This window comes from Dasypus novemcinctus, chromosome 30 (genome assembly GCF_030445035.2).
Source record: "Dasypus novemcinctus isolate mDasNov1 chromosome 30, mDasNov1.1.hap2, whole genome shotgun sequence".
Lineage (NCBI taxonomy): Eukaryota > Metazoa > Chordata > Mammalia > Cingulata > Dasypodidae > Dasypus > Dasypus novemcinctus.
Window position 1 is genome coordinate 24,441,425 of NC_080702.1, and position 72,089 is coordinate 24,513,513.

General features: G+C 36.0%; 1 pseudogene; it reads left to right on the forward strand.

Moving 5' to 3' along the window:
* The first annotated feature begins 13,410 nt into the window (after positions 1-13,410).
* LOC101445720 (small ribosomal subunit protein eS7-like) lies at positions 13,411-14,022 on the forward strand (annotated as a pseudogene).
* Positions 14,023-72,089: the final 58,067 nt, after the last annotated feature.

Genomic DNA, 72,089 nt, shown 5'->3' on the forward strand with positions numbered 1-72,089 from the left:
GACCAAGGCAGAAATCAATGTAATCAAGAACTAAGAAGTAATAGAGAGCATCAACAAAACCAAAAGTTGGTTCTTTGAGAAGACCAAAAAGATCCACAAGCCTTTAGCTATACTGACAGAGAAAAAAAGAGAAAAGATGAAAAAAGTAAAATCAGAATTGAGAGGGGGGACAGAAAGAAGGGAGGTCATAAGAGGATAATACGAATAAACTGCATGCAAAAAAACTAGAAAATGTAGATGAGATGGACAAATTACTGGAAACACATGAAACATATACTGTGACTTTTTTCATAAATATATTTTTTATTTTTTAAAGATACTTATTACACAAAATTTTACACAAAAAAATAAGGGATTCCCATATGCCCCACTCCCCTCACCTCTCACCCTTCCCCACATTACTATCTTCTTTCATTAGTGTGGTACATTCATTGCAATTGATTAGCACATTTGGAACATCTCACTAAGCATGGATTATAGTTCACATTGTTGTATTCACTGTGTTCCACTAAATTCTGTAGGTTATGGCAAGATATATAATGGCCTGTATCTATCATTGCAATGTTATTCAGGACAATTCCATGTCCCAAAAGTACCCCCATATTACACCTCTTTTTCCTCTACCTGCCTTCAGCACCTCCAGTGTCCAGGGTTTCCTCATCAGTGATATGATTTCTTCCATTGCTAGAATCACAATTAGTCTATAGTAGACTACCATTAAACCACTCTATTCCATATTTTATTCTCCATTCCTGAGCATTCTGGGATGGTGATGCCCATTCTGCCTCTAATTGAGAGGGATTATCATCCCATATGGTTGACAGATGAGACTCTCTTGCTTGCAGATATAGACTCTCTCATTTCCTTGGCATGGTGGTTGCCCCTCCTCACCTCATTGTTAGTTGTCCTGGGTGAATCCAATGTGCTGGGGAGTAGGTGTTTCAACTCTGCTAAGACTCTGGGCCTAGCTGGCACATGGGCAGCCCAATGATTCAAGTCTCTTGGATGTACCCCTACCAAATCATGTACCAAATAGAGGTTCAAATAGAAGGGACAGAAGAGGCACATGGAGAGAAGTCACATCTGAGTCAATCTCCATCACACTCAGGAGCAAAACATGAAGTAGGGCCCATTGGTGAGGCACCAATCTCCAGAACTATCTGCCATGACCATAGGATCTGGGTGTCTCAGGAGCCCTCAGGAGCCCCACTATTTGGGGTAATATCTACTGTGGAAGTCTATGAGATCCTGCTGAGATATGCATAAGCATTACCTTGAGGATGACCTCCTGACTCACTTTGAAGTCTCTTAGCCATGTAAAATCATTTGGCTTTACCTTTCTCGCTTTTTATTCAAGGACTTTTTCCAGTTACATTGCTTGTTGTTTGGTAGTAATCTCTCAGATAGTCTCATTACTGGGAGTCCTGCCTCATGCTGTGGGGAGTAACTCTCAGGCATCCTACAGCACTGGGCAAAGCTGAAATTTCAAGATCAAAGGCTCATAAGCAAAGTTGTCAATATCAATAGTCCACTAATGGACTGTCCTTCTTTGCTGTCATTTGCCTGCACTTGGGGTATTTTTGCTGTTCTATTAGAGACTGACAGAGCTCCCCAGGATGGAAATATTCTTTTGGTTCTTGTGTGAACCTCTGCTCACTGAGACAACAACCCATTAAAATTCGAACATATTTATGTAGCCTATATATGCCCTAGAGAACTTCCTCCCCTGTATTCCCTATTACTAACACCTCACACAAATGATCCTACCCTGCCACAGTTGTAACCCTACTGTGGTGCAAAACTTCTTCAAAAATGAAGCCAGGAATATTGCCAAATACAATTAATAGGTAGATGAAATAATAATGATAGATTTAAACATAATAAATATAATACATAATAATTTAGAAAAACTAAAATTAAATTAAACATTGGGGTATTAAGGAATAATGAAAAATGTTTAGAAAATTTTTTTGGCATTTTGCTTTTCACCACTGTACTATCTGTTGTCCTGTATGTACACTGACATTCTCTATTTTCTTCCATTTCATACCCAGTGTCTTACTTTTTTCATTTTTTTCTTCAAAGACGTTTTAGGTCACAGTAAAGTCAAATGTAGAACACAGGCTGCTCCCATTACTCAATTTCCTCCCCTTTTTCCCTTCTCATATGAATAATCTTTTTATATGTGGATGGAATAGTTGTTACAACTGATGTACAAATATTAAAATATAGTCATGGACCATAGTCAGGGGTTTACATTATGGTCTATATTCTAGACCATACACCTTTATAAATTTTTGATGAAATTCAACATGACCTCTATCCATCATTGTGAGATCATGCAGAACCCTTATATTGGCCGCTACATACCTCCTCTTCCAACTAATCTATTCCTCCCTCCCCCTCCTTTAAGGACTCACAGCAGCCATCAGGTTTCACTCCTTGAAAGACAAGGTCCATAATTGCAACACTGTAGGCTTCACATACTGGTTTGTCCTAAATTATTAGGAGCAACCAACGCTCTCAAGATACACTCACTACTCTGAGAACATATCTGGCCTTTCCAGGATGGGAGTTCAATACCTTCCCACTCCTAATGTGGGTCTCCACCCACTGATACAACGCATTATGACAGAATGACCAATTGCTCATTCTCTAGAGGATTGTCTCAGGTGCACCCTGTCCCAAATGCCCATGAATCCAACAGCCTATACCAGTATCCCTTCCTTGTCATACTGACAAAAGAGCTTCCCCAAAATTGTAGTTTCAATGACACACCTGCCAATCCCCAGTGTTCACCTACTCCCTCCCCCAAATCTACCCAAGTTCTTCCAGGGACCACCCAACAAACTGTCCCCATGCTACCCACTGTCAAACTTGCAACACACAACCCAATAGTATTACTACATCCCTGCCATATCCCTTCACTGCACAACTATTCACTTCTATCTTATAGTGTTTTTTTTTTTCCATATGGGCATTGGTTCACAACCATTTCTCCTCTTCTATTTCCTTTAAACTTGTCTTCCAGACTAGAGCTTTCTGAGTCTGCTTGATTTGCTTAATTCATATCGGTGGGGTTATGTAATATTTGTCCTTCATTCTTGGCTTGCTTCACTTAACATAAAGTCTTCATGATTTATCCACATTGTTCCATGTGTTATTAATGCATTCCTTCTTCTGGCTGAGCAATATTCAATTGTATGTATATACCATATTTTGTTTATTTATTCTCAGGTTGATGTACATTTGGGTTGATTCCAACTTTTGGCAAAAGTGAATAATGCTGCAATGAACACTGGTATGGGTATATCTGTTCATGTGCTTGCATTCAATTTTTCTGGGGATATGCCAAGCAATGAATTTATTGGATCACATGGCAGAACTATAAATAGCTTTTTGAGGAACTGTCAAACTGTTCACCACAATGGCTGGACCATTCTACATCCCTACTAGCAGCAGATGAGTGTTCCCATTCCTCCATGTCCTGTCTTACAATTGTAGTCTTCTGTTGTTGTTGTTTGTAATGGCCACTAGTCTAATGGGTGTAAGATGATCTTTTTGTACTTTTTATTTTTAATATATATTTTTATATTTAATTGCATTTTTTAAAAGATACATTGTTCACAAAAAATGTTGTGTTAAAAATATGAGTTTTCCATATACCCTCCCACAGCCCCCAACTCCTCTCACCTCAATAACTTCTTTCATCATTGTGGCACGTTCATTGCATTTGATAAATACATTTTGGAGCACTGCTACAACACATGGATTATAGTTTACATTGTACTTTACACTCTCCCCAGTCCATTCAGTTGGTTATGGTAGGATAGATAATGTCCTGCATCTGTCCCTGGGTTACCACTCAGGACAACTCCAAGTCTTGTAAATGCCCCCACATTACATTTCTTCTTCCCTCTCCCTGCCCTCAGCAACCCTTATGGCTGCTGTCTTCACATCAATGATACAATTCCTTCCACTGCTAGGTTCACGATAGTTCTATAGTAGAATACCAGTAAATTCATTCTAATCCAAATTTTATTCCTCCATCCTATGGACCCCAGGATGGTGAAGTTCAGTCCACCTCTAAATCAAGAGGGGATAGCTAATGATATTTATCATCTTTTCATGTGTCTTTTAGACCTTGTTTTTTCTTCTTTGGAGAACTGTCCAAATCACTTGCCCATTTTTTAAAAAGGTTGTCTTTTTATTTTCAATATGTAAGATTTCTTTATATATGCCTGATATTAGGCTACTATCATATATATGTTTACCAAATATTTTCTCCCATTGAGTAGGCTTTGTTTTCACTTTCTTGAAAAACTCCTTGGAGGTTCAAAGGTTTTTAATTTTGAGGAAGTCCCATTTATCTATTAATTATTTCACTGTTTAAGTTTTGGGTGTGAAATTCATGAAACCATTTCCTGTTACAAGGTCCTATAGATGCTCCCTTATGTTATCTTCCAAGGCCTTTATGATCTTGTCTATAATATTTAGATCTTTGATTCATCTTGAGTTGATTTTTGTATTAGGTTTGAGATTGTTTTCCTCTCATTTTTTTGGATATGGATAGTCAGTTCTCCAAGCACAATTTGTTGAAGAGGCCATTCTTTCCCTGTTAAGTAGACTTGGTTGTCTTGTCAAATATCAGATGACTCTATATGTGAGGATCTATTTCAGAACTCTCAATTCAGTTCCATTTGTCAATATGTCTGTCCTTGTGCCTGTGCCATATAGTTTTGAACACCTTAGCTTTGTAGTATGTTTTAAACTCTTTGTGCCATTCCTTCAATTCCATTTTTCTTCACTAATATGTCTTTGGTAATTCAATGCCCCTTGCCCCTACAGATAAATTGGTAATCATATTCAGCAACACTTCAAATGAATTATGCACCATGACTAAGTGGGTCTCATACCTGGTATGCAAGGATGGTTCAACATAAAAAAAACCAATGTAATACATGAAATAAACAGATCAAATGAAAGAATCACATGATCATCTCTATAGATGTAGAAAATGCATTTTACAAAATACAATATCCTTTCTTGATAAAAACACTGCAAAGATAGGATGGAAGGAATCATCTTCATCTTGATAAATGGTATATAAGAAAAACCCACAACTAATATCATACAGAATTTTGAAATCATAAAAATTTTCTAAGATTGGGAACAGGGAAAGGATGTCCACTATCACTGTTCCTACATAACATTGTTTTAGAAATATTTGTTCAAGCACTTAAGCAAGAAAAAGATGTAAAAACATCCAAAATGGAAAGGAAGATGTCAAACTTTCATTACTTGCAAATGCTATGATCCTATATGTAGAAAGCCTGAGAAATCTATAACAATTTTTCTAGAGCATATAAAGGAGTTCAGTAAAGTCACAGGTTATAAAATCAATGCATAAAAGTCAGTAGCATTTCTGTACACAAGTAGTGAGCCATGTGAGGAGGAAATCAAGAAAAAAATACCATTTACAATACTAAATAAAAAAAAATCAAATACCTAGGATTGAATTTAACTAAAGATATAAATGACTTACACACATAAAACTACACAAGACTGTTAAAGGAAATCAAAGAAGACTTAAATAAAGGAAATAATATTTCCTGTTCATGGATGATTAAACATCATTAAGATGTCTATCCTACCCAAACTGATCAAGAGATTTAAAGCAATCCCAATAAAAATCAATGCAATATTTTTTTAGCATATTGGAAAAATTATGAAATTTATTTGGAATGACAAGAGGCCCCAATTAGCCATCACTGTCTTTAGAAGAAATAGAATACCTCAAAAAAACAATCACAAATGAAGATATTGAAACATCATCAAAAACCTTCCAAAAGGTGAAGAAGGTCAACCACATACCAGGGAGACAAGAGTGCACATAACTGCAAGCAGGAGAATTGCATCCGTCATCCAAGTGGAATCTAAGCACCCTCTTGATACAGAGCTGGAGTGGACATAACCATCCCAGGGTTCACAGAATGGAGCAACAGTGTAAGGATTAGAGTGAACTAACTGGCATTTTATTCTGGAACTATTGTGATTAGTAATGGAAGTAAATGTAGCATTGATGTGGAGAAAGTGGTCGCGGTAGCTGCTGAGGGTAGGGAGTGGGAAGAAGAGATGTGATGTGGGGGCATTTTCAGGATTTGGAATTGTCCTGGGTGGTACTGCAGGGGCAGTTACTGAACATTGTATGTCCTGTCATGGCCCACTGGGTAGACTGGGAGAGAATGTAAACTATAACGTGGACCATAGACCATGAAGTGCAACAGTGCTCAGAGATGTATTCACCAAGTGCAATGAAGGTCCCATGATGATGAAAGAGGTTGTTTTCATGGGAGAAGTAGGAAGAGGGGGGTGGGGGGTATATGGAGACCTCATATTTTTTGAAAGTAACATTTGATCAGATGGCTTCACAGGTGAATTCTAACAATCATTCATATATGAACTAATACTGATCTTGCCCAAACTCTTCCAAAAATTGAACAGGAAAGAATGCTACCAAATTCATTCTTTGAAGCCCACATCACCTTAATACTAAAACCAGATAGAATACAATAAAATAATATGAGGCAAGTATCTCTAATGAATATACATGCAAAAGTCTTAAACAAAATATTTGCAAACAGAATCCAAAGATACATTAAAAGAATTATACACCACACTCAAGTGGGTTTTATCCCATGTATACAAGGGTGGTTCAATGCAAGAAATCATTTAGCATAATAAACCATGTTAATAATTTGAAGAGGAAATCACATGATCCCCTCAATTGATGAAAAAAAATCATTTGACAAAAACAGAGTACAATTTCTTGATAATAACACTTCAAAAGTTAGGAATAGAGGGAAGTTTTCAAAATATGGTAAAGTACATATATGAAAAAACTACAGTTAAATTTATACACAATGTTGAAAGACTGAAAGTTTTCCTGCTGAGATCAGAAACAAGACAGGGTTGCTGACTGTCATGATTATTATTCAACATTGGACTAGAAGTTCTAGCTAGAAAAATTAGACCAGACAAAGAAATAAAAGACACTCATATAGGAAAGGAAGAAGTAAAACTTTCACTATTTGCTGATGACATGATTGTATATCTAGAATACCCTGAAAAATCCACAACAAAACTATGAGAATTAATAAATAACTATTAATAAATCAGCAACATGGCAGGGTGCAAGGTTAATCTGCAAAAGTCAATAACATTTCTATACACTACTGATGTGCAATCTGAAGAGGAAACCAGAAAAAGAAATCCAGTTATAGTAGTGACAAAAACAATCACATATTTAGTAAAACACTTAACCAAGGACATAAAGGACATATATTCAGAATACTACAAAATGTTTCTAAAGGAATCTGAAGAGGACTTAAATAAATGGAAGGATATTCTCTGTTCATGGATTGAAAGAGTAAATATTGTCAAGATGTCAATTCTACCAAAACTGATTGACAGATTCAATGTAATTCCAATAAAAATCACAAGAGCCTTCTTTGCAAAAACTGAAAAGCCAGTAATCGGATTTATTTGGAAGGGTAAGGGAAACTGAATAGCAAAAAATTCTTAACAAAGGTTTATGAAGTTGGAGGACTCTAACTTCCTGAGTTATTTTTCTATTTTCTCTTTCCTTGCTTATGCATTGGGTGTAAGGTTTAAGAAACAACTGCTTACCATAAGATCTTGAGGATATTTTACTACATTTTCTTCTAGGAGTTTTATATTTGTTGCTTTTATATTTAAGTCCTTGATCCATTTTGAGTTAATTTTTGTATAAGGTGTGAGATAGGGTCCTCTTTTTTTCTTTTGGATATCACTGACCAGTTCTCCCAGGACCATTTATTGAATAGACTCTTCTGGCACAGCTGGTATGGCTTGGCAGTCTTGTCAAAAATTACTCAAAAATTACTTGACAGTATATGCAAAGGTCTATTGATGAGTTTTTTTATTTGGTTCCATTTTTTATCTGTTTTTATGTCAGTATCATGCTGTTTGTTTGTTTCTTTTTACCACTGTAGCTAACTAATATGCTTTAAAGTCCTGAAACTGACAGCCCTCCATCTTTGTTCTACTTTTTTATGATATTTTTGGTTACTTGGGGGTTATTACTCTTCTTTTTTAAGATATTTTGGTTATTCAGGGATTATTACCCTTTTTTTTGTAAGATATTTTTGGTTATTTGGGGGGTTATTAACCCTTTGAAATATGTTTGATAATTGGTTTTTCTATTTCTCCAAAATAGACTGCTGAGATTTTTATTGGGATTGTTTTGAATCTGTAAACCAGATGGGGTAGAAATAACATCTCATTAATATTTATTCTTCCAATCCATGAACCCCGAGTGTCCTTTTATTTATTTAAGTCTTCCTCAGTTCTTTTAGCAATGCTCTGTAGTTATCTGAACATGGGTTCTTTATGTCCTTGGATTATTTAATTCCTAAATATTTTATTTTTTATTTGCTATCAAACTGATTTTTTTTCTGATTTCCTCCTCAGATTGCAGATCAGTAGTGTAGAGAAATGTAATTGATTTTTGCATAGTAATCTTGTATCTCAGGGGTTGGGGGGAGAAATAAATAATTTTTAAAAATAAGTTCATCACTTTGTTGAAATCATCATTAGTTCTTATAGCTTCATTGTAGACTTTTCAGGAGATTCTACATATATAATCATATCATCAGTGAATAGTGAAAGTTTTACTTCTTCCATTCTTATTTGGGTGCCTGTTATTTCTTTATCTACCCTAATTGTTCTAGCTAGAACATCTAGCACAATATTGAATAACAGTGGTGATAGTGGGCATCCTTCCATTGTTCCTGATCTCATTGTTAAGGTTTCTGTCTTTCACCACTGAGTACAATGCAAGCAGTAGGTTTTTCATATACGTGCTTGATCATATTGAGAAAACTTCCTTCTATTACTACCTTGTGAAGTATTTTTATCAAGAAAGAGTGCTGGGTTTTGCAATACAGAGGCGTCACCAGCAGGCTGTTTCGGCTTTGCAGGGTGGGAGGTGTCTGGAAGCTGATTTGGTGAGACAGAGACAGAGGAGATTTTTGTGAGACGTGGAATTTTGGGTTTCTGACATGGAGATTAGAGCTTCTGGCTAGAGCCCCTTCCTCTAGGGCTGGTGGTCAATCTGCAGTGGTCCTTGAATTGTTTGTAATACAGAGGTGCCCCCAGCAGGCTGTTTCGGGGGCTTGCAGGGTGGGAGGTGCCCTGAAGTCGACTTGGTGAGACAGTGACAGAAGAGCCTCTTGTGAGAGGGGGAATTTTGGATTTCTGACACAGAGGTCAGAGTTTGTGGATGTGACTCCCCCCCCCCCCGCCAAGGCTGGCACCCAGCTGCGGGGATCCCTGAAGGCTGTGTTGCAACTGTGGTGCTCCAGGCTCCCTGTTAACTGGATTTGTGGTTCCCAGGTCTGTGACCCCTAAACCCTGGGCCCACACCCCAGAGATTCACACCTCTTGAGTCTGCAATATCACAGACTTCCCATTCCTGAATCCACCACGCCCTGAGGGCCATCTGAGGTCCTTGATTGTCCTAGACCTTGGTGTTTGCAGGTTTTTTGTTTTCTTTCCTTTTTCTCTGTTTTTTTTTTTTTATTGTCTTGGTTGCTAATATTGCATTATCTCCTAGTCTTTTCTCCCCTTGTATCCCCCAAGGTCATTTTTTGTTTATTTAGGGTTATTTTTTCTTTCTTCTTTTCTTTTTCTTGCTTGTTTCCCTCCCTTTTCTTTGCCCACCCTCCTTTTTTCTTCCCTTTTTTTCTTTTCTCTCTTTTTCTTCTCATTTTATTTTATCTTAATTATACAATAGGTGCTGCAGGGAATGCCTCACATTTGCTGGGTTTCCTCATCCTCCATTTCCTCATTTCTGTGTGAATTGATTTTGCCCACCTACACTATTCCCTTTCCCCCACATCTTGCTATCCTCCATCATCTGCTGTCTCTTCTACATTCCACCTCCCTTTCTTTGGTCCACAAAATGCCTAACTTTTAATTTCTAATACCTTTGTTTTGTTTTCTGTCTTTTATCCACTCTTGATACTATAGTCTTTCTTTTCTCTTTCTCTCTCTCATGAAAACACTGGCTTTTTAAATCATACTATAGTCCTTCCCATATTCAGATGATTATAGCATTATAGGTACTCTACTTACTGCTATAACTCTATACAACTTACATGAATCTAATATCCATTCTCCCAGTTTCATATTGTTGCTCTGTTAACATTTATTACCAATACTACTTTGTACATTTTCCTTCTTTACACAATTGCCCATTCCTGGCCCTAATATTTTCCTTCAAAGTGAACTCAACCAGCAACAAGAAATTAGAATAAGAAGAACAAAGTGACAAAGAGAAGATACAACACTTATGCAAGAACAACAGCTAATTAACCCCCCAAGACTAGACAAGAAGCTAAGGAACTGATTAAACCCGTCAAAATACAATGATGACCAGACAGCAACAAAAAACTACAAACCAAACCAGTATTCAGGAAAATGTGACTGAATCCAATGAACAAACTAAAAGCCAGGAAGGGGAGCAAAACTTCAGACAAGTAATTAAAGAACTCAGAATATATATTAAAAACCAACTTAATGAAGTAAAGGAAGAGTTTAACAATATGAAGAAAACACTTGGAGAGGAAATTGCAGACATACACAGAAAGATAACAGATATGATGGGAATGAACACTACAGTTCAAGAAATCAAAAATACACTCACAGCAAATAGCAGCAGATTAGAAGAGGCAGAGGAGAGAATTAGTGATGTGGAAGACAGTACATTGGAAATCAAACAGATAGTAGAATTGATCAAAAAAAAGATGGAAAATATCCAGCTAGGACTTAGGGACCTGAATGACAATGCAAAATGCACAAACATATGTATTATGGGCATCCCAGAAGGAGAAGAGAAGGGAAAGGGGTCAGAAGGGGTGTTGCAGGAAATAATGGCTGAAAAAGTCCCAAACCTACTGAGAGAGACAGATGTACATATCCAGAAAGCACAATGCACCCCAAACATCCTAAACCACAACAGGCCCACCCCAAGACATATACCTGTCAAATTATCCAATGCTCAAGTCAAAGAGAAAATTCTAAAACCAGCAAGAGAAAAGAAAACCATCACATACAAGGGAGGCTCCATAAGATTAAGTGTTGATTTCTCATCTGAAACCATGGAGGCAAGAAGGCAGTGGTATGATATAGTCAAGGTATTAAAAGAAAAAAATTTCCAACCAAGAATACTCTACCCTGCTAAACTAGCATTCAAAAATGATGGAGAGTTCAAAATATTCACAGATAAACAGAAATTAAAAGAGTATGCCAACAAGAACCCTGCCCTTCAAGAAATACTAAAGGGAGTTCTGCAGGAAGAAAGGAAAAAACAGAAGAGGCAGAGTTGGAGGAGAGTGTAAGAACAACAAAAAAGACAAAAAGAGAAGAAAACAAACAAACAAAATATGACAAACAGAATTCCAATCAAAATATGGCTAACATAAATATTTCCTTGAAAGTAATAACACTGAATGTCAATGGATTAAATTCACTTATCAAAAGATTCAGACTGGGAGATTGGATAAGGAAATATGACCCATCTATACGCTGTCTACAAGAGACACATCTTAGACCCAGAGATTCATGGAGGCTGAAAGTAAATGGTTGGAAAACAATCTTACAAGCAAACAATAACAAAAGAAAGGCAAGAGAAGCTATATTAATATCAGACAAAATAGACTTTAAATGCAAAACAATTTTGAGAGACAAAGAAGGATACTACATATTAGTGAAAGGGACAATCTCTCAAGAAGTACAAACAATCATAAATATTTATGGTTCTAACAAGTGAGGCAAACACTGGAAAAACTAAGAAAAGAATGGATGCCTCTATAATTATAGTGGGGGATTTTAATATGCCACTATCAACTTTGGACAGAACATCTCAAAAGAGAATCACTAAAGAAACAAAATATTTGAACAGTATATTAGAGGAGCTGAATCTAATAGACATATCAGATCATTACACCTGAATACAGCAGGTTATACATTTTTCTCAAGTGCACATGGATTATTCTCCAAGATAGACCATATGCTAGGCCACAAAGAAAATCTCAATGAATTCAGAAAGATTGAAATCATACAAAATAATATCTCTGACCACAGTGGAGTGAAGCTGGAAATCTGCAAGGGCCAGAGGCCCAGATTTCACACCAAGATATGGAAATTAAACAGCACACTCTTAGAAAAGCAGTGGGTCAAAGAGGAAATCTCAAAAGAAATCAATAACTACCTTGAAACAAAAGATAATGATAACAAAACATACCACACTTATGGGATGCAGCAAAAGCAGTACTGAGAGGGAAATTTATAGCCATAAATTCATACATCAAAAAAGAAGAAAGAGCAAAAATTGAAGAACTAACTGCACATTTGGATGAATTAGAAAAAAAACAACAAAGTAATCCCACAGGAAGAAGAAAGAAGGAAATAACAAATATTAGAGCAGAACTAAATGAAATAGAAAATAAGAAAGCACTTCAAAAGATAAACAAGAACAAGAGCTGGTTTTTTAAGAAGATCAATAAAATTGACAAACCCGTAGTGAGACTAACAAAGAAAAAAAGAGAGAAGATGCAAATACACAAAATAAGAAATGAAAAAGGAGTTATCACCACTGACCCCACAGAAATAAAGACTATCATAAGAGGATACTTTGAAAAACTATATTCCAACAAAAATGACAATTCAGAGGAAATGGACAAATTCCTGGAAACACATAAGCAGCCTATATTGACGAAGGAAGAAATCGATGATCTCAACAAACCAATACAAGTAAAGATATAGAATCAGTCATTAAAAACCTCCCAACTAAGAAGAGCCCAGGGCCAAACAGCTTCACAGGTGAATTCTACAAAACATTCCGGAAAGAACTAACACCAATCTTGCTAAAACTTTTTCAAAAAACTGAAACAGAAGGAACATTACCCTAGTACCAAAGCCAAACAAAGACACCACAAGAAAGGAAAATTACAGACCAATTTCTCTAATGAACCTAGATGCAAAAATACTTAACAAAATACTTGCTAATCATATTCAACAACACGTTAAACAAATTATACACACGACCAAGTGGGATTCATTCCAGGTATGCAAATATGGTTCAACATAAGAAAATAAATCAATGTAATACACCATATAAACAGATTGAAGGAAAAAAATCACATGATTATATCTTTAGATGCAGAAAAAGCATTTGACAAAATACAGCACTCTTTCTTGAAAAAAACACTCCAAAAGATTAGAATACAAGGACATCTTTTGAACATGATAAAGAGTATATATGAAAATCCCACTCTTCCTAGGCTGGCACTCCACCAGAAAAAGGTCATGTTCAGTTTGAGCACAAAGATCATGAAGCCCATTGGCAAAAGCCAGATCAATTCGAGTCTGGCATTTATCAGGCTCTTCCTGAGCTGGAGATGAACTCAGACCTAAAGGCTCAGTTAAGGGAGCTGAAAATAACAGCAGCCAAGGAAATTGAAGTTGGTGGTGGTCTGAAGGCTATTATAATCTTTGTTCCTGTACCTCAACTGAAGTCTTTCCAGAAAATTCAAGTCTGACTAATACACAAATTGGAGAAAAAGTTCAGTGGAAAGCATGTTGTCTTTATTGCTCAGAGGAGAATTCTACCTAAGCCAACTTGAAAAAGTCATACAAAAAATAAGCAAAATCGTCCCAGGAGCCATACTCCGACAGCTGTGCATGATGTAATCCTTGAAGACTTGGTCTTCCCAAGAGAAATTGTGGGCAAGAGAATCCATGTAAAACTGGATGACAGCTGGCTTATAAAGGTTCATTTGGACAAAGCACAGCAAAGCAATGTAGAACACAAAATTGAAACATTTTCTGGTGTGTATAAGAAGCTCACTGGCAAGGATGTTAACTTTGCATTTCTAGAGTTTCAATTGTAAGCTCAAATGACTAAATAAAGTATCACTCTCAGTGTTTTTTGTCTTCAGAATGTTTTTCAAAATTCCAGAGACATGAATATATTTAGCTGTCTACATTTATTAATAGCTTTCTACAAAGGCTGAAAAACATAAGATTGTCACACAAACAGAAGACATGGAAGAAAGAAACAGAAAATTTTCAGCAGAGAGGTTGCCAGAAGTTTGTGCCTGAAGTTTAATGCATATGAGGCTATATTTGTATCCAGTGATGTTGTAATAGGTTTAATCATGTGCAGTTGCCAAAAATGGTTGAATTTTGGCACTTAAACTTTAGTACCCTGTGGTGTAGGTAAGCAAAAGTTGGCTAGAAAGGAATGGCTTAACTCTTGGGCTGACAAAAGAATGGAGCACAAAAAGTAAAGAGTTCAAGGATAATGCAAACCAAGGGTGGTGCTTACATTCTATTTGTATTGCCCTAAGAGAGAGGACAGGTTTCAGAAGTACCCAGAAACAGCCAAAGAAAACTGGATGATAGGAAGTTTTTCCCAGCAGTAGAACCTGGTGACAAAGTAAGGTTTTACTCATTGAATTTTTATACATAAATTCTTTATATTTTTTATTTTTTAAACAAATCAATTTTATTGATACATGTTAATAAAGCATACAGTTTCTTCAAAGTATACACAAAATCTTATTAGGTCTTAAATGGACTTTTAAAAAGTGAAGTGCAAGACATTTAAATAGATTTCAATATATTCTAAATGTTGTATAAGCTTGGTGGGTTATTTACTTGATTCCTTTCCATGGAATGAAAGCTCTGACATTAGGATTCTGGAGCAACATTTAGGTGGCCTTAGTAGCTCCAGGTTCTGCCTTAGTCATTGGAAAGTGGAGCAGGTGTCTTCTAATGGATTTTGAGTTGCTTTGTACCATGTTACTTTCAGTGGTTCTAAGCCACCTGTTTACAGGGGAAGAAACATTCTTAAGGATGTCAGCCTCACATAACTGGTTTTACATCAAATCAGCACTATAAAATGATTAGCTCATTTTACTGAAGTAGACCTGGGAGGTGAAACTAATATTACCCCATTTTGCAACTGAAGGCTATACCTGGTAAAATTTGGACCTTTGCCTCAAAAGTCCTGATACTATTTTAGAGGCTGTATTACATGGTGTTTAAGGTACATCAGATGTTTTTAAAACTTTGGAAGTGCTCTTGTTACCCCTATATTCACCCCTCACCTGGTTGGCTCTCTTGTCTGCTTGTTCTTTTTTGCTCTGCTCATTTGTCTTTAGGAGGCACACAGGAACTGAACCTGGGACCTACCATGTGGGAGGCAGGTACCCATCAGCCTGAGCCACATCCACTCCCTTCCCTGTACTCGCCCTCCCCTCCAAACTGTTTTAGCTGAGACCTTAGTGGCTTAGTGTGTGAGTGAGGAAGACTTATCCTTTAAGCCATCGGTCACAGAGAGTTTTTTATCACCATAGTATCCCATTTACACTTTTCTCATCCCCTCTATCTACCCTAATCCCTAGCTCAGTGGCTCTCAGTCTCTAGAATGAAGTAGAATGAAGTAGGTCAGGATGATCTGGAAAGCCCTTCCCCCAGCAAAAAGCCATCTTTGTTGTTTCATGACATGTGCCTTTTTTGTGTATGTCTCTGCAGTGGGCTTCCTATTTTACCTGTCATTTTATCTCTTAATACTTAGCATGTATTTGGTGTTCAGGAAATACTGGATGACAATAATGAAAGAAAAGCCAGTGTTTGTTGCCATAAACATGGACAATGGTCTGATGTAGATGCATATTATTTGGGGATGGCCACTCCGTTTTCTTACCAATAAAATGAGATTGTATTACCTACTTCATACCTAAAGTATTATACTGAATTTTCTTTAAGAAGCTAATTAAGGAGTGGATATATCTTAGTGGCCGATAGCTTGCTTCCCAACTACAAGGTCCTGGGTTTGTTCTGCTTTACCTCCTTTAAAAAAAAGTTAACTACTGTCAAATTTTAAATATGTGCTTCATTAATCTGCACTCATTAGCTCAGTAACCTGAGAATTGTCAATGTCTGAAGCAGTGCTTTTCACAGTTGGTAAATGATCATTGAGGAATAGGAAACGGATGGAATATTTTCTAAACTTTAAAAGGTAACATGAGTTGTATAGTTAGAGGAGTTCTTGATTGGAACAAATTGTCTTGTTTATTTCAGCTTATAAAACATTGAAGTTTACAAGCACCCAATTATGATGATTTATGGATTATATTAAATGGTTGAATCTCAAGATTGGGAGTGTTTATGAAACTTGATGGTATCACTCTGATTTATCAAGATATTCTGAAATGTTATGCATTTTTCTTATTGAAAATATCCTGCTTTTTTTTCTGTGATGCCAAGTGACTTTTTGTATGATATCTTGTACACATTAAAATTTAAAAAATCTGTCTCCATGAATAAAAAAAAGAAAAAAATATCCACAGTCAACAACATTTACAATGGTAAAATCCTAAAATCCTTCCCTCTAAGATAAGGAACAAGACAAGGATGCCCACTCTCTCCTCTTCTATTTAACATTGTCTTAGAAGTACTTGCACAAGCACTGAGGCAAGAACCAGATATAAAAGGTATTCTAATTGGAAAAGAAGAAGTCAAAATTTCATTATTTGCAGATGACATGATCCTATACATAGATCCTATACATAGATCCTATACATAGATCCTATACATAGATCTGAGAGATCTACAACAAAGCTTCTAGAACTCATAAATGAGTTTAGTAAAGTAGCAGGTTATAAGATCAATGCGCAAAAATCAGTAGCATTTCTGTACACCAATAATGAGCAAGATCAAGAGGAAATCAAGAAACAAATACCATTCACAATAGTAAATAAAAAAATCAAATACTTAGGAATAAATTTAACTAAAGAGGTAAAAAATTTATACACCAAGAACTGTACAAGACTGTTCAAGGAAATCAAAGAAGACCTAAATAAATGGAAGAATATTCCTTGTTCATGGATAGGAAGACTGAATATTATTAAGATGTCTATCCTACCAAAGTGATCTACACATTCAATGCAATCCCAATAAAAATCAACACAGCCTTCTTTAACACGTGCTTTTGATCCTATCACTTGGAATTGCCCTGGTGAAAAGTTAAGCAAAGGATAAGCTCAGCGTTAGGACTATGGCAGGAATGACTGTGAACATCTATTGAAAGAAGACAGAATAAAGTAACTAAAATAATGATCTGTGGGTCATAAATAAATAAATCTAAAATAAGGGTACTCAGTTATAGTGTTGGTATAAGTTTTAATAATGAAACATAATTCCAATGAGCAACAGTAATAATTATAAATACTTTTGTGTTTTCCTACTTGCCTAAGATTGGAATTCAAATTCTTATAAATTATTCCATGTAAGCATCATAAAAACTCTGTGTAAGACAGATTATTTTCCTCATTTTAAAGATGATTCATTTGAATCAGGAAGAAATTTAGTAACTTGCTCAAAAATACATAAATAGAAAGGCACAAAATTAAAACAATTGTATTAGAAACCAAATATTTCTTTGTCTTGAACAAATATAGTGTACTATATTGCAATGCTCAATACAGAATAACATTTACTGAAATAGAATATGAAGCTATTGAAAATTATATTGATGTTAAGGAAAACATAACACTAGTTATAACATTTTTCCAGTTTAGGAAATGTGTGCAAATCCATGTATATAACATACATATGCTTAAGCAAATATGTAGGTTATGTATGAATATAGGCTTTATGAATGTATACAGACTTCCTTTATAATATTTTTATATGCAAACAATATCTGTACATAATTTTTTTTTCAATTCACAACACCCAATCCTTACATTTATATTCTTTTTTTCTTGTAAATATGGTAGGAAAATTACTAAGTGATATGAATTTTTCCACTTCCACTAATTGAATTTCTCTGCATCTGACTCTGTGGTTCCAACACTTTCTATGTAGATAGAAGGCATACTCTGCTTTCAAAAAGAAACAGTGATGCAATAAAAAACATCTGATCATATAGTAATACATAAAGGTACAATTCTATCTTTGTAGATGCTGCTTTTCCCATTCATTGATTATAAATTCAAATAACTATTTGATCCCTAGTCTGTCAGTTTCTACTCTAGGAGTAAAGGAATGTCCTTCCTCTCCAGGCACTGATGGTCTAGTTTAATTTCTAAATATACAGATGAATATTTTGATGAGAATATGAATAAAGTTAGATAAAATATAGTAGAGGGGCAGGCAAGAATTTCATTGACTAAAACAAAACCATAAATCATGATGTTCAGTGCTGTGTCACCCTCAGTGTGGATCCTCATGGCACAGCCTAGGGAAGGTGATGAAAGCAAGCCGTTACCTGGAAGAAAAGAATCTTCCATAGAAAGTTGATATGTTCCAGAATGAGCAGCATGAATTGAGAATATCAGAAATTTTCCTGGGGACTGAATCCATACTTGTAGATGATTCTAACTAAAGTTTTGCTGACCCCGTATCACTCTCATGCCAGGCAAAATTCTGTTATTATTTTTACAGATTCTGCCCTGTGTTGACTGTCAGTACTCCATCAGTAATAATTTCTCCACTGAGAGATGTTCATTTTTTTCAACCCTGCTTATATTGCCCTTTAAAGAATTGAAGCCCAGACGCCTTGACAGTTAATACCTCATGGCCTGGACAAGATGGATCTGTTTAGAAATAGTTGGAGAGTGGAGGAAGGTACCTCATCTATAAGGTAAGTGCCAATTTGTGGCATAATGAACCTGGAATTTTGGTAAAACATATGGTATATAATAGATATTGCCACATGCTGGAGGAAGAAGGGACAGAGTAGAAGTTTAAGGTAGCAATGATCTGCTTCAGTGATGAGACTTCCAAAAATCCATTTTAAAGAGCATCTTACTATGCAGAGTCCTGTAAACTGGGGGTTGGGAAAGAGTGAGTTTTCTCACAGTATGGTAGAATGACACATGCGTGTAATTTCTTTTTCTTTTATCCTCTCTGAAGAGCTCTAAATATATAAAGGGCTCATGGAGCTATGGAACTATCTGGCTAACTCCCACTGTAATAATTAATTCAGTTGTAGAAAAATTCTCTCAACTAAACCAAAATTTTTATTACTTGAAACGACCTAAGGAATCTGACAGATATCGATAAGTCAATAGGTATCAGGACAATGCAAAATTAGTGGCAGATAGAAATGGGCTTGTATAGCTCATTGTGTTAAATCAGGAGTATTCTGGATTCTAAATATTCTCCCACCAGTATTATCATTAATTTCCTAATTCCTAAAGGCAATAGAATAAAAAAATCCTCATGGAAACAATTCTTTCAGAAACACTAATTAAAAATCATGAATGTAAAATAATTAAGACACACAAATAAACATTTTATCTGAGCAATCAAATGATTCCATGGTTTCTATCACTGAAATGTAAGTGTTCCATCAATTGGGACTCATACATACTGGTCTGACCTGCTGGCACTCTGTGCATTCTACACCCCAAACAATGTATTAATAAGAACAACTGGGAAATTTACCAAAGGTTTACTAGTAGCCAGTTGGGTAATTACTTATCTGCAGTAACTTGGGAAATGCCAACTTTACCATATATTTACTTAATGTAATTTACTTTTCTTCAAGGTGCTTTAGCAATCAACTTATAAATAAATAATCTTGCCAATTATTATGACTTAAAAGATCCAATTATCCATGGAATTGAACAGCAGTTATTTAGCTTATTATCATGAAAAGGAGAAGATACAAAATGGCAGCAAAGTACAGAGAAAATCGCTTACTTAGCAAAAGTCACTAGATGAGAAACCCCACCTTATTGCTTTATTAATGTACCTTTCTGTTCTTTCCTGCTGTGAACTCACTCATTTAAACCTGAAACAAGAAGGCAGCTGCACTTTGCCCAAGCAATCACCATTAGACTGATTATATAGCATGCATATAATAACCATGGATGTATAATTAAATGATTTACAGATAAAGCTATCTTTAGAGTTTGAGGACTGAGAATGAAGTGGCTAGGTCAAATAAAGAAATAAAGAAACAATGATTCACTTGATATTATAATACCCACCTACTAAATTAATATTTTTAAACAGGTATTAGCTGAAGTGTTGGTGGTAGGAAATGCTAAAGGTCAAAAGACATTGGTCCTATGCTCAAAATTTTTCATATTTCCTCTCCTTCAAAGCCCTTTGAAATGATGAGAAGCCAGATATAATCACTTTGTTCAAGTCTCCAAGTGAAATCATACATGTGGCCCCCCTCCATCTGTCTCACTCTCCTCAAGGCTGAATCCAGCTCTCACATTTGGTAATCTTGGAAACTAGAGACAAATACACCATGACTGAATGTCACTTTCACTAGACCACTGAACCTCTAGAAATGCCCCCAAACACCAGAATAGTTAAGAGCTTAGTATGTTCAGATTATTTCCAGACATGATCAGGGGAAATTTAGGCAGAGTTCTGAACCTTGGATCCCACATTTGAGCACTGAATTTCCCCAGAAGTTTTTAATAGACACCTAAATATCAGTCTCATAGAAGTTAGTCCACACAGAAGTGTCATACAAGAGATAAGCACCAAGAAAATAAATGTCCAAATTCAAGGATGAGTAAAATGCTGAGAATCAACTCACCAATTAAAAGTGCCCACCTTCCTGAGTCTGCATGGAACACCATGAAATGGAGGAGGATTCCAGCAACAAGACATGGTAGAACCATCACAGGTGACATCCCTGGGCTCTTCATTACCGTTCATCCACCTGGGGAGAGGAACTTAGTGAAGGACAGTGAAGGAGAGTTACCATCTGCCTTGGTCATCCATGGATAACTAAGGAACTCTACCTTGCAGATTTTTAAGTCTCCTTCCTTTCTCTGACGACTTCCCTTTAAAAATGAAAGTAAAAAGCAGGTGCACTTTGCTCTGCCTATCTCTAAGAAGGTGATCATGTGGAAGTGATTCTGTGTGTGGTTGCATTTAGTCATAGTCCATCCCAACTGATATTTTTACTATCTATATTAATTTTTAAACTCTTTAATTGAAGTGTATCTTTCATACATGAACATCCACAAATAATAAGTATAGTATAAGTTGTGAACTTATAAAACAAACATGCATATCATTATACAGGGCTCCCATATTTACCCCAGAATGAATACATTGCATTTTTGTGAAACAATAGTTACAAAGTTTAAAAGAGCATTGTCATACATTACTAACTATAACCTATACCTTACATTTGGTATATTTTTCCCCCAACCCACCCAGTTTATGACATTTGAATTAATTTTATATACTTGCTATAGTTTATGAGAGAATATTCTTCATTTTTTCTGTTAACCAAAGTCTATTTTCAGCACAGTAGTCACAGTCCCATGCTTTGTACAATTCATTCAAATTAGTCACTCTCATTTTCATCACAGAGTTGTGCTATCATCACATCAGTCAGTTTTAGAATATTTTCATTATCCCAAAATAAAAAATCCCATACCTTCTTTTTTTCCCTTTGTTTTCTCTTGGAATTGATGTCTTCTTAGCCTTTGCTGCAAAAATATTACAATATAACTGTTAAGTAAAATACATAAGCTACATTAGTTGAAATTTTCCCATGTATCACTATGCTTAACAAATAGCTTTCTTATACAATTAACTACAATCTTCCTCCACCACCAAAATCACTATGTGATAAAGTCCTTAAATTATTCTCTAGCTTCCTTTCAACTGAAATATAATTTCAACAGACCACTCCTTTCAGCCACAGTCACATTTATAAATCACTATATAGTCACTATAATGCATTACCATCAAGTCTATTCATTTCCAAAACTTTACAATAAACCTTATTAGAATTCTGCATACCTTTAGCATCAGTTCCCATTCTCAACCCAAAATTCTATTTCCTAGTAACTTATAGTCTCCATGAGTTTACACATCATTTTAGTTCATATTAGTGAGACCATACAATATTTGTTCTTTTATGTCCAGATTATTTCACTCAACATAATGTCCTCAGGTTTTAACCATGTAGCCATATGCATTCCAATTTCATTTCTTACAGTTAAATAATATTCCATCATACATTGCATTAGTCAGTCAAAGGATTCCTGATGCAAAGTACCAAAAATCTTTTGGGTTTTATAAATGATATTTATTTGAAGTGGAATCTTACTGTTACCAGATCAAAAAGCATAAACTGTTGCCCTCACCAAAGTCTATTGCCATGTGTTGGAACAAGTTGACTGTCAACAGCTGCAATGGTTCAGGCTTCCTCTGCCTCTTAAGGCTCCATGGTCCCAGCTTCTTCCAATAACAGCTATAGGCTGTCATAAGTCTTATTTCTTTCCCAGGGCTCATTTCTGTTTGGGCTCAGCTGCTCTGCTCTCTCCAAAAAGTCAGCTATACATTATCAGGTGAACAGCTTATTTCCCTTCCAGGGGCTTTTGCCACACCTAATGCAGCCTACTGTCTTTCCTCATACATCTGCTTCTCTATGTATTTACTTCCCAGTGTTCCAGCATCCAAACCTCCAACTAACTCCCCCTCCTTTTCATTTGTTCTTGCCTTGGTGGGTGGTGACTCAATTTCCTACAGATGTGGCCCAATCAAAGCCTTAATCATAATTTAATCAAGTAAGAGTGAAACCCTGACCTGACCCATGGATCGGTCAAACCAGGACCTGAGGGAGGGAGTAGGAATGAAAGGGGACAAGAGACACAAAGAATGGAGACAAGACAGGATTCTGATCAAGTCTCATTTATCGAGGGTCAATCAGGGGTATTTATAGCCAGAGATGAATGACGTTTCGTGCCACAGATCTGATTGGTCCACTTCACGAAGTCTTTTCTCAGATGTTTCAAAACAACCGTCTGAGAGGCATGAGAATAGAAACTTAATTGCTACAGCGAGTGTGGGGAAAGGGAAACTTAACTGGGTTAGTATCTAAAAATAGCGCTTAGCAACAAGATTGCCAATACAACACCAGTGCCAGAGGCAGCTTCCCACAGGTCCCCCTTTTCTTTAATATTTTTAGCAGAAAAGGAAGACTGACAAGACGGCCCATTCTGGGGGGACTGTGCCTGTCTTAGGTCAGGGCTGGCAAACATACAATTGCATTAGACCTTACCCATCATTGAGAATTGTGGCAGTAAAAGGCCACGTCTCTGTCTTAGGTGGTTGTTATCGTGAGAATGCCTTGCCCAGTTGCCCATCATTGACTAACCAGTCCAGCACCTCAGAAGATACTGCTGAGATATTCATGGTCTGGGATCAGGCCTATCGGCTGGATCCATTTGCAAGTAATGGTCAGACCTCTCGTCACAGTCGGCCATGTCCAGTCTATGATAATGGACCTGGATGGGCTGCATTTTTATGGCATCCAGTTGTTGCTTTAAAAAGGCCATAATCTTGTTAAAGAGAATAGGTCCTAGTGATAGAAGTATTAGTAAGCCAAGCAGAGGTCCCAAGAAAGGGAGTAGATTGGGCAATAGTCCATTCATCCCACACCACAGGGGGTTGTCAGTCAGCTCCTTTCTTCTTTTCTCCAGGTCTTCTTGAAGTTTCTTAAGAAAGAAAGTAAGTAGAAGGGATCTGTCCAGCGTGGTCCAGTCACTCGGAGTGCCGGTGTATAACAGAAGGGCTCCAACGATGGTAACAAAGCTGCATAGAAGGATTCCAGGGGGGCTGCACAGCTGCATTGGTTTTAGCATTTGTTACTTTCCTGCAAGAAAACAGTATTCATCTCAGGGAGAGTCCTCTACCCTGGATAGATTGTTATTATTAATTTGTTTAACCAATCATTCCGGCAGCCACCTGGCTGCATCTAGTTCTTTTGAATAGACGCAAACTGATCCTCTGTCCCATATTAGGATGGGATCGGGTCCATGCCAAGCATTATCCATTGGGTCTTTCCACAGAACTGTGGCATGGTTCGTGCCGGGGTTAGAGTGCCAGAAGCGCTCAGCTGCAGAGTGTCCCTTTTGGTCTAAGCTTAAAAAATTTAAAATGAAAAGAGAGTGGGATAATAGATTTTTGGGGGATCCTCTGACAGGATACCACTCCCCCTTTTTTATTTTTTCGATAGTATTTTTTAGAGACAGATGCGCTCTTTCGACTATACCTTGCCCTTGAGGGTTATATGGAATGCCTGTGATGTGTTTTATGCCTAAATGCTGGCAAAATGTGGCGAATGCATGGCCAGTATATCCGGGGCCATTATCTGTCTTTATCTGTTGTGGGGTTCCTAATACTGACATGGTTGCCAATACATGCGCTATGACATTCTTTCCTGCTTCTCCCGTTTGTGGGATTGCGAAGATAAATCTGCTAAAGGCATCAACTGTAACATTTCAGATTACCAAATTCAGGAATATGAGTTACATCCATTTGCCAGGGGGCATTAGGTATCAGACCGTGGGGGTTTACTCCTAAATGAGGTGTAGGTAAAAGGGTTACACAGGAAGGGCATCCTTTAACAATCTGACGAGTTTGTTCTCGGGTAATTCTGAACATAAGCTTTAAAGTATGTGTATTAATATGATGTAACTGGTGGGCTTTAACAGCTTTGTTAAGGTTATTTGAGTTGTTATGCATGCCCTGGTTAACATAGCACAGTAGCCGAGTGGCCTGATCAGCCAAATGGTTTCCTTGGGTGAGGGGACCTGGAAGATTGGAACGAGCTCTGAGGTGACCAATAAAAAAGGGGTGATTCCTTTTATGAATAAGAGTTGAGTGAATGAAATAGCCGCCTCCAAGATGTTTTTTATTTGAGCGGCCATTTCAAGTAAAGGGACTGACTGAGCTATATAAGTGCTATCCGTGAAGAGGTTAAAAGAGGCACTTCAGAATGCAGAGAACACAGCTATGACAGCTTGTAGTTCTGTAAGCTGTGCAGATTTTGAATGAGTTTGAAACAGGACAGTTTTGCCACTAAAGACGTAAGCAGCCATTCCCAAGGAAGACCCGTCAGTAAATACTAACAGGGCGTTAGCAATGAGTTGCATAGCTGTTCTTGTAGGGAATACGAAATCATGGGTACTTAAAAAATGAAGAAGCTTGTCAGTGGGGTAATGGCTGTCTATTTGCCCTGTATATGATGCACAGGCGATGGGCCAGCAGTCAGGGGTTTGGAAAAGCCAATCGACCTGGTGCTTAGTATATGGCTGGATAATAGTATCAGGTTCTTTGCCAAAGCAGCGTTTACTTTGATCCCTACTTAGCATAATAATGTCTGCAATCGCCTGATAATAGGGGTAGATTATTTCGGCAGGCGATGCATGTAGGTGAACCCACATTATGGGAGTAGCTTGCCAGAACACTGCAGTGGGTGTTAAGGAAGTTTGACATATGACTAGAAGCAGGAGCTGATCATAGTTTATGGCAGTGATGAATTGCAATTGAATAGCCTGTTCCACTATTTTGAGGGCTTGACGTCCATCTGGGGTAATATTTCTTGGGAAGTTAGGGTTGGGATCCCCCTGTAGGATGTTAAATAACGGCTTTAGATCTCCCGTAGTTAATTTTAAATATGAGTGGAGCCAATTTATGTCTCCCAGGAGCCTTTGAAAATCACTAAGGGTTTTAATTTATCTAGTCTAAGCTCTACCTTTTGATTCATAATTCTGTTCCCTGATATTTGGAATCCCAAGTAAGTATAGGGATCTGTCAGCTGTACTTTATCAGGGACAATTTGAAGCCCGTGTGCTTTCAAAGTTACCTCCATATCATGGTAGCACCTCAGGACGACCTGCCCGTCTCTACCAGCCATCAGAATGTCATCCATATAATGTATGATATAAAGATTTTTCCATTTAGTCCTAACATTTCGTATGGCTATGTCTACAAACTTCTGGCATAAAGTGGGGCTATTGGCCATGCCCTAGGGTAAAACTCTCCACTGGAATCTTTTCATAGGCTCCTTAAAATTGATAGAGGGAAGGCTAAACGCGAAACATTTCTGATCACTTGGGTGTAATGGGATGCTAAAGAAGCAATCCTTCAGATCTATAATGATTTTATAATAGCCAAAAGGAATATCAACAGGAGATGGAAGACCAGGTTGCAGAGTTCCCATATGTACCATGGTTTTGTTCACTGCCCGTAAGCCCTGCAATAAACGCCATTTTCCAGATTTTTTCTTAATGACAAAGATAGGTGTGTTCCAGGGTGAATTACTCTCTAAAATATATCCTGCCACCAGCTGTTCCTGTACTAACTGCTGTGCGGCTTGTAATTTTTTGAAGATAAAGGCCACTGATCGACCCATACAGGTTCATCTGAAAGCCAGGTGATTTGGTCTGCATGGGGTACAGGAAGATCAATGACCCCTAGGCTAAATTTCCCAGGCCCCTTTTGATATTTTGTCCCTTTATAGATAGGGGTTGAGCAATGCCTGATTCACATTTTCCTAAACCTTTTCCCAGTTTAAACCCTTGCGAGAGCATTTGAGCTGTGACTACATCATTGGGACTACACATGAGAAACCCTATTTGAGAAAGCAAATCCCTTCCCCAAAGGTTAATGGGGAGTCCCAATATCACATAGGGTTATATAGTTCCCTAATATCCTTCTTTATCCTTCCAGGTTAGTAACTTTGACCTTTTTTCAGGGTTTTGACTCTGACCTAAGCCCTTTAAATTAGTTAACATGGGAGAGAGAGGCCAATTAAGTGGCCAGTCCTCTCTTTATAAGATGGTAACATCTGCTCCGGTGTCTACAAGCCTGTTAAATTCCTTACCGTCCAACCATAAGGTCATCATAGGTTTACTGGTGGAAATAGCCTGTGCCCAGTATGCATCAGAGGAACCAAATCCTCCCTAGCTGTGCTTAAAACCTTTCACTCTGTTATCTGTGCCTATTAATGAGAGTAGAAGTAGTTGGGCAATTCTTCGTCTTGTGGGAATAGTGGAAATGTTCTGTGGAGAGAATGCCATAATTTTTATTTCTCTGATATAATCATTATCGATAACGCCAGGGGAAATTTGAAGCCCATCAACTGTGGAGCTACTACATCCAATTATTATTCTGAAGGTGTCTGGTGGTAGCGGGCCAAATATGCCAGTTGCTAACATTTGTACCCCCATTTGAGGTGTTAATACTGTGTGGGTGGTGGCACGGAGGTCCAGTCCTGTGCTCCCTGGGGTGGCTCCACAGAGGTCTGAAATGGATTGTTGCTGGCTGGAACAAAGTTGATTGCCCCATAAACTTGTTTGGGTCTGGGGGCCTGGGGCTGGCCCTGATTCCCATTTCCCTGGAGGGAAGGTAAAGGCTGACCTTGAGCATCCATTTTTGACTTACATTTGTTAGCCCAATGCTTTCCCCGTTGGCATCTAGGACATAACCTACGGGTAGTGCCCTTCCGTTTTGCAACCGGTTGGCCCTTGCAGTTCCTGGCAAAGTGGCCTTCTTCCCCATAGGTGAAGCATTTCCCCATATTCTGTTGGGCTAGGTATTGTTTAACTATAAACCCTTGTAGGGCAGCCGCCATAGCTAAACCTTGTTGATATGCAGCTCCTATGTCTGAACATAATCTAATGTAGCCAGACAAATCCATCTTTTTCTGTATGGACGGATTGCAGCTTGGCAAGTGGCATTTGCATTTTCATAAGCTAATTGTTTTACAAATTCATTGCCTGCTTCTGCATTTCCAAATATCCTCCCCGGGGCGGTTATGAGCCGATGCACAAAGTCTGCAAAAGGCTCATCCAGTCCTTGTTTTATGCTAGTAAGAGAGGAACTAAGGTCCCCTTTGGCAGGCAATTTTCTCCAGGCTCTAGTGCCTGCAGTTTGAATTTGTGCAAATAAGCCTGCATCATACTGCATTTGATCTTCATTAGTGGTATACTTTCCTTCACCTATAAGCGTATCTAGGACCCACCTGTTGCCTGCTTGCGCATTGTGCCTGGCCATGTCTTTGCAAAGCTCAACATATTCTGATTTCCATAACAAATAATCTCCTCTGGACAAAGTAGCACAGGCGATAGTATGCCAATCGGTAGGAGTGAGCCAATTTTCTGCTATAGCCTCGAGGATGGCCATGGTATAAGGAGCAGTAGCTCCATATTGCGCAACAGTGGTTTTCATTTCTTTGATAACCTTAAAGTCAAAACCATGGTGGTGCCTCCAAGTTTGATTCTGATTGTCTTTGGTTTCTGTTACAGGAAACGCTTCTGGCTCTCCTAGATCAACCAGAGTCTTAGAAGCTGGAGTATTTTTTAAAATCGCTCCTCGTCTAAGTGGTCTAACAGAGAGCTCAGGTGTTTTATTAGCATTACCAGTTTTTCCGGTCTTTAACCTTTCTAGCTGAGATATAAGCTCCTGATGTTGTTCTTCTAATTGAATTTGTTCTTTTAGTTTCTCTATTTTTTCTAATAACTCCTTCCTTGGGTCAACTACCGGCATAACTATAGGTGGGGCTGCAGGATAGGGAACTTATGGCGAAGGTTCAGACTTTACCGTCTCCTCCTCAGATTCACCCGATTCTATATTAGAAGATTCATTATCAGTTTCCACTTTTAATTTTCTGAGGTCAGGGTACGGGTTCCTACTAGATGTGGTTTTAGTTTTTCCTTTGTTTTTATCCTCCTTACAGGATCTTTTGTTTGCATGGGTTAACGGCTGCTTTGGCTTAGTGGTAGGCTTTCTGTCCTCCTCACTATCTAGCGAGGTCAAGTCCTCCTCCAGACTGGACGCTCCAGGTGCATCAGGTGGGTTGGACTTTGGGCAGTCTGCTGATTTCTTAGGGTTGGTGGCTAGAGCCTCCATCCCCTACCCTTCTTGTAAAACTTCCTCACCTTTCTTAATAACATTTGCCACCACCACATCCCTATGGCAAATACTTAAAATATCATTAATGAGATTCCAATATGAAAATGCAGTTACTGGGATTCTTTCAGGGCCAAAAGTTTTGTAAAAGTTCTGTAAAGCATCCCCCACTCTTTTCCATCTTCTCTCATCAATAGTTCCTTCTTGAGGAAACCATGGACATACTTCCTTCAAAAACTCAAAAAACCTCAATAACTGTTTTACTTTCACCTTTACTCCTCATGTCTTTAATGCCTCTTGGAGACCCTCTACAAATGTCTCATACTGGCTAATTTCTTGCCCCATGATCGCTGATCACTTACCGAGGCTTCAACCGAGAGGCAGGTTCCCCCCGGGGGTCCTCTGAAATTCTCGCATCCTGGCCAGCTCCTCGATTGGCATTCCTCACTTGATCCTTCATACTCTGGTCCCTGTTCGGGCACCACTTGACCCGACCCATGGATCAGTCGAACCAGGACCTGAGGGAGGGAGTGGGAATGAAAGGGGACAAGAGACACAAAGAATGGAGACAAGACAGGATTCTGATCAAGTCTTGTTTATTGAGGGTCAATCAGGGGTATTTATAGCCAGAGATGAATGAGGTTTCTCGCCACAGATCTGATTGGTCCACCTCACCAAGTCTTTTCACAGACATTTCAAAACAACCACAGAAGTTTCAAAACAACCATCTGAGTGGCATGAGGATAGAAACTTAATTGCTACAGCGAGGGTGGGGAAACAGAAACTTAACCAGGTTAGTATCTAAAAATAGCACTTAGCAACAAGATTGCCAATACAACACCAGTGCCAGAGGCAGCTTCCCACAAAACCCCCAATTTCAATGCAGTCTAATGTACCCAGAAGAAAAGACTAATTTACAAACATAATCCAGTATTTGTTTTTGGATTCACAAACAGTATCAAACACCTACATAAGTATATACCATATTTTGTATTTCTACTCATTAGGTAATGGGCACAGGTTATTTCTAAGGGCCTTATTTTTCTAAAGTGTCTTTTCTCATGGCTCAACCATATCACATTTCTACAAACAGTCAACTCTAGTAGGTCTTAGATTATAATACAGAACTTCAAGTTGCATAAATCCTCAAGGTCTTGAGTTACTAATAAAATAGCTGAAGCTCAGTATGGTGACACATTTAGATGCCACAGAAGTGGGGCAGGGCCTTCTCTGAAGAAACTTGAATACCTGCCTCTACTGACATGCCTTAAAACAGTCTCCAGTATTTATCCATCTTATAAAGTGATGCTTCTCTGCATTAGCACTCATGTGTTATGAAAACCACTCAAACATCTTAAACCCTCCCAACCACTGATAATCATGGATTTTACAAGTGACATAAATAAAGTCAACACTGATACACAATTTTCAAAATTCTCATTAAAACACATGTGAAAGCAACAGAAACAGGAAAAAATATTTATGTAAAAATCTTTATCTTTAGGATGCCCAGCAACTAAGTGGCATTCTGAAAGGAGAAGGCCCAATGCAAATTTCAAAGGCATCAGAGTTAAAATCTGTACAATCATTTTAACCTAAGTTCCTTGTCTACAAGGTGGAGAAAAATGTAATACACCCAATTCCTCAAAAGTGCCATCCAAATGTTAAAGAAGATAATTATCCCCAATTCCAGACTTTCCATTTGATCAGCCAAAAGTTCTGCAGATGTTCATGAATTCTTTTCTTTTGTTTCTCATTTTCAACTCCAGCCCTTGCCTAGTGGCACATCTTGTAATGCAGCAATTTTCACTGCTAAATGATTTGCTGACTCATGGCTAACTCCCTTCATATTTCACCCCATATTTTACCCATGATGCTTTTAAGAGCTCAGTTGAGCACCAGCTTCCCACTTATGTGGTCCAAGATTCAATCCCTGGTACTAAAAAAAATTGGGTACTTTTCGAGCAGATGTGGATCAAGCAGTTGAGTGCCTACTTTCCACATGAAAGATTCAAGTTTCATTTCCTGGTGGCTCCTATTAAAAAAATACCATTAAAAAAAAAATGAGCAAAACAAATGAAAAAAAAAATTTCAGGGTATTTGATGTGGCTCAGTGTTTGATGTCCAGCTTCCCATATTTGAGGTCCCAGGTTCAATTCCAATCCCCAAAACCTAAAAAAAATTAAAAATAAAAGACTAGTTCATTAATTCACATCCAGCCTATGTCCTTGTAATTAATGTCATCTCATGGCATCTGTGAATGTGTTTGATATTTTGGAAAGCCTTCCCTCCTTCCTAGTCTAATGCTAGAAAAACTGTAAGTGATCCATATTTCTTAGCAAATAAAAAGATGCTACAGCCAGAAGAGCCTACCAAGAAATAAGTGAACAGTAAATAATTGAAAAGTGAAGAAGCCAAAAATGCTTTGGAGATTTCAATTTAGTTTCTAACGATATATGAAGGGATTTAACAAATGCTCATAAGCAGCAATGAAGAACATCATTTTTCTTGACTCTCAAAATAGACTTTAAGACAAAAACAATGATATGTAATTCCATTTTATAAATTGTACACACTGGGTGAAGCCATGCAGTGCCAAAAGGAAATTCTGGACAAAAACTTGTGGACTACTGATGTGTTTCATTGTTATGTTAGCATTATTACTAGTTTAAATTTTACTGAAAAAACTACCTAAATTTTAGGGTGTTGATTATATCTGTGGAAATAGTTTCATTTTCTATAAAATACCAGAATTGTAGCACTACTGAAAGGGAGCACTGGTCAGGTATTTAATGCTCATGAAAACGTTCTTCTCTTATGGCTTCCAGAAATAGCCATGGTAAAATGTATGCATTGATGCATTGTCTAATAATGGTGAATCTAGATTGATGTAAAATTCTTCTGGTGAACTAAATGTGAGTCTGTGGACATATTTATCTGCCCCTCTTTAAGAGAACATTTGTCATTTATTTTTGCTTATATTTGGAATGAGCTGATGAATCTTGAGCACACTGCCAAGGATCTGAGAAACAATTTGCTATAAGAGGTCATGTCTATAGTAGAACAACAGTAAGTCTGTCCCATTCCATCCTTCTACATTTTTTATGTAACATTTACATAATCTAAGTGTTTTTAATTTTTTAAAAAGAAAATCAATTGGGGAAATCTGAATGCTACTGGATATCCTATAACATTAAAGAACAGTTTCACATGAATTTAAGGGTATGCATATTGTTTAGAATCCTCATTATTTGAAACATATCTGGAAATGTTTATGGATAAAATCATTTATTTGTTGGGATTTCCTCCATAATAATTTAATCAAAGTGTATGCTAGAAATGTGAGTGTGTGTGGGAGATGTAGATGAGCTGATAATTGCTGAAACCAGATATCAGGTTCAGTATACTATTCTCCCTATCATGATTTTATTGAAAATTGCAGTAATTAAAAATCAAATAATAAATGTGAAAACCTCCATGAAGTCTTTTCAGAACTGTGAAAGAAAGGACTCATATAAATTTAAGGTATTTTTATTTTTAAAAAAGAGGTCATTTTAAAATATTGCCTAATATATCTTGAATAGAAAATAAAGGAATTTTGTTTTAAAACACCTCTAACAGAATTTTATTGATATATAATTTCCCTACACTTGACTTTTCTGCCCCTTTTATTTTAACTCATACTTAGCTTAAGTCTTCTGGCTGTTCACAAGCCAGTTTAGTCCTGAATCTCTTTAGAGTTGCAGCCAACACGTACCCTCCAATTAACTGGACTAACCCAGGACAACTAGCAAGATGATGATAGACAATACCCATCCCCCAAATCAGAGAGTATCCACAACTGCAAGCAATACAGTTCCATCCATCTGCCCCATGGAATCTAAGCTCCCTCTCAATCAGAAACAGTGGGGGGAAATGGACTTGGCCCAGTGGTTAGGGCATCCATCTACCACATGGGAGGTCCGTGGTTCAAACCCCAGGCCTCCTTGACCTGTGTGGAGCTGGCCCATGTGCAGTGCTGATGCACGCAAGGAATGCCCTGCCATGCAGGGTTGTCCCCCGCATATGGGAGCCCCATGCACAAGGAGTGCCTCCCATAAGGAAAGCCACCCAGTGCAAAGAAAGTGCAGCCTGCCTAAGAATGGCACCACCCACACAGAGAGCTGACGCAACAAGTTGAACCAACAAAAAGACACAGACACAGATTCCCATGCTGCTGACAACAACAGAAGCGGACAAAGAAACAAGATGCAGCAAATAGACACAGAGAACAGACAACCAGAGTGGTGGGGAGGGAGGGGAGAGAAATAAATAAATTAATTTTAAAAAAAAAGAAACAGAGGGCATCACCATCCCAAAATCCTCAAGATGGAGGAATGAGCAAACACAAAGGAGGAATGCAACTATGAACTACAATAGACTTATTATTACTATAGAAATAAAAGAACTTTTTATCACTGGTCACAAGAGGTTCTAATGGAAGGGAGAGGGGAGAATGGGCATAATGGGGCATTTTGGGGACATTGGAATTGTCCTGTATGACATGACAATGATGGATATCAGCCATTATACATTTTGTCAAAACTTGAAATATTGTGCATTGTAAAGTATAATGTAAGCTATAAACCTTGGCTAGTAGCAATGCTTCAATATGTGTTCATCAATTGTAACAAATGTACTGCACTAATGAAAGACATTGTTAATGGGGAAAAATGGGGAAAGTGGGTATATGGGAATGCCCTATATTTTGATGTAACATTTTTGTAATCTAAAGCTTTTTTAAAAATGTAAACCATATTTAAAAACACCTCTAGCAATATAACTTCCTTGGAAATTTCCCTCTTTCATAGGAAAGAATTATTCCTAAATTTTCATAAAAAATACACATAAAGTGAATAAAATTATCAAATTTGCATTTTAACTTTGTTTCCAAGCTTTCCTTTCTGATCTGGCTGAGTTCCCTGCAATTATGGATATTTCTTACTCATCTTGATGCAATCAAATTCCTATTGTCAATGAATAAAACCAGCCACATTTTGTGGCCTATGTATCATCTTTTTATTTACTTAACTAATGTTAACTTTCCAGAGATAAGCAATGAATTAAATCTGGAGATGCAAGAATGAGTGGAGCAGTGCTGGATCCTTGTATGAGTTTTCATTTCAGGAGAGAAACACACTACAGCAATATTTAAGGTATCACATCATAAATGCTGTGATGTGAGTGAAAATTACTGCTGGAGGAAAGAGGATAATGGGGAGACTTACCTGGATATACTGTAAAGATTCCTTAGGTTTGAAGATTTTTAGGATGTGCTCAAAGGAGAAGCAGAATCCAGAAGTGAGACTAGCAGGATCAAATCCTGATTTACTGGGAAGACCATCACTTGAATTTCTCAAGGGCTCATCCTTCTCATAACAGGCAGAGGCATCTGTATCTGGGCTTAGTGCTTGTCTAGAAATCAGGAACATACAAATATGACCACTACAAGTGTTCAAACCTAATCACAGAGATATGCAGAAAAGTCTTTGACTGCCTCCACTACTAATTATCAATTTATCAGGACTTAGGTGTTGGCTCCTAAATCTCTCAATTTTTTTTTCTCAATTTGTTCTTCCCAGTTCTAAGTAATCTTCCAAGAATTTGTTCTTGATTTTCTCTCCAAATAGAGCCAATTTCTTCCTTCAATTCTTTCCCTCCAGACTCAATGTCTTTCTCCATATTCAGACCACCCAACCTAAAGCTAAACCTGCCACTGCCAAATACACAGTCAGAATTAGTTCTTGTTACCTTATGAATTATTCTTGCTTCCCAGACAAAATCCAATGGGAGAAGAAAATAAATGCTAGTTTAAAATTTGAAAAATCACTTTGTGAAGAGCAATTCATTCCAATGGATGGAGAAAAGGAAGAGTGAGGGCAGAGCAGCCACAATGCAGACAAGCTGGTTATTAAACTGGTACAATGACATCAATGGGAAAATTAAATTATAGGATGACTCATTTTCAATTACATTTTTATCTCTGTCAGAGCAGGAAAAAGAATAACAATTTCCCTCCATATAACTTAAAAAAGTAATTGACAACATAGGAACAGTTAAATGGCCAAAGACATGATACTAGATTGGTGGTCTCTGCCTTAACATTTAGGTTAAAAGCAGATTTATACAAAATGACCTTGACTATCATCTGTGCCAACTCCTTGTCCTGTGGAGTAGGAAACTCTAGCTTAGAGATGCTGAATATCAGAGAAAATTGAACCAGGTTCAGGTTTTTTGGCTCCATTCTATCAATCTGTCACATACCCAGATGAAGGGTTTGTGGACTAGATTAGCTGCTGTTTTCTGCAAGCATTTGGGTCTATCTGCAACAAAGATATTATATTTGTCTAAGATCATCTAATCTGCTAATAGTGAGAGTTTAATATTTTTTTTACAATATGGATATATTTTATTTCTTTTTCTTGCCTTCTTGCTCAGATTAGAACTTCTAGCACAATGTTGAATGGCAAAGGTGACAGTAGGAATCATTGTCGAATTCTCAATCTTACATTGAAAGCTTTTAATTTTTCCCTACTGAGTATCATGTTAACTGTGGGTTTTTCATAGATGCAATTTATCATGTTGAGAAATGACTTCTATTCCTATGTTTCACAGCATTTTAAACAAGGAAGAAATGCTGCATTTTGTAAAATGTCTTTTCTGCAAAAATTGAGATGATTATGTTTTCTTAATTTATTTTTTAATGTGGTCTATTATATTGACTGTTTTTCTTGTGTTGAGCAATACTTGTATATTAAGAATAAAACCTACTCAAACACGGTGTATAATTCTTATAATATGCTGTTGGACTTGATAGTATTTTCTTGAAAATTTTTGCATCTATGTTCATTAGAGAGCTTGATCTGTACATTTCTTATAGTATCTTTATGTGGCTTTGTTATTAAAATGATTTTGGCTTCATAATATATGTTTGGTAATTTTCCCTTCTCTTCAATACTTTGGAAGAGAAAACAAGATTTTATTATTTCCTCTAGAAATGTTTGGTAGCGTTCACTGTCAATCTATCTCATCTACAACTTTACTTTTTTGGAAGATTTTTTATGATTCAATTTATTTATTAGTGATTGTTTTGAGTTCTTGAATTTCTTGTATAGTAAATGTAGGTTGTGCATTTCTAGGAATTTGACCATTTCATCTTGATTGCCTAATTTGTTGGTATACAGTTCCTTATAATATCTTCTTATCAATCTTTTCCAATCATAATGGCCACCTTTCATTAGATTTGAAGATACAAATTTGTTAAAAGTAAAAGGATAGAAAAAATATATAACATTCAGATAGTGTGTTAGCCAAAGGGGTGCTGATGCAAAGTGCCAGAACTCTGTTAGCTTTTATAAAGAATATTTATTTAGAAGCAAAATGTTACCATGCCATAAAGAATCCAACTCAAGGTACCATAAGAGGTAATTTCTCACCCAAAGTCTGTTGCCATGTGTTGATGTAAGATGTCAGCAAGTGTTCAACCTTCTTCCCTATTCTTAAGCTTCCATGGTCCCGTATTCTTCCAATCTCAGCTGTAGCCTGACATAAGGCTAGTCTCTCTCCCTGAGTCTCATTTCTTTCTGGACTCAGCTGCACTGTTCTCTTCACAAGGTCAGCTGTAGACTATCAGGTTTATCTTTCTACCTGTGACCAGGCCTATGGAGCACTCTCTTCCTGTACATCTATTTCGCTGTGTCTATTTCTGCCTTAGAGTGTTTTATCCCACCAAGGAGGTGGGGAATCAAACTGAGTCACCCTAATAATGTGGTCAAATAAAAGCCCTAATCTTGGTTTAATGAAGTGAAAGTGAAAAGTCTGAATCTAATACAATCTCATATGCCCAGAGAAACAGGCCAGTTTACAAACATAATCTATTTTTGGAATTCATAAATATTGCCAAACTGCTAGATTTTAACTGCAAAAGAAATAGAGTGGGAAAATGTTAGTCCAAATAGCCTTTAAGGGAAAAAAAGTTAGTAGAAACAAATAGGGACTTGTTATAATGATGCTTGGGTTAATTCATGAAGAAGATATAAAAGTTATAAGCATATCTTTGTCTAACACTCCAGGCTCAAATTTTTGAGTCAAAAGTTGGCATAAGGGAGAACTGGGTAATTTTAAATAATTGGAGGTATTAATAGTCTGCTGTCAATAAATGATACAACAGTAGACAAAAACCCAATTAATATAGACCACTTGAAAAACACTAGCAACCCATTAGGCCTAAGTGACATCTGTACAAATAGCAGACCAACAAAAAAAACAAAATACATAATCTTCTCTAGCACATAGGAAATATTTTCCAAAAATGACAATACGATATGGCATAAAACTAGCTTTTGTAATTTTCAAAATGGTAAAGTCACTTGTAATGTTTTTAGACCACAATGTAATCAAATTATAAACTACAACAGAAAAAAATGGGAAATTCACAAACATTTGAAAATTAAAGAACACGATTATGAATATCTCGTTGAAAAGAAATCAAAAGTAAAGTAATTTCAAAAATATTTTCAAACCAAACTTAATATATCTAAATGTGTACATGCAGCTAAACTAGTACAGCTTAGCAGGAAAAGTGGCAGAGTTCCACATTTGGCAGTTGTGAGCCAAATCTATGATAGATTTTGTGGGCAAAATCTATGATAAAGTGGAAGTAAGTAGTTGTGCAGTAAAGGGATAAGATGGGGGCATAGGGATACTATTTGATTAAAGTATACACGCATACCTGTGTAATATCTTTTATCTTTTGTAATATGTATATTGATTTTTCACAATTGCAGAGGCTTTACCAGATCTGTGATCTTCTTTCATAGTTCTCTTACTAAAATTCAGTCAGCCTCTTCTCCATGAAATTCACATTTACCCATAATCATAGGAACAACTGTAGTCTAGATTTTTTTATAAAGATGATTTTTATTTAGTGTGAACACATATGGGTCATATTTCTCAGTAGTCCTAAAGAATTGGTTATTTCTCCCATCTAGAGAAGCCAATTTTCTTTCAACTCTTTATTGATATGGAATTTTTCACTATACTCTTGGGATTGGTTAAATATGTAATTGTGGTTATTAGAAATAAAATTATCAAAGATTTTTGTTGCTAAACTTAACAAACAAGAAGGATTACAAGATATTTCATAGTCACTTGTAATTCAGTAAGTTTTCAGTTTTATATCAGATCATAATATAATTTATTAAGATAACAATATGCCCATAAAATCATGCAAAGACAATAAAAGTATATTTTAAGTGTTTAGAAAAATATTATAGCATGAAGGAAAGTTGCATAATGTTAAAGCCAGCAACAACAAGATAAAAAAACTTGGCCAGTAGCTAATAAATTAGAGGAAATTTGGATTCATTTTAGAATGAATCATAAAAATAAATCAAGGAAAATAATTTGTGGCATACAGTAACACTCTTAACAAAAGTACATCCTGAAGAAGTGTGGGGTAAGGTGGTGTTGGAGTAAATGCTCCCACATTATCTTTCTTACAAAAAAAAAAAAACCAAACAGCTGAGTGGAGAGAAAATACTAGCCTGAGTGAGCTGTTTGGGAAACAACAAACTATGAGGCTTCAGGACATCGATCTGGGGAGAGAGCAGCCAAAAATTGTTCACTCCAGTTAAAACCTTACTTCTGGCTTGTTTCCTGATTGCTGTGTTCCATCTTCCTCAATTTCCTCTTCTCTGTGTGCACTGATTTGGGCTACCAACACTATCTTTTTTCCATCCTACAATTTTCTGTCTTTCACTTTTCTGTTGTTGCTCTTACATTCCACATTTCTTTGTTTAGCCCCCAATTTTTGTTTGTTTTTTTAAAATTTCTAACACTTCTATCCTGTTTTCTATCTTTTTAAAACTCTTTCTGCTATTGTCCTTTCCTTTCCTCTATCTTTTCCTCTCTCCTCATCATGCTGACCTTTTAATTCATAAAATTTCTCCATATTCAGTTTAACGTTTCATTGTAGATACTTCACTTTTTTATTCCTATGACTCTGCATTGCTTATATGAGTTTAATATTCATTCTCCTAGGACTTACATGGTACTTCTACTAACATTTGCTACCAATACTACTATTATATTTTTTATTTTGTTACTTTTTTGCTATCCCTGGCCCTAATCTTTTTCCTCCAATAGAACTTAGACAATAACAAGGAAATAGAATAAGAAGAACAAAATGTCAAAGAGAATACAACACACACTCAAAAACTTATTCTGTGTCCTAGCATGTTGTTTATCCTGAAAAATGATCCTTGTTCACTTGAGAAGAATGTATATCCTGCTGTATTTGGGTATAATATTCTATATGTATCTATTAGATGTAGGCCACCTAACATGTAGTTGAAGGTCTCTGTTTACTAACTCTGTTGAGATGTTCTTCTAATGATGATCATGGTGAATTAAAATTCCCCAATGTAATTGTAGAGGCAATTGTAGAAATAATTGCAAGTGAAATCAGTAAATATATTGAGACAAATGAAAATGAGGACACAACTTATAAAAACTTGTGGGATACAGTGAAGGTAGTCTTCAGAGGAAAATTTATAGCCCTAAATGACTATATTAAAAAAGAAGCTGAATTCAAAGATTTAACTGAACAAGTAGAAGAACTAGAAAAAGAACAACAAACCAATCTGAAAGCAATCAGGAGAAAGTCATAAGAAGGAATAGATCAGAACTAAAGGAAATTGAAGAAAAAAAAACAATAGAGAAAATCAACAAAACCAAAACCTGGTTCTTTGAGAAGATCAATAAAATTGACAAACCCCTAACTAGACTAAGAAATAAAAGAGAGAAGATGCAAACAAATACAACCAGGAATGAAAGGGGGGAAGTTACAACTGATCTCACAGAAATTAAAAAAATATTCATAAGAGGTTATTATGAGAAACTGTATGCCAACAAGTTAGACAATCTAGATGAAATGGACAAATTCTTAGAAATGCACAAACAACCTATACTGATGCTACAGAAATATAAGAACTTAAACTAATCACATTTAAATAAATTGAATCCATCATCAAAAATCTCCCACCAAAGAAAATTCCGGGACCAGTTGGCTTCACAGGTGAATTCTACCAAGCATTTTGAAAAGAATTGACAACAATGCTGTTTAAACTCTTCCAAAAAATTGAAGACGAGGGAAAATTACCAACACATTTTATGAAGCCAGAATACCAAAGCCAGAAAAGTGTACTACAAGAAAAGAAATTTACAGACCAGTCTCTCTAATGAACATAGATGCAAAACTTCTCCACAAAATACTTACAAATAGAATCTAACAGCTTATCAAAAGTCTTATACATCATGACCAAGTTGGATTTATTCCTGGTATGCAAGGCTAGTTCAACATAAGAAAATCAATCAACATAATAAATAACAAGAAATTGAAGGAAAAAAAATCAAATGATAATCTCAATTGATGCAGTAAAGGCATTCAAAGAAATCCAGCATTCTTTTTTTTGAAAAAAAAACGCTTCAAAAAATAGGAATAGAAGGGAAATTCTTCAATATGATAAGAGGTATATACGAAAAATTCACAGGCAACATTTTACTCAAAAGGGAAATGTTGAAAGCTTTCCCTCTAAGATCAGGAACAAGATAAGAATGCCCACTGTCACCATTGTTATTCAATATTGCACTAGAAGTTGTAGGTAGGGCAATAAGATAAGAAAAAAAATTAAAGACATCCAAATAGAAAAAGGAGAAATAAAGCTCACAATGTTGTGAATGACATTATCCTGTTCCTAGAAAATTCTGAAGTATCCACAACAGAGTTACTTGAGCTAATAAATGAGTTCAACAAAGTGGCAGGAGACAAGATCAACCACAAAAATCAGTAATGTTTTAGTACACAAGTACTGAACAATCTGAGGGGAGAAATTCTATTTTCAGTAGCAACAAAAAGACTCAAATACCTAGAAATTAATTTAACCAAAGAAGTACAGGACCTATATACAGAAAACTACAAAAAATGCTAAAAGAAAGTTAGAAAGATCTAAACAAATGGAACGATATTCTGTGTTTAAGGAGTGGAATAATAAACATTGTGAAGATGTCAATCTTGCATACCATGTAAGCCCTAAACAAAAGAAAACTATAGTCTCTGGTCCATAGTGAAATGTACAAAATCCTTTTCACTACCATTTTAGTGCCAACTTTTTACCATATTTTTCTTTATATTTCAAGAAGTTTTAGATTGCATAAGTGTAAATGTTACATTAAAAATAGGGGGGGATTCCCATATACTCCACCTCTCTCCCTTCTCACACTTTCTCTTATTAACAAAATCTGTCATTAGTGTAGTACATTGTTAGAATTGATGAACAAATATTAAAGCATTGTTACTAACCATGGTCTATAGTTTATATTATGGTTTACACTTTGCAATGCATAATTTTATTGGTTTTGACAAAAATGTATAAGGCCTTGTATCAGTCAATGCAATATCATGCAGAACAATTCCAATGTCCCCAAAATGCCCTATGATCCACCCATTTTCCCTCCCCATACCCTTGAAATCCATGGCAACCATTAAGCTTCCATTTTTAAAAATAATGTTCATAGTTACATGCATTAATATTGAGGTCTTGACCTACTGGTCTATTTTCTTTCATTAGGCCCTGCCTGTGTACTAGAGAGATTCTTGCCCCTTGATTAAGCCATGCTATCATATTATCCATTCTTCCACATATCAGTCTCTAATTTTGTATATAGGTTTTCATTTATCCATAAAAAGCTTAAGGGTCAAAAATACCTGCCTTATTTACTGAGGTATATATCTACTTCAATTATGTTTCACTTTATAGGTATTTATATCTTTCCTTACTCAATGAGGTAAATAAGAAGAAAAGATTAATCAAAGTTAAACACTGCCAAGGAAACAGAATGACTCATGGAGAAAAACTGCAATGCTAAAAAGTTCATAATATATTAAAGAATAGGTGAAATAAGAATAGAAAAAGGTAAAAGGGATAAAAGAGTAAAGAAAAAGGCAGAAGTAAGAATCAACATAATAGAAGGGTCATAAACTCTACAATTTATACACAATGAACAAAATAATAGTGAATCATTAGCTGATGGATGATATGGATTGAGAAATGGCCACTGGTAAGTAAAACATTTGGAATTTTCTGGGAGAAGAGTCAGCTATTGGTGGAGGAGCCAATTCTCTCTGCACAGTCCCAGAGAAACTCATTACCCAATAAAATTTTCTATTATAAAAGGTAGAACTGGGTTATAATACTGAAAGCAGAGAGATTTTTGCTGTCTCAATAGGAAGCTAAGGATTTCATCAATCCTATCCTTCTCCTTGAACACAGAACTCCTAGGTCAAGGACATTTACCCTCTCTATCAAGATTCAGAGTGGCTGGCTAACTATTAATGAAAGTTACCAGAGAAGATTATCTCTGCATTATGACATTTGGGTATAAGGGCTAGGAAGCAGACTAGGCTCAATGGATAGGGCATCTGCCTATCGCATGGGAGGTCCACAGTTCAAACCCAGGGCCTCCTTGACCCATGTGGAGCTGGCCTATGCACAGTGTTGATGCACGCAAAAGGAGTGCTGTGCCACACTGGGTTGTCCACTGCATAGGGGAGCCCCACATGCAAGGAGTGCACCCCGTAAGGAGAGATGCCCCACATGAAAAAAAGTTCAGCCTGCCCAGGAATGGCACCACACACTTGGAGAGCTGACACAATAAGATGACACAAGAAAAAGAGACACAGATTCCCAGTTCCACTGACAACAACAGAAGCAGACAAAGAAGAACACACAGCAAATGGACACAGAGAACAGACAAATGGGGTGAAAGGGGAAGGGGAGAGAAATAAATAAAATAAATCTTTAAAAAAAAGAAAGTCTAATGGCTGCCACAGTGCCTATCGACTGAACAAATTGCCCTGGTCACAAGTCCAAAATGGAGAGATCTAGGCCATCTTATTTCCTTGATTTATAAAAAGAGGCGAAGTCTACCAAAAACTGAAATACTTATAATATGAAATATATTCTGATTAACAACAACAAAAAATTCCTAAAGGACAAAATGAAAACATTCAGAAATCAAGAAAAAAACTACTAAAATATAAAATAATGACCCACTTAATATACTCAATTACATGACAATATTGAATTTATCCAAAATAAAGAATAGGTGGATACCAAGAAGATGTATCCAGAAAAGAAAGAGGTGTTCAAAAGGAAATTAAGAGTTATAGAATATCTAAGGAAGTATGTAAGTAAGTAAATAAATAAGTAAATAACATTTGGAATATAACTTTAAGGTAGTGTTTTTATTTATTTTATTGTCTTTTTTAAAAGATAAATAGATTACATAAAATGTTACATTAAAAAACATAAGAGGTTCCCATATACCCACTCACCAACCCCCACCCCTACTCATCTCACATCAATATCACCTTTCATCAGTAAGGCACATTCATTGGAGCACTGCCTGACCACATGGCCCATAGTTACATTGTAGTTTACACCCTCACCCGGTCCATCCAACAGGTTATGGCAGGATATACAATATCTTGCATCTGTCCCTGCAATATCATTCAGGTCAACTCCAAATCCTGAAAATGTCCCATATCACAATGCTGCCTCACTCTCCCTGCCTTCAGTTACCCTTGTGGCAACCTTACCCACATGAACAATACAATTTCTTCCATTACTACAGACAAAAAATTTTCTATAGTAGAATACCAGCAAGTCTACTCCAATCCACACTATATATCTACACCTGTGGACCCTGGGATGGCAATGTCCACTCCACCTCTAAATTGAGAAGGGTTTTAGATCCCAATTGGATGGTGGATATGATTCTCCTGCTTGCAGGTGTAGACACTCTCAGTTCCCTGGTGTCGTGGATGACCATTCTCACCTCACTGTCAGCTGACTTGGGTAAGTCCAACCAAGCAGAGAGTAGGTGTTGCAACTCTGCTGAGGCTGAGGGCCGAGCTGGCACATAGACAGTCATTCCAGTGACTCGGATTAAGGAATTAATAATTAGATTGCACTTACAGGTATTCCACTATAGAATTATTGTGACTCTAGCAATAGAATAAATTATATAGAAAATTAAACAGCACACTCTTAGAAAAACAGTGAGTCAAAGAGGAAATCTCAAAAGAAATTAATAAATACCTTGAAACTAATGACAATGATAACACAACATACCAAAACTTATGGGATGCAGAAAAGCAGTACTGAGAGGGAAATTTATAGCCATAAATTCATACATCAAAAAAGAAGAAAGAGCAAAAATTGAAGAACTAACTGCACACTTGGAAGAATTAGTAAAAAAACAACAAAGTAATCCCACAGGAAGAAGAAAGAAGGAAATAACAAAGATTAGAGCAGAACTAAATGAAATAGAAAATAAGAAAGCACTTGAAAAGATAAACAAGCTGGTTTTTTGAGAAGATTGATAAAACTGACAAACCCTTAGGAGACTAAAAAAGAAAAAAAGAGAGAAGATGCAAATACACAATATAAGAAAGGAGAAAGGAGATATCACCACTGATTGTACAGAAATAAAGAATATCATAAGAGGATACTTTGAAAAACTGTATTCCAACAAAAATGACAATTCAGAGGAAATGGACAAATTCCTAGAAACACATAAGCAGCCTATATTGACAAAAGAAGAAATTGATGATCTCAACAAACCAATTACAAGTAAAGAAATAAAATTAGTCATTAAAAACCTCCCAAATAAGAAGAGCCCAGGGCCAGATGGCTTCACAGGTGAATTCTACCAAACATTCCGGAGAGAACTAACACCAATCCTCCTGAAACTTTTTCAAAAAATTGAAACAGAAGGGACATTACCTAACTCATTCTATGATGCCAGCATTACCCTAGTACCAAAGCCAAAAAAAGACACCACAAGAAAGGAAAATTACAGACTAATTTCTCTAATGAACCTAGATGCAAAAATCCTCAACTAAATACTTGCTAACCGTATTCACCAACACATTAAACAAATTATACACCGCGACCAAGTGGGATTCATTCCAGGTATGCAAGGATGGTTCAACATTAGAAAATCAATCAATGTAATGCAGATATTGAAGAGATTGAAGGAAAAAAATCACATGATTATATTTTTAGATGCAGAAAAAGTATTTAACAAAATACAGGACACTTTCTTGATAAAAACACTGCAAAAGATCAGAATACAAGGAAATTTTCTGAACATGATAAAGAGTATATACGAAAAACCCACAGCCAACGTCATTTACAATGGTAAAATCCTAAAATCCTTCCCTCTAAGATCAGGAACAAGACAAGGATGCCCACTCTCATATCTTCTATTTAACATTGTCTTAGAAGAGCTTGCTTGAGCACTGAGGCAAGAACCAGATATAAAAGGCATTCAAATTGGAAAGGAAGAAGTCAAAATTTCATTATATGTGGATGACATGATCCTATACATAGAAAACCCTGAGAGGTCTACAAAAAAGTTTCTAGAACTCATAAATGAGTTTAGTAAAGTTGCAGGTTATAAGATGAATGCACAAAAATCAGTAGCATTTCTGTACACCAATAATAAGCAAGCTCAGGAGGAAATCAAGAAACACATACCATTTACAAAGTCAATAAAAAAATCAAATACCTAGGAATAAATTTAACTAAAGATGTAAAAAACTTATACACAGAGAACTACACAACACTGTTCAAGGAAATCAAAGAAGACCTAAATAAATAGAATATCCCCTGTTCATGCATAGGAAAACTAAATATTATTCAGATGTCTGTCCTACCAAAACTGGTCTACACATTCAATGCAATCCCAATAAAGGAACTAGAAAAACGAGCTATGCAATTTATTTGGAAAGGAAAGACGTCCTGAATATCCAAAGGCATATTGAAAAAGAAAAACAAGATTGGAGGAATCACACTACCTGACTTCAAAACATACCACAAAGCTACAGTAGTGAAAACAGCATGGTATTGGCACAAGGAGAGGCATACAGACTAATGGAACCGAAATGAGAGTTCTGATATAGATCCTCATATATATAGCCATATAATACTCAATAAAGCCACCAAACCCTCTCAACTGGGTGAGAATGGCCTATTCAACAAGTGGTGCCTAGAAAGCTGGATATCCATATCTAAAAGAAAAAATTACTGACCTCCAAGGAGTGGGAAGAGATGTAAATTAAATAAGCTACACCAGCATTATAATATTTACCTAATGCTAAGCAGTTCCATATCATTTTTCCCTCTTCCTTCTATATCTTTGACAAGTTACTCATAATTTTATCTGATGTTTGCTCAACTTGTGTCACTGAACACTGTATCAATCCAGTTGTAGTTTTTGAATAAAAATCATTATTTGTTTCAGGTAGATAGCAAAGTGTCCCTAAAATATCTGTCCACCATTTTTTCTAGAGCAGTTCTTTTCAGTAAATTGTCCTGTGATTAGGAATGATTTATATCATTATGACCCAGTACATAGACACTAACTACATGTAACTATTGAGCTCTTGAAATGAAGCTAGTGTAATTGAGTAGTTGACTTTTAAACTTTAATTAGCATTCATTATATTTGAGCAGCAATAAGTAGCTACCATAATAGGCAGCAAAATTTGGGGGTAGTATAAGTTGTATCTATTGATATGTCTCTCTAGCTATCTAACCGGGTTTTGTGAATGAGAATGATTCAGGCACCTTCGACATCATATTCTTAAGTATGGCATAAACTATAATGTTAACTGTAGTCAATAGTTCATAACAGTGCTTCAATATGTGTTCATCAATTGTAAAAAATGTACCACAGTAATGAAAGATGCTATTAATGTGAGAAAGTATGGGATGGGGAGAGGTGGGGCATAAGGGATTTCTCTATTTTTTTTCTGTAACACATATGTAATCTAAACCTTCTTTAAAAATAAAGTTAAATAATAAAAACAAATTTTAAAAAGAAAGAGGCATGCCATTTTCTCCACTCTTTCACCTTCTTAATGACTGGACCACACATGTGGCAGATAATTGTCTTCCAAGATGAAGATCAAAGAGGAATTCCTGGAAGATGTTGGATAAGGCAGCTGCAGAACCCAGTCCTTCCACCAAAATAACTATTAAATAGGCAGAAATAGCCTCATACAACTATTTTGGAACTCTTAAGGCCAGAGGAACACAGCACAGCATCCAGAGAAGACAGGGTGGAAGAGGTTGAGAAATTACTGTAAAAAACAGTAAATTGATGTGCAGGGCTATTCTTCTGCCCAAAGGGTACAGTTTAATCATTGAAGCTTTGTAAGTATAAAATCAGATAGTGTGTGTCATCTAACTTCATTCTTTATTTTCAAGATGTTTTTGTTTTTTTAGGGTCCCTTACAGTTCCAAAAAAATTTGATAATTGGCTTTTCCATTTCTATAAAAAAAGACTGTAGGGATTTTTATTGGAATTGCGTTTAATATGTAAATCAATTGGTAGAACTGACATCTTTATGATATTTAATCTTCCAATCCATAAATATTGAGGTGTCCTTATAGTTACTTAGGTCTTCCCTGATTCCATTTAGCAATGCCATGTCATTTTCTGTGTACAAGTGCTTCCATCCTTAATTAAATTTATTCCTGATTCTTTGGTTCTTTTTTTGCTATTGTAAATGGAATTTTTGTTCTAATTTCCTACTCAGATTACTAATACTTAGTACATAGAAACACTACTGAGTTTTGTGTATGGATCTTATATCCTGCCAATTTCTTGATCTCCTTTATTAATTCACAAACCTTGTTTTAGGTTTTTCATGACTTTAAATAAATATATAGAATATGTCTTCTGTAAATACTAAAAGTTTTTCTTCTATTCTCCAATGTGTGCCTTTTATTTCTTTTACTTGTGTAATTACTCTAACAAGAACTTCAGATACAATGTCTAATAAGAGTGGTGGCTGTGGCATACTTATTTTTCCTTGAGGTCTTAGAGGGAAAGCTTTCTTTCATCATTGAGTAAGGTATTAACTGTGTACTTTCTACATCTTCCCTTTATCATACAGAAGGAGTTTCATTCTATTCTTATATTTCAAAGTGTTTTTATCCATAAAAGATGCTGAATTTTGTAGAATGACTTTACTACATAGAGATAACCATGTGATTTTTCTCCTTAGGGCTGTTAATGTGATCTATTACATTAATTGAATTTCTTATGTTCTACTATCCTTGCATACCTGGGAGAAACCCATTTTTTTCATGGCACATAATTGGTTTATTGTGTTATTGGATTTGATTTGCAAGTACTTTTTGAGGAATTTTGCGTCTATGTTCATTAGAGAAATTGGTCTGTAAGTTTCTTTTACTATAGCCTTTTTCCTGCTTTTGGTATTAGGATAATGTTGGGTTCATAGAATAAGCAATGCAATGATTCCATCTGTAAGAGTTTGATATGGTTCATGGATTCCACAAATAGATATTGGATTATGTTTCTATACTAGTCTATACCTGGGTATGACTAAATTATGATTGTATCTTTGATTGGGCAAAGTTACTAGGGTATTGAGTCCCCTGCCACCAAAGGGTGGGAACTCAGAAATAAAAGACTTGGCAAAGGATAGAGTTGGAATTTTTCTAAATGTATTTTTTATTTACTTTTAAAAGATACATTGATGACACAAAAATATAACCCTAAAAATCTAGGTGGTTCCTATTGGAGTTTTTGATACTGGGCTCTTGAGCTGGAGCCCTGGAAAGTAAGCAGAGGAGTCTAGTGGTTAAGGAAGGAGAAGCAAGCACTGGGAAGATAAGAACTCAGAGCCTGGAGAGTAGCAAGCCTTGGGAAAGAAGGAACTGTGAACCCAGAGAGAGTCAAGCCCAGGAAAGAAAGGAACCCAGGAAACCTGAACCCTCACAGGTATCTGCAGCAATCTTGCTCCAAAATGTGGCAAAAGATTTTGGTGAGGGAAGTAACATGATTTATGCCCTGGTAACTGTAAGCTTCTACCCCAAATCAATATCCTTTATCAAAACCAACAGATTTCTGGTATTTTGCATCAGCATCCCTTTGGCTGAATAATTCACCTTGTTTTCAATTTTTAGAAGAGATTGAGTGTGATTTGGATTCATTCTATTCAGAATTATTAGTAGAATTCACCTGTGAACCTGCCTAGTACGGGGCTTTTAGTTCTTGGGAAGTTTTTAATAACTGATTTAATCTCACTACTTGTGATTGGTACACAGAGATCAAGATTATCTATTTCTTCTTTTGTCAGTGAAGTTTCCTGTACTTTTCCTGGAAATTCATGTTTCATATTGTTGTAAAAATCAAGAGAGGTTTTTTGTGTATAGAAAGGTCATGACTCAGGAATGATTTTGAGAAGGAAAAAATGATTTATTGATGGCCAGCTGGACTCAAGAGCTTTCTATTTCAAACCTGTGTCCCGAACAAGATTTTCAAGTTCCTTTTGTACAGGATAGGGTGTCAAATGGTGCTTTTATGAAAGAAAATGACCTTCTCTGTCAAGTGTTTGCCTGAGCACCAGAAAGATTTTGAATTAACATATCACCCACATTTCTGGTGAGCTTGAATTAGCATCATGCCCACATTCCGTCTGCATGCAACTTTGAATACACATTCAGTCCTACATCCTTTCTGAACATTCAAAGCCTATAGGTCCTATATTACTTAACTGAATTCCTAGAGATTAGACACACTTGGATACAGAATTAGATAATTTTGAATTTATGCACAGGCTATATTATATTTCCCACTTGAGGCCAAGTCCAAGTTCCCTTAAGCTTTGGCATCACCACCATCAGAGTCTCCCTGGACTGACCTGTATGTATATAGAGTTTGCATTGCTTAATTGCCTCTTGGGACTGGAGTCATTGCCAAGGTCACCAAGGGTAGGACTGTAGCCTCTCACTCTCTCACTGTCCCATATCCACAAGTTAGGACACATACAGCTTAGGTTATCTACAAAGAGAAGAACAGCCTCCCACCCATAGCCCACATCAATAACTGTTGTCCACCTACAGTTGCATAGTGTATTTCATAGTATTATCTTATGATCCATTATTTTACTCTGAGGTTTTTGGTTATTTCCCCTTCCTCATTACTGATTTTCTTTATTTGTATCTTCTCTCTCTATTATTTGTTAGTCTACATAAGGGTGCTCTCTGACACCAAGGTATTATTACTGTGCATTAATCAGCAATTCATTTGGAAAACGACCTTGACCAAAAAGGGGAAATATTAAATAAAACAAGAGTTTTTAAGGCTAAGAGATTTCAAAGTGAGTGTGGAGGACATGCCGGAAGTTAAGGTTATACAGGTTTCTGACAGACTTCACAAACAGGCAGAGAAAACAAAGTCTCAAACAAAAGTAATCTTTACGGTTCTACTGGCATCCAGACAACATAGGCAAGTCACATACCTCATAAAATAAACACCCAGTTAATGGGAACTATCTGGAAATATATGAAAATCTATATCACCAATATAACTTAGTTATATTCCTTTATAATTCTTCTAATCATGATACTTCTAAACCCTTTATTAGAACAAATAAAGAACAAATAATTTCAATGTACTTGCTTAATATATTTCTTAAAGACTTACATCTTCAGATTGTTCATATCCTGTTTGAGCCTGAAACTCAACAGGGTTGCAAGCATTACTACTTTCCATTTTGAGACTTTGCCCTGCAAAACTAACAAAATGATGATGAAAGATCACTGCTGTCCACCAAACAATGTATGCCTTCAATGAACAAGCAATACAATTCCTTTTCTTTACCCCTATTATCCACATTGTCCAAAATCCCTTAAGATTGAGTAACAAAGAAAATTAAGGGGGGAGAATGTAACCACAACCAAAGAATTCTTGTTATTGTAGCTATTATCTTGTATGATGGTGTGACTTGTAAAATTGAAATAAAACATAATATAAATCGATAAAAAGTACAGTGAACACCTAAAATGTCCTTAATGAACACCTTGTCTAACTAGAAAAATAAAACCAATTTAATCTCATAACAAGTAGAAGGAAAGAAATAAACAAAGATTATAACAGAAATACCTGAAATTGGGAACAAAATATAATAGAGGTAATTAACAAAATAAGAAGGTGGTTTTTTGAGACAATTAATAAAATAGGCAGACCCTTAGATAGACTAACAAAGTAATAGGAGAAAAGATGCAAATTTTAAAAATCTGGAATGGAAAGGAGAACATTTTTTCTGACCTCAAAGATCTAAACGGAAATAAGAAAAAACTGTATGCAACCAAATTAAGCAAACTAGATGAAACTGAAACTTTCCTAGAATTGTGTGAACAACCTACATGAACACTAGAAGACATCAACAAAGTAATCACACACAAAAAAGATTGAATCGGTCATAAAAAATTCCCACAAAGTAAAACCCAGAACCAGATGACTTCACAGGTGAATTTTACCAATACTTTCAGAAAGAATTACTAACAATCCTGCTCAAACATTTTTAAAAAATGAAGAGTGAGGAAAATTACCCAACTTATTTTGTGAAGCCAACATAATCATAATACCAAAGCCAGATAATTATACCAAAAGAAAAGAAGACTACAGACCAATCTCTCTAGTGAACATAGATGCAAAAATCTTAAATAAAATATGTATAAATCAATTTCAGCAGCATATTAAAATAATTAGACTACACAATAATTTTTATATTCCTTGTATGAAAGTGTGATTCAACACAAAAAAATCAATTAATGTTACACATCACATTAAAAGTGAAGGAGAAAAAACACATGATTGATGTAGAAAAAAGCATTTGACAAAAACCACCATCCTTTTTTGATAAAACACTTCAAAACATAGAAATAGAAGGTGCACTCCTCAAAATAATAGAGGACATGTATGAAAAAAAAAACCATCCAAAATTCTACTCAATGGGGAAAATGTGAAAGCCTTCCTTCCAAGATCTATAACAAGGAAATGATGTCACAACTCTTGTTCAACATTGTGCTAGAAGTTCTAACCAGAACAATTAGATAAGAAAAAGAAATAAAGACATCCACTCAGGAAGAAGTAAAACTCTCACTATTCACAGATGCAATTAGCTTAAATATAGAATATCCCAAAGTATCTAAGAAAAAGCTACACAAATAATGAACAATCTGAGGAGGAAATAGGAAATGAAAAAACAATTCCATTTACAATAGCAATAAAAATACTCAAATACCTACAAATTAACATAACCAGGGAGATAAAAGTCATGTGCTCAGAAAACCCCCAAAAAAAGTCCTAAAAGAAAGAAGACCTAAACAAATGGAAGCACGTTTGTTCATTAATTGGAAGATTAAATATCTTTAATATATAAATTCTACTCAAATTTATTCTGCAGATTCAACATAATGCCAATACTCAACTTTAAATAAGTAGAGAAGTCAATTATGAAATTTATTTAGAAGGAAATGAGCTCTGAACAGTCAAAAACACCCTAAAAGGAAGAATGAAGATGGAGGACTCACATTTCCTGAATTAAAAGAATATTACATAGTTACCATTGTCAAAACATCATACTTTTGGCATAAGTATATAAACAATGAACTGTGGAATTGTATTGAGAGTTCTGAAATAGATCATCAACTCTATGGTCATTATTCTTGAGTGCTCTTTGATCTTTCTCCAGGATAGATCATGATCTTTCTCCAGGATAGATGACATATTGGATCACAAAATAGATCTCAATAAAGTTAAAAAATTCGAAATGATAAAAAAACAGTTTCTCTGATCATAACAGATGAAACTGGAAAAAATGATAGAAAAAAGGGGAAATAAATAAAATATGGAGGTTAAACAACACTCTCTTAAACAATCAATTGTCAAAAAGAAATTGCAAGTGAATTCAGGAGATATTTTGAGATGAAGCAAATAAGAACACAACATATCAAAACATATGGGATACCACAAAGGCAGTGCTGAGAGGGAAATGTATATCCCTCAATGCTTACAGTAAAAAAGAATAAAAGAGCTAAAATTGAAAATCAAACTGCACACCTGGAAGAACTAGAAGTAGAACAATAAACTAATCCAAAACCAAGCTGAAGGAAAAAATAGTAAAGATCAGAACAGAAACCAATGAAATTGAGAACAAATAAACAGTAGAATCAATGTAACCAAAATTTCATTCTTTTAGATCAACAAAATTGACAAACACTTAGGTAGACTGATGAAGAAATAAAGAGAAAAGACACAAATAAAATCAAAATTGAAAGGTGAGACATTACCACTAACCCTGCAGACATAAGAGAGATCTTAAGATTATACTAGGAACTGCCTGCCATAAAGCTAGAAAAGGTAGACAAGAAGGACAATTTCCTGGAAGCACATGAAACACAAACACTGACTTTATTTTCTTAAAATATATTTTCTATTTTTTTAAAAGAATACTTAGATTATATAAAATGTACACACAAAAAAAATAAGGAATTCCCATATGCACCACTCTCCACATCTCCAATTCTTCCCTGTATTAACAACTTTTTTCATTCGTGTGGTACATTCATTGCTATTGATGAACACATTTGAAGCATTGCCACTAAGCATGGATTATAGATTACATTGTAGTTTACACTCACTCCCACTCAATTTTGTAGGTTATGGCAGGATATATAATACCCTATACCTGCTATTTCAATGTCATTCATGACAATTCCAAGTCCCAAAAATGATCCCATTGCTACACCTCTTTTTCCCTCTCTCTGCCCTTAGAACCCTCAGTGATGACTGTCTCCAAATCAATGATATAATTTCTTCCAGTGCTGGAATCACAATAAGTTTATAGTAGAATACCAGTAAATCCACTCTAATCCCTACTTTTCCCCCCATCCTGAGGATTCTGGGATGGTGATATCCATTCTACCTCTAAATGAGAGGGGACCTTGATTCCATATGGCTGATGGATGGGACTCTCTTGCTTACAGTTTTAGACTCAGTTCCTTAGTATGGTTGTTGTCTAGCCTCTTCTCCTTATTAGTTGTCCTGGGGGAGTCCTATGAACTAGAGAGTAGGTGTTATAGCTCTGCTGAGGCTTAGGGCCTACTTGTCACATGGAGAGTCCAAAGATTCAAGTCTCTTGGATGTACACCTACCAACTCCAGCACCAACTATAGGTTCAAATAGAAGGGACAGAAGAACCATGTGGAGAGAAGTCACATCTGAATTCAACTCTGTCACTCTCAGAAGCATAAACTCCAAAAGGCACCAACTCCAGAACTATCTACCATGACTATAGGTCCTCCATGTCTCCCAAACCCTCAGAAGCTCCACTATTTGGGATATTACATACTCTGGAAGTCTACGAGATCCTGGTGAAATTTGCAACGTTATCTCTGGGATGACCTCCCACTCACTTTTCAGTCTCTGGGTCACATAAATTCATTTGTCTTTATCTTTTCCCCCTTTTATTTAAGGTCTTTTTCCAATTGTATTTCTTGTTGGTTTTTGGTAGTAATCCCTCAGCGGCAGGGAGGTACATCCCCAGGAGTCTGATAACACACTAGAGGGAAGGTAATGCATTTATATGCTGTGTTTGGCTTAGAGAGATGCCACATTTGAGCAACATGGAGGTTTTCAGGAAGTAATTCTTTGGTACCTCACTGGACTAACAAAAATGAAAAATGTTTAGAAAAATTTTTTTGACACTTTTTCATACATCACAGTTATATCTGTTGTCCTGTATGTAAAGGGAAAATTTTCTACCATTTCTTCCCCAGTGACTTTTTTTTCCTTCATCTTGTCTTGAAAGAAATTTTAGATCATGGTAAAGTCACATACAGAACCCAGAGGACTCCCACATATGCAGCATTACTCTCCTTTTCCCCTTCCCATATCAATAAACTTTTTATATGAGGATGGTACATTTGTTAGAACTGATAAAAAATATTAAAATATAACCATGGACCATGGTCAATGGTTTACATATTGTCTACACTCTAGACCATACACTTTCATAATATTTGATGAAATACAACCTTGTCAGTATCCACCACTGCATGATCATGTAGAATAATTACACTGGCCCTAAATTATCCCTCTTCCATCTACTCTAGTCCTTCATCCTCATCACCCTGGGGCCCATAGCAACCACAAGCTTTCACTCATTGAAGGGCAAAGTTCATAGTTACTTGCAATAACACTGAGGTCTTGACATATTGGTGTGTCCTCTCTTAGGAGCTGCCCATGCTCTTGAGAGACACCATCCCTTTTTTTGAGAACATATCTGTCCTCCACACTATGGGAGTCCAACTCTTTCCCACTCATTATGTGGGTCTCCACCCATTGAAACAACAGACTGTGACAAAATGATCACTTATACTTTCTCTAGATGACTGTCTCAGGTGTGTCCTATCCTAAACGTCCCCATCCAAAACCTTAAATCAGTAATCCTTCCTTGTCATATTGTCAAATGAGTTTCCCCAACATTGTAGTTTCAACCACATACCCAACAATCCCCAGCGTTTACCTGCTCCCTTCCCCAAACCTACCCCAGTTCCAAGAACTTTGCAACCCACTGCACCCACACAGCCCCGTCGAACTTGTGCCACCCAATCCAATAGTACCACTTTACCTAGTCATATCCCTTCAAAGCAAAACTACTCATCCCATCTTATCATAGGTTTTCTGCATACGGGCATGATTTCACAACCTCCTTCTCCCTTTCTGTTTGCTGTAAACCTATCTTCCAGACTCTAGCTCACTGAATCTGCTCCATTTGCTTAACTCATATCAGTGAGGTCATGTAAAATGTGCCCTTCAAAGACTGCCTTGCTTCACTCAACATAAGGTCCTCAAGATTCATGCATGTTTTCCCTTGTATTAGTACTGTATTTCTTCTTACAGCTGAGTAATACATTGTATATATACATCTCACATTTTGTTTAACTGTTCATCTGTTGATGGGCATCTGGGTTGATTCCAACTTTTGGAAATAGTGAATAATGATGCATTGAACATGGGAGTGCATATATCTATTCATGTGCTTGCTTTCAAATATTCTGGGTATATACTCAGCTGTGGATTTGCTGGATCATCTGACAGATCTATAGTTAGTTTATTGAGGAACCACCAATCTGTCATCCACAATGACTGTACCATTCTACATTCCCACTAGCAGTGGATGAGAGTTCCCATTCCTCCACACCCTCTCCAATACTTATAGACCTCTGTTTTATAATGACTTCCAGTCTAATGGATATAAAATGATATCTCATTGTAGTTTGTATTTGCATTTCCCTAATATCTAATAATGTTCTGCATCTTTTCTTGTGCTTTTTAGCTCTTTGCAATTCTTCTTTGAAGAAGTGTCTGTTCAAATCACTTGCCCATTTTTATATGGGTTATTTTTTTTTAATTTTCAAGATATACAATTTCTTTATATGTGCTGGGTATGACTCTTATCAGATTTATGGTTTCCAAGTATTTTCTAACATTGGCAGGCTATCTTTTCACTTTCTTAACAAACTCCTTTGAGATTCAAAAGTTTTTAATTTTGAGGAAGTTCCATTTATTTATTTTTTCTTGCTGCTTGAGCTGTGGGTGTGAAGTTCATGAAACCATTTCCTCTTGCAAGACCCTGTGGATGGTTCCCTACATTATCATCAAAGGTCTTTCTGGTCTTGGTTCTTATACTTAGATCTTGGATCCATTTTGAGTTGATTTTTGTATAAGGTGTGAGGTGGTGTCCCTCTCTCATTCTTTCACACATAGATATACAGTTCTACAAGCATCAATTGTTGAAGAGATCATTTGCTCCCAGTTGAGTGGACTTGGTGGCATTCTAGATTATCAGATAACTGTATATGTGAGGATCTATTTCAGAACTCTCAATTCATTTCTATTGTTAGGTATTTCTGTCCTTGTACCAATACCATGCAATTTTGGCCACTGTAGCTTTGTAGTATGTTTTAAAGACAGGTAGTGTGATTCCTCCAAATTCATTTTTCTTTTTGAATATGCCTTTGGCGATTAGATGCCCTTTGCACTTCCATATAAATTGCAAATCATATTAAAAATCATGTCAAATGAATTATAGGTTGTGTCCAATTGGGTTTCATCCCTGGCATGTAAGGATAGTTCAACATAAGAAAATCAATCAATGTAATACACCATATAAGCAGATTGAAAGAAAAAATAATCACCTGATCATTTCTATAGGTACAGAAAAAGCATTTGAAAAAATACAGCACCATTTCCACATAAAATTACTGCAAAGGATAGGAATAGAAAGACACTTCCTCAACATGATAAAGGATATATATGAAAAACCCACAGATGAAATCATATACAATGGTGAAATCCCAAAAACTTTCACTCTATGATCAGGAAAAATACAAGAATGCCTACTATTATTGTTCCTAATTAACATTGTTTTAGAGGTACTTGCTTGAGCACTTAGGTAATAAAAAATATATAAAGTATCCAAAGTAGTCAAAATTTCATTTTTTGATGACAACATGATCCTACACATAGAAAGCTCTGAGAAATCTACAATAAGGATTCTAAAGCATATAAATGAGTTCAGTAAAGTCACAGATTAAAAGATAAATGCAAGAATAGGTGGAAATTCTGTACATCAGTAATGAACAATGTGGAGAAGAAATGAAGAAAAAATCCCATTTACAATAACAACTAAAAGGATCAAATACCTTGGAATCATTTTACCTAAAGATGTGAATGACATACACAGAATATTATATAACACTTTAAAGGAAGCCAAAAAGTTTTAAATAAATGGAAGAATATTTCCTGTTCAAGGATGGGAAGACTAAACATAATTAAGATGTCTATCCTACCGAAACTGATGTACAGATTTAATGAAATCCAAAAAAAAATCAAGTCTCTATTTTTCACTGAATTGGAAAAACTATGAAATTTATTTTGAAGGGCAAGAGAACCTGAATAGCCCTACGCTGACTAGATTGTTTAAAAGATATAAACAAACCAATCAAAAGTGAAAAGATTGATACGTCATCAAAAATCTCCAAAAGATGAAAAGCTTGGTACCAGATGGCTTCACAGCTGAATTCCACCAATCATTCAAATATAAACCAATACTGATATTGCTCAAGCTCTTCCAAAAAATTGAACCAGAAAGAATGCTACCAATTTCCTTCTAGGAAGTTAATACCACCCTAACCAAAACAATACAAAGATACTACAAGAAAAGAAAACTACAGAAAAATATTTCTAATGATTAGAGATGCAAAAATCCTTAACAAAATACTTGCAAACAGAATCTGGAAGCACATTAAAAGAATTATACACCATGAACAAGTAGGTTTTATCTCACTCACGCAAGGGTGGTTTGACACAAGAAAATCAGTTAACATTATAAACCACATTAATAATTTGAAGAAGAAATAACAGGATAATATCAATTGATGTAGAAAAAACTCAGCACCCAATCTTGTTAAAATCACACCAAAAGATAGGAGTAGAAGGAAGCTTTTAGAATAGGGTAAAGTATATATATGAAAAACCTACAGCTAGCATAGCAATCAATGTTGAAAAACTAACATCTTTCCTGCTGAGATCAGTAACAAGTCAGGGATGAACACTGTCACCATTATTATTCAATATTGTGCTAGAAGTTCCAACCAGACAAAGAAATAAATGCTTCCAAATAGGACAGTAAAAGTAAATCATTCACTATTCACTGGTAACATTATTGTATGTCTAGAGTATCCTGAAAACTACACAGCAAATCTACTAGAATTAATAAATGACTTCAGCAACCTGGGAGGATACAAGGTTAATATGAAAAAGTCATAACATTTCTATATATTACTAATGTGGATTCTGAAGAGGAAATCGGAAAAAAAATGCATTTATAATAGTGTAAAGAAATCAAATATTTAAGAATAAACTTAACCAAGGACATAAATGATATGTATTAAGAAAACTACAAAACATATATAAAAGAAACTAAAAAGTACTTAAATAAATGGAAAGACATTCTATTTTCATGGATTGGAAGATTAAATATTGTTAAGATGTCTATTCTACCAAAACTGATTTACAGATTCAATACAATCCCAACAGCCTTTCTTTTGTTTCAGAAACCAAAAATCCAATAATCAAATTTATTTGGAAGGGTAAAGGAAACTGAATAGCCAAAAAAAAAAAAAGTCTTAAAAAAATAAGTACAAAGATGGAAGACTCTCACTTCCTGACTTCAAAGCATTTAACTTAGCTTCAGTGGTAGATATAGCATGGTACTGACATAAAGACAGAGAGTTTGACCAATGGAACTGAAGGAATGAATAAGTGTGTCAGAAATTGACCCACTCATCTACAGTCAAGTGATTTTTGACAACACTGTAAAGCCCTCCCAGCTGGCATAAAGAGTCTATTCACAAATGGTGCTGGGAGAACTGGATAGCCAGATGGAAAAGAAAGAAAGAGGACCCTTCTCTTATAACTTACCAAGAAATTAACTCAAAGGATTAAATATAAAAACAACAATCATAAAACTTAGAAGGGAATGTAGGAGAACATCTACAAGAACTTGTAAGCCGTAGTTTCTTAACTCTTATGCTGAAAGCACGAGCATCAAAAGGGCAAAAAAAATAGATAAATGGGAACTCCTCAAAATTCAATACTTTTGCACCTGAAAGGACTTTGTAAAAAGGTTAAAACACATCCAATTCAATGGGAGAAAATATTTGGTAATCACAAATCGAATAAGGGATTAATATCCGTGATCTATAAGGAAAACATAAAATTCAACAACAAAAAGACAAAGTATCTGATTAAAAAATGGGCTAGAGACGTGAAAAGACAACTGCTTAAAGAAGAAATACAAATAGTGAAAGAAACACATGAAAAAATGTTCAACACCATTAACAATTAGGGAAATGAAAATCAAAACTACAATGAGAAATCATTTCACTTCTATAGACTGGCTGCTATTAAAAAGTTGGAGAACTATAAATGTTGGAGAAGCTATGGAGATACAGGAATGTTTATTCACTCTTGTTGGGAATGTAGAATGGCACAACCACTGTGACAGGCTGTTTGACCATTTCTAACAAATTGAAATATAGACTAGTCATGGGACCCTGCAGTGCCATTGCTAGGTATATATCCCAAAGAACTGAGAGCAGTGACACAAACAGATATCTGCACACTGACATTCATAGCAGCATTACTCATAATAGCCAAAAGTTTGAAATAACCCAGGTGTCCTCAACTGATGAATGGATAAACAAATTGAGGAGCATACATAAGATAGAATATTATGCAGCAGTAAGAAGAAATGAAGACACGAGGCATAGGACAACATGGATGATCCTAGATGACATTAGGTTGAGTGAAGTAAGTGAGACACAAAAGGAAAAATAGTATATGATTGCCCTATAATGAAATAGACACATTAAGTGAAATAAAAACATATGAAGATGGTTAAAAATGTATATATAATACCATTTTTCCTTGAAGCTGAACCAGTGTAAGTTAATACTACACAATGTTAATATCAGACTAAAAAAACACATTATACTAAATGAAGGAGACTGGATACAGAGTACTATATATTGTATGATTCCATTCATATAAAATGTAAATATACAAATTAGTTGTCTTCTAAGTCTGAGGAAGGAATGCTAAGGGGTATGGAGTCTTTCTTTTTGGAGTATGAAATCACTCTAGAATTTTTAAGATGATGAATGTATAACATTGTGATTATATTAAAAGCCTTTGATTATGTACTTTGGATAGACTCTCCAGAAAGAAGAGCTATGTAGAGTCAGGGAAGCATAGAAATAATGATAGGGGAGGACTTTTCCTGTTTATTTCTTTGTTTATTTTTGTTGTTGCTTATTATTAATATTGAAATGACTTTAGAGCCCACAGGAGTCCCACTGTTTGAGACATAGTTTGCTGAAGAAGTCAATGAAATCCCCTGAGATGTGCATTTATTCTTTTTCCAAATGGATCACTAGTTGCTGCTTGGTAATTGTGGGGATCCCTGCAAAGCAAGACTCCCAGAGGCCTGCAAAGCAGGCTCCAAAGTTCACAGAAAGAATGTAGATATAGAAGAAAGTGCACCTGGAGAGACTGGAGATAAAGAAGGAGGTGCCCCTGGGCAACGTTATGTGTTGATCAAAGCTATGTTGATAATGAATAATGAAGTCTAAGAAAACTGTGTTATCAGAGGGCTAAATAACTTGTGCAAAGAAAAACTTGTGCTGCTGTAATGACCTAGTAATAAGAAAGTCCTGTGAGAATAGCTGTATGCACTGTTTGTACTAAAGGTATAAAACAAACTGCCTAATTAGGCTGGGCCCATGTGCTAGCTGTTGCACTCCTGCAGCTACTCACAGCCCGCCTGATCCCCGCTATTTCGTGTCTTTCATTTCTCCATTCCTTCATCTCTCCCTCCTCAGTTCTGTGCAGACACTATTTGACTACAACTACAAAGCATGGGTCAAGACAGGTAATACTCCCTCAGTGCTAAGGCAGCTGTTCCCCTGGAAGTCATGTCACATACCCAAGAAAACATTAGGTCAAAGAGAAAATCAGATGAGAATTTAGGAAATATCTTGATGGAAAGTGAAAATGGAAACAAAAAAAAATACCGAAACTTATGGGACACAGTGAAGAAAGTTCTGAGAGGGAAAATTATAGTTTCTATATTTTCATTAAAAACAAGAAAGAACTCAAATAAAAGACAAACTAAAAACTAGAAGAGCCATGAAAAGAAGAGGCAAGTATGCCCAATTCAAGCATATGCATGGAAATAACAAATATAAGAGCAGAGAAAAATGAATTAGACTCTTGTGAAACTGGAATGATAAATGATTTTACAACCATCTGGAAATGCTTGAGCTTCCATTTTATCCAGAGGATTACAAAGAAGCAACAGAGGTTAACTAAAGCAGACTAACATACTAATAATCCTTTTCAGTGATGACAAAGACTCCTTCTCATACCAGGAAGGAAAAAGTAACAAAGAGAATAAGCTGACAATTGCAATGTGTGCTGATCTTCACCAGAAGGCCACATTCTTATGCCACATCCTGCTTGTTAATTAATTATCTGGAACTCAAGAACGTCATGACTGGAAAGTCCACAGTCCTTGTAGTCTGTGTAGTTCACATCACCTTTGTAACACTTGAAGCTCATATAATAACCCTCATTAATATCCCTCTTACACCTCCCCAATCCTCCACACCTTCCCTTTGTTTCAAGAGGACATATAAGCTGCTCCCCTTTGAGCAGAAACAGCTTTTGGTACTGCTCTTGCTTTATTGCAACTTTAACTAAATAAATTTCCTCTACATCCCCTTTTTAAGTCTGTTTATTTCTTCTTAAATGGAACTGTAGTTGTTCAGAAGTGGAATCCAATAGTGGATGCTGGGATGATGCCTCCAATGCCTTGGTGATGAGAATGATGCATGCAGGAATCTTTTATGCTCCTCTCTGGTTTTATAGCCTGGATCACGTATCTAACTCATATCAGAACTTTGAGCTACTGCCACATTGCAGTTGAGGTTAAAGTCCGTTTGTTGAACTAAATTCTGGGCAAGCTTGCTGTCTTGACCTCTATTTTTCGCTGTCAGATCACAGCCTCTGGTTTTTGGACTCAGGTAAGAGATTTCTATTCAGTTTCTGTTCCTTCAGTGTTGATTTACAGTCACTGTAGGAAGCAGTCAGTCAGGAAGTTATATATTTCTGTGCTTCTGTGTTTCTGTGGGTTATGCCTGTTTGTTTAATGTATATTTCCCTCCTCTGAATGGCAATACTAAATTAACAAATAAGAATTCTTAGGCAAGCACTATTCAATTTGCTTAAAGACAAATTAATATTCCTAGATTCTCATAAATTGAAGAAGCTGATCTTCTAGTGTTCTTTTTTTTAATTTTAATTTTATTTTCTATTTTAAAGAAACTTAGATTACACAAATATCACATAAACATATAGGGATTCCCATATGCCCCATTTCCCACACCTTCCACGTTTTCCCACATTAAGAACATCCTTCATTAGTAAGGTACTTTCATTGCAATTGGTGAACACATTTTGAAGCATTGCCACTAAGCATGAATTAAAGCTTATAGTGGGTTTACACTCTTTCCCTCCCAATTCTGTAGGTTATTGCAAGATACATAAAGGCCTGCATCAATCAATATAATGTCATTCATTGTAAATCCTCACAGGGCCTACATGATGGAATAGAGGAGAGTATGGGCCATGATGTGAACCAATGTATATGAGGTGCAGAGGTGCCCAAAGATGTACTTACCAAATCCAATGGATGTGTCATGATGATGGGAACGAGTGTTGTTGGGGGGGGGGAGAGGGGGGGTGGGGGGGTGGGGTTGAATGGGACCTCACATATATATTTTTAATGTAATATTATTACAAAGTCAATAAAAAATAAAAAAATTAAAAAAAAAAAATATAATGTCATTCAAGATAATTCCTAAGTCCTGAAAATGCCCCATATTACACCTATATTTCCCTCTCCCTGCCCTCAGAACTTCCAGCAGCCACTGCCTTTACATCAAGGATATAATTTCTTCCATTGCTAGAATTACAATAAGTCTATAGTAGAATATAAATAAGTCTACTTTAGTCCATAGTTCATTCTCCAAACCTGATAATTCTGGGATGGTGACTTCCACTCCACCTCTAATTATAGGGGCTTCAATCTCATGGGGCTGATGGAAGGGACTCTCTTGCTTACATTTATAGACTCTCTCAGTTCCTTGGTATTGTAGTTGTCCATCATCACTTGTCCTTGGTGAGACAAAAGAACTAGAGTGTAGGTTTTGGAACTCCATTGAGATTCAGGACCCAGCTTTCACATGAACAGCCCAAAGATTTAAGTCTCTTGGACATACATATATAAAATCCAGTACTAATTATAAGTTCAAATAGAAGGACAGAAGAGCCATGTGTTGGGAAACCATAACTGAGTCCAACTCTGTCACACTGGGCAGCATAAATTACAAAGTTGGACCCACTGGTAAGGCACCAAACTGCTGAGTTATCTGCACTGCCTATAGTGTCTTGATGTCTCCAGATCCATGAAGGAGCCTGCTATTTTGGGTAGTATCTATTTTGGCAGTCAATGAGATCCTGCTGAGATATGCATAAACTCAACCTCTGGTATGACCTCCCAACTCACTTTGAAATCTTTTAGCCATATAAACTCATTTGTCTTTACCTTTTCCTCCTTTTGGTCAACATTTTTTTCCAATTGCATTACTAGTTGGTGTTTGCTAGTAATCCCTTGGTGCCAGGGAGGCTCATCCCTGGGAGTCATGTTCCATGCTTGGGAAAAGCTAGTCTATTTCCATACTTAGTTCAGCTTAGTGAGAGGTCATGTTTGAGTAAAAGGAGGCTTTCAGGTGGCAACTCGTAGGCACCCTATAATACTTGGCTAAGTTTCATTTCCAAGAGTAAATTTTCATATGCACAGTCATCAGTATTTTTCTTCTCCCTCTTGGTTCTTTCCTAGTTTAGCTCCACTTCTATAATTAAAAGATTTCACAAATACTAATGATGATTCAGTTGGCCTTGTAAGGAATTTGATATTATCATTTATATTTATAAGCCTGGGCATGCAAACATTTGCAAATTAATTTACAGAATGCTGATAAAAGTCATGCAAAAGTTTAGATAAACAAAACTAATAAGCAAAAACAAAGATGCTTTTCATTACACTGGAGTCTGAGAGTCTTATAATAAAAATACAGTAAATTCTAAATAAATATTTAAATGCTTATTATATATGGCCTCATAAATAAAAGTTATTCATTTAAGGAAAAATCCTCTCTAAGTTCTGTATAAATTAATTTTTGTGTGTTCATATATGTATATATATATATGTATGTGTATATATACATACATACATTTATATAATTTCTTATACATATATAATTTCAAGGAATTTCACAAAATTTTTAATACAAAATAACTTTGGTAGTTTCAGAAATGTATATATAATTAAATAGTAATATTGCATTATTTTCTTATAAACATTGTTCTATGTGCCATTAATCCTTGTGAATAATTGAATATTACTGTTTTAAAATATATTGTTTTAAGGTGAATTAATAAGGTCTTTTAAATATTTCAACAAATCTGCTAGTAGAAAATGAGTTTCAATACATTCATGCGTGTAGTTTCCCAGGATTATTTAGGAAAAAAAAAACAAGGAATAATAGTAAAAACAACAACAACATTAATGTTCCATGATAATTGTAATTAATCCTGGATAGTCACATCAATAGAATTAGTGCTGCTAAAATATAGTAACTTTTGAACTGAATAACTTTATAGAAAGAAAAAAAGAATAATGCTAACTGATTTTGAACAGATGTAATTGTCATGGCTTAGCCTAAAAAACAACCAGAAACCCTACCTTGCTTCCAGAAAGTTGTTTCAAAAATTTGTCCTTATAAAGGTTTCATACATTTTTTTCACTGAAATACTTTTTTGACATTTTTGACAATTTTGCTTTACTTATATATGTTCTCCCTAAATGTATACAGATCTATTGATCAAATAAGCTAATATTGCATCTACTAGGTGTTTAGTAGGAAAAGGGAAATTATGTTTGCTTTTAAATAAATTATGTCATTCTGATAAGTTCAATTTGGGTAGTGATTGTATGTTGTAAAATGTTTAGAGTTAGTTTGCAAAATAATTTTAGTAACTTACACATGTAAAGTATATAGAATGCTTATTTTTATTAATTAATGAAAAGAACTTCAGTATGGATCTGTAAAGAAAAATTCCTCAGCTTTCCTTAAAGTCAGATTTAGAAAAATCTGTGCTTCAAAGAGCAAACGCATAAATCTAAGTAAAAATTTCAGTTTGCTCTACCCTATGTTAAGTTCCTTGGGCATATTACTTCCTCTCAAGAACTCTCACTAGACCAATCTTCCCTCAAGGCCATCCTTAACTTCCCAGAACCCAGGTGAAGTGACAACCCCCTGTCTTTCTTGGATTCCCTTGATATTGATCTGTTTGTGGGTCCATTGCTTCTCTTCCATTATCTAGGTCTTTTATAATCTCCTGAAAAACTCCTAACCTGTGACTTTCCCACTTTTGTACCCTGTCCTTTCAACATTGAAGTCTCTGCAGCAAAGCTGTTAAAACCCCCTTATCTAGGGCTTCCTAATTACTCCTCCCCTTCCAGCTGTTTTTAAAAGACAAAGAATGCATGTGGGTTACTCACCCAAAGTTATGCTGATCATTACACCCCATTTGCTATTCCGTCCAGACCTTGGATGCAGAAACTCAATCCTACCTCCAGCCTACCCACAGTCGTTGTCACTGGACTTTGGTTCAGGCAGTCACTGAAATAATCCTAGACTTGGCTTTCACCATTTTGTGCCTCACACTGTTGAGATGCTAGTAATCAGCCATCATATCCAGCATTTCTCTACAAGCTAAAGTGCAGACCAAGAAGCCTCCCTGTTAAACCCTAACATTTCAATCAAGTACATTAAACATATTCAATCTTGTCACTTTCTTCCCCAAACTCACCAACCAATGATGAGCCTGAGGCCCAGATCAGCATATCTCTTCTTGACTCAATTCTGAACCAAGACCAGATCTCACTGAAACCCCTTTGAAAAAAAAAAAAAAAAACAGCTGACAATATCTTGTTTATAGACATATCCTATCATAATGAAAAGGGACATTTATTTGTAGGATATGGAATAAGATACTCTACTGAAATTTAAGATATGATGTCCTCCTTGTGGCTTCCTCTGCTCAACAGGCAGAACTCACAGTGTTCACTACTGCTTGGCAAAAGTAAAACAATTAGCAATTACGAAGACAATCGCTATGACTTTGGAGTAACCCAGGACTTTGGCATGCTCTGGAAACATTGATGTTTCCTTATATCCTCTGGCCAGCCCATCAAAAACAAGGATTGTGAAAGTGAATTTCTTCAAAACCTTTTGCTCTGCAAGGCAGTAGCAATAGTGAAAATTGAAGGACATAGCAGATCTGACTCAGAAAAAGCCCAAGGAAATGGGCTAGTGAACACTCGCCCTGAAAGAGGTGCAATATGAAACACCAAGTGAGCTGTTAGAACTTACCAAGTCAGGCTGCCTTCTTCCTCTGCACTGTTGCAATGGACCTCAAGAAATGTTCTTAAATGGCATTGTACTAGCTCATTTAAGGACTTGTATGTTTGCCCAAGATCTTTAAAATCTGAAGAGCCAAGGAGGCCATAAAAATCTCGAGTGGACTTTGTGTCAGCCTCTATAGTATACTCGTCCTTCCAGATATAATCCCTCACACAATGATAACTCACCTTAACACTCACACCCACAAGACTCCGAGTAAGCTTGAAAATCTTTCAAGAAAGTATTGTTGGGGAAATTTTAAATCTGAAAATTCAAGAAGCAGCTGCAAGTTAAAGCTTCTGTCCTCCATGCAACCTGGCTCAAAACTTTTAGCCTGCCCCTGGAAAGTTCCCAACACTTCAAGGCATTTTGAGATCTTACAAATCAGCTTGATCCAAATCCTTCCTTGTCTGTAATATAAGGATTGCCTTGTTACAGTCTGCATGTTCTCTCAGTGGATAGAGATTTTTCCTGTAATACAAGCAACTGCCACATTCAAAGCCAACATTCTATTAGAAAAGATCATTACCTGGTAGGGAGTTCCTTAAGAAATCCATAGTGAGTGTGCACTCACTTTACAGGACAACTCTTTCTAAACTTCTAATGACTTTACTCCTCCTTTAGCACTTTCACTGTTCCTATTACCCCCAATTAGCAGGGCTTGTTGAAAGCATCTATGGTCTCACTGAACACAGCTAAGGAAAGTTCCAAAAGATTTTCCCTCCCATGGGTTAAAATTCTCCTGTAGACCTCATGAACTTACAAAGATGTCCTTTTGGTCTTCACCTAATTTCCCCTTATGAAATAGTTACTGGCAGACCCTGACACATATTTCACTCATCACAGACTGCTAAAGTTAGCTTCTTACTGACTGCTTTCTGCAAAAGTCTCAAAACTGCTTTCTGCTCTACAGAATTGTTTCCGAGTCTTTTTCTATAGATCTCCCTAATTCTCCACCATTTGTGCAAACAGGTGTTTAGGTGTATAGGGAATGGCATTTACATAAGCCTGGGCTTGATCCCCTGTGGAAAAGACCCTTCAAGTCCTCCTTACCATCCTCACTGCCACAAAGCTTTAAGGAATCAACTCCTGGATTCACCTATCACACCTAAAGCCAGCACCATCACCCAAGTGGACCACTGTAAGCATCAAAGACCAGGCACTGTCTCCCAAGCAGGTCCAGAAGCAGCCAGCATTTGACACAAACAACTTTCCTAAGACTCACAAATTGGGTTGTGTATACTTTAAAAGTTCTCTTGTTTATTTTCTTCACTAATGCAGAGTTCTCCCCAAAGAGGAAGAACTCCCTAATTGCCCCCCTAGGAAGCTTTGTTAACTCTGCTTTCTTCTCTTTGTTGCACTTAGCTCCACTGTCTTTATCTGGATTGTAGCAAATATAGATTTCCCTAGCCCATATTCTACAAAAATAACCCCTCTACTATACTTTTGCTTCCCTGTCTCCCCCAACCCAACTAAAACTGGAAAAACAACCTTATCCTTAACATAGACAATTTATTACCTCTGTGCTTAATCTCCCAAACTATGAGTTTTGTCATAAAAACCCAAAAGCAGCCCAATCCTTCATTCATGGAACACCTCTCTCTAATCTTTCCAGCACCACCAATCATGCTAATCATCATTCTTCTCCTTGGGACTGTGTTCATCTGCATCTTCATCAACTTCATCACACAGTGCCTCAGAGGCACCAAACACTTTCTCCTATCCCCGGTAGCTTTAGAGTATCAGTCCATAGAGTCCTGATCTATTCATACTTGGTGTTCAGGGAGTTAAACAACTCCCACAACCAAAAGAAGAGAATGTGAATTTGGAATGATAAATGATTTTATGATACATTTTGATTTGCTTGGGTATCTATTTTGTTCAGGGGGCTACAATGAAGAAATGGAGTTTAACTGAAGAAGGCTAACATACCAATGATCCTTTGCAGTGCTGCTAAAAACCCCTGCTCCTACATGGAAAGGAAAACTAACAAAAAAACAAACAAGGTGATAATAGGCAAAATCTGCTGATCTTCACCAGATAGTTACATTCGTACACCAGAATCCTGCTTGCTAATTGATGAACTGGGTCTCAAGGACACCTTGTTTTGACAGTCCACTGCTGCCGTAGTCAATGTAGTTCACGTCATTTCATTGCACATGAAGCTCATGTACTAAGCATAATTCATATCCCACTTCTTCCTCTGCATTTCCCCACACCATCCATTTCTTAAAGCAGCCCATGTAGGTTGCTCTCCCAGCTCAACCTTAAAAACAGAATCCTTTTTCGGTGTTGCTCCCCCATTAAATCAACCCGAACTCAATAAACTTACTCTGTACCTGCTTTTTATGTCTGTTTATTTCATTTTAAACACAAAATAAAAACAATACATTGAATCAACAAACCAAAATTGGTTCTTTGAGTATTTCTTTAATGTTCATAAATTTTTGGTAGACTTACAAAGAAATAAAGAGATAAGAAAAAAATAACTAAAATCAGAAATGAGAAGAGGGCCTTTACTACTGATACTGCTGAAGTAAAAAGGGCTATGTACAACTATACTCCAATAAATGATAATCTAGATGAAACAGACAAAGTCTTAGAAACACCCAAGCCGCATACATTGACTCAAGAAAAATAGAACACCTGAATAAAGTAATTCTTAGTAAAGACATTGATTCAGTAATCAACAACCATGCAACAAAAAACCCTCAGGATCAGATGGCTTCTTTGGGAATTATAACAAACATTTCAGAAAGAATTACCTGCAATTCAGTTCAAACTTTTCCAAAACTTGAAAAGGAAGGAACACTCCTACTTCATTTTTTGAGCCTATAATCACCCTCATACTAAAGCCAGATAAATATGTCACAAGAAAAGAAAACTACAAAACAATATCTCTTATGGATATAGATGTAAAAACTCTCAACAAAATACTAGCAAACCCAACCCAACAGCATATTAAAACTACTTTACACCATGACCAAGTGGGATTTATTCCTGGTTTGCAAGGTTGGTTCAAATAATGTGCAACACCACATTAATAGAATGAAGAAGAAAAATTACATGATCATCTCAGTTGACACAATAAAGACATTTGAAAATGAAACACAGTGTCCTGATAGGAACACTTGGAACACTAGGAATAGAAAGAAACTTCAACATGATAAAGGGGACATATGTAATGGCCACAGCTAACATCCTCTTTAACTGTGAAAGATGAAAGCTTTCCCCAAGACAAATTATTTCATTACCACCACTGTTATTCAACATTGTACTGGAAGATTTTGTAGAGTAATTAGACAAGAAAAAGAAATTTTAAAAAATCAAAGTAGTAAGTGAAGAGTTAAAACTTCTCTATTTGTAAATGATATGGTCCCATATACAGAAAATCCTGAAAAATCCACAACAAATCTGCTAGTGCTAATAAATGAATACAAAAAAAATAGTGGGGTACAATAGCAACACCCTAAAATCAATAGGAATTCTACACAAAACCAATGAAAAATCAGAAGAGGAAATCCAGAAAAAAAATACATTCACTGTAGCAACTAAAATAATCACATATCTAGGAATAATGCTAACCATGGATGCAAAGAAATTGTACACAGGAAACTAGAAAACAGTGCTAAAGTAAGACAAAGAAGAAGTGAATAAATGGAAAAATATTCTATGTTCATGGATTGGAATACCAAATATTGTTAAGCTGTTAATCCTACCTAAAGCAATTTATAGATGCAATGCAGTCCCAACTGAAATTCCAACTTTCAGAAATGGAAAAATCCAATCATCAAAATTTATGGAAGACTATTGAAGCCAAAATTGCAGAAGTCATCTTGAAATAGAAGACTGAAATTGGAGCACTCACACTTTTTTATCTTAAAAATTCTTAAAAACTCATACACAGTGATCAAAACAGTATAGTACTGGCAGAAGAGCAGACATATAGATCAATAGAATGGAACTGAGTGTTCAGAAATCAATCCTTTCTTTTAAGGCAAACCGATTTTTGACAAGAAGACAAAGATGACTCAGTTGCAAAAAAATAGTCACTTCTACAAATGGTGTTGGGAAATTGTATCTCCATTTGCAAAAAAAAAAAATTGAGGGAGGACCCTTATCTCACAACATATACATAATAAAAACTGGGTCAAATACCTAAATATGTAGAATTTTCTAATTCTTAGAAGGAAACATAGGAAGGCATAATTTGGGAGCTATGTTAGGCAATGTTTTATTAGACTTTAGACTCAAAGTCTAAGCAACAAAAGAAAAAATAGTTAAATGAGACCTCATCAAAATTAAAATCTTTTGCACGGCAAAGTGGTTTATCCTGATATTAAAGCTACAACTTACACAATGGAAGAAAATATACGGAAACCACATATCTAATAAAGGTTTCATATCCAGAATTTAAAAAGAAATGCTTCAACTTCACAAAAGACAAACTGCCCAATTCAAAAACAGGCAGAAGACTTGAATAGACATCTGTCCAAAGAATATACACAAATGGCCAGAGAGAACCTGAAAGTATTTCTAACATCATTATCCATCTGGAAAGTTCAAATCAAAATCATAATAAGATAAAATCCCACACTCATTACAATGGAAGACGTTAAATAAAATGGAAAATAACAACTGTTTGAGATGTTGCAGAGAAATAGGAATACTCATTACTGCAGTTGGCAATGTAAATTCGTGCAGACTCTGTGGAAGTTAGGCACTCAATTAGAAATTGAAATACATCACCACAAAAGACTCAGTAATCTTACAATTAGGTTTATACCAAAAATAATTAAAAGCAAGAACTTGCCCAGATATTTGTACACCCATGTTCCAAGCAACAATATTCACAATTGCCAAGAGATGGAAACAAACCTAGTGTCTTTAACTGATGAATGGATTAATGAAATAATGTGTATACATTCAATAGAATATCATTAACCTGAAAAGAAATGAAGTTTTGATTCATGAACAGCATAGATGAATCTTGAAGGCATTATGTATTGTGAAATAAATCAGAAACAAAAAGAGAAATAATGTATGATCTTATAGAGTGGAATCAATTAAGAATAAGCAAACTCATTGAGTCAGAATGTAGATTATAGGTTACCAAGGAATTGGGCAGGAGTAGGAATTAGG